The sequence below is a fragment of the Poecile atricapillus genome, chromosome 3 (assembly GCF_030490865.1).
Source record: "Poecile atricapillus isolate bPoeAtr1 chromosome 3, bPoeAtr1.hap1, whole genome shotgun sequence".
Taxonomy (NCBI): Eukaryota; Metazoa; Chordata; class Aves; order Passeriformes; family Paridae; genus Poecile; species Poecile atricapillus.
The window spans coordinates 75,590,647-75,662,509 of NC_081251.1; the positions used below are offsets into that span (position 1 = coordinate 75,590,647).

At 41.2% G+C, this 71,863-nt stretch overlaps 1 protein-coding gene across 4 annotated transcripts; it reads left to right on the forward strand.

Annotated features, from left to right (window-relative positions):
* Positions 1–31,497: 31,497 nt before the first annotated feature.
* On the forward strand, positions 31,498–39,188 carry TBXT (T-box transcription factor T). 4 transcript variants are annotated; one of them, XM_058835251.1, is made up of 8 exons: positions 31,498–31,796; positions 31,932–32,196; positions 32,748–32,882; positions 33,632–33,693; positions 33,787–33,848; positions 34,783–34,959; positions 35,788–35,920; positions 37,189–39,188. In XM_058835251.1, the coding sequence occupies exons 1-8, from the start codon at positions 31,591–31,593 to the stop codon at positions 37,454–37,456; spliced, it is 1,308 nt and encodes a 435-aa protein (XP_058691234.1). In that variant the 5' UTR covers positions 31,498–31,590; the 3' UTR covers positions 37,457–39,188. The 4 variants fall into 4 exon arrangements, with proteins under 4 accessions (XP_058691234.1, XP_058691235.1, XP_058691236.1 ...); XM_058835252.1 differs by having other exon boundaries at positions 31,528–31,796; positions 35,791–35,920; XM_058835253.1 differs by having other exon boundaries at positions 31,528–31,796; positions 34,786–34,959.
* Positions 39,189–71,863: the final 32,675 nt, after the last annotated feature.

Here is a 71,863-nt window from a genome sequence, read left to right on the forward strand (position 1 = left end):
GTGCTACAGCTAAGGTGGCATAACAGCTATTGCTGCTAAGTCAGCTCCCCTCCCTTTCCTGTCCTTGGTCTCCTGCTACTGTTTCTCTGAAACTAGAGTGAGGCAGCTCATAGAGCTCAAACAAAAATAATAAAAAAAAATGTGTGGGTGTTTTTCTTGTTTTGTTTTGTTGGGGTTTTTTGGGGTTTTTTGGTATCTTTATTCTTAATTGTGAACTGCCACGACTTTAGTTTCACAATAATTTTAGATTGATGTGAGCTGTGTAAAGTGGTCAACTCTGGCTCTTCCCTGCTTGTGCTCCTGCTGGATCTCACATCCCCTGTGTTGGGGGGTAGATCTTGGCTCTGATCTGGAGGAAAATCATCTCCCCATTCCACTCCCTAATTTTTCTCCAGGTTAGTTTAGAGATGCTTTCATGATATGGCTGATTACATAGCTGTACAAATACTAGGAGGAGGGGACAGGACCTCCTGTAGCTGGTAAGTTCCACTTGTTTTGGCTGAGACATAACATGGAAGGGCTACTTCAAATATGCCCTTGTAAAACTGGATCTGTTTTGCCAGCACTAAACTATTCTCTACTTCCATTGAAGGTAAATTAGTGAATACAGCTCGATGGAAAGAAAATACATAGAATGAGAAGAGACTGAAGCATAAATGGTAAAATATAATGGGGTTCTTTCAGAAGTCTTTTTTCTTCCAAAGAAATGGAGATTGGCTTCAATAAGGAAAATATAATCTCTAAAACATTCCTGCATTTTATGTTACTTACTTCCAGGGGAAGATGAATTTTGGGATGGCACATCAAGGGGCAAATAAACTATCATGAGTTGAATATCCCATTAAGAAAATGCATGCTTCTGGCTTTGTTTTCTTTCTTCTTCCCACAGCACCCAGCCAGACTGCTCGGATCAGCACCCTGCCAACGGCAGCCTCATTCTCATAAGCACACAAAGCCCCAAAAAGAAACTGAGCAAATATTTCCTATGGTAAGTGTGAAAACCTCAGCCCTTGCTGGCTCTTCTCAGATGAATTTTGCTCTATAATTACTAAGCTGAGTGTCTGAAATTAAAGCTGTGGTTTTTCAATTTGCCTTACCAGAACTGCACTTGGTAGCCATTTCTACAGAGTTATTGTTATTGTACTGCTTCCATCGCCAGAGAAAAGAGTTGTGGTGCAACAAGACTGTACAGCATGCAGGTGGCTATAGAGGAGTCCTGTGGCACAGCAGATAATTTACCACAGTATTCTGCAACATCTCTCCCCCATGCCCAGTCTCCCTCAGCTTTTCAGTTTCTAATATGCTTCTTAAAAAAAATTATTTTCTTATGGGAGCACTGGCTCATGACCCTCCAGAGCTGCAAGGTTAGAGCTTCTTTCTTGAAAAGCTCATGGCAGGGAAGTTGTGAGGAAGTATGATACATACAGCTGGGAAGACATTTTGTGGCATCACAAATGTAAGGAGAAAGGCCAGATCATGTTACGAGATGACTTGTAAGTGCAGCACAAAGGCTATCGAGATAATTTGGTTTTAAAAACCATTTTGTTTCTTGTGCTTTGCTGTAAAAATCTATCTGCTGACACAGTAGGGAGGTTATTGCAGACTGCTGCAGGATGGATAGATAAAGAGTAGTCTGGCGGTCAAGGGAACCTGCAAAAACAATTATTCATGAACTCACCTTACTCTTCCTTCTGACAGCTGGGAAATAAGTTTCTAGTTAAAATATAGAGAGTGGTTACCTTCTCTATGTCTCTTTCCATATTTCCTTTTCTACAAGAATACTCTGACAATTGTGTTCCTGAGTTAGGTTTCTGAGCTTTGGTTGTTTATTTAGGTCACAGACAAGTCCTGGGTTGGGCAGTTTGTATTATATTTCCATACTGAAGGAACAGGCACTGTTTCCACAGCAGTTACTGGAAAATAGGAGAGACAGCAACTTATGTGTACCAAGTTCCCTTAGGATTCTGTTAACAGAACTGGATTTAGGGGCAGCAAGAAATCCATGCATACCACTCCCTGATAGCTTTAGAAAGAGTGCTCGATTCATTTGTTTGTCAGCAAAGCCATGCCATGCCAGCTCTGACCTCAGGCATGGAGAAGACCACATTGCATTTTTCACTGTTGCAGACAATAAGGTCCATTCTGCTTCCCACCGGTCTCCCTTGGAGAGATGTCCAGCTACCTCAGAACTTCACGAGTGCCCCAGCTGGCACAACCAACTGCTGACCCAGTCACAGAAACAACGTGCACCTGGATTCAGCTCATTTACAATTGGCACTGCTTGAGTTCAGGCTTGTGACTGCTCCCAGTCATGCTTTGAGTTTCTAGGAATTGCTGCATCTGAAATAGTTGTTAGTGAAAATAAAAGTATTAGGGAAAAAATTATGTGAGCTAGTCAGGAGCTTGAAATTCATCTATGGCTGCTTGTCAGAGGGGGCACATCCATCATATAGGCTGCGCTGGTTTTGTCTGGGGTAGAATCAACTTTCTTCACAGTCTCTGGTATGGGGCTGTGTTCTGGATTTGTGCTGAACACAAGGTTAATAATGTTGAGATGTTTCTTTTGTTGCTGAGGAAGGCTTGCACAGAGCCAAGGCCTTTTCTGCTTTTGGTATGGCCACAGTGATGAGGAAGTTGGGGGGTGGATGGGAGGCTGGAAGGAGACACAGCCAGGACAGGTGACCCCAACTGAGCAAGGGGACATTCCAGACCACGTGACATCATGCTCAGTGTATAAAGTAGGGGAAGAAGGACATGGGAGGATATTTGGAGTGATAGCCTTTGTCTTCCCAAGTAGCCATTGCATGTGATGGGGCCTGCTGTCCTGGAGATGGCTGAACACTTTTCCTCTGGGAAATTAATTTATTTATTGTTTTGCTCCGCTTGTTTCTGTGGCTTTTTCTTTCTCTATTAAGCTGCCTTTGTCTCAACCCATGAGTTTTCTTTTACCCTTCTGATTCTCTCCCTGATCCCGCTGGTGGGAGAGTGAGTGAATGGCTGTGTGGGGCTTGGCTGCTGGCTGGGGTTAAACCATGGCATAGATTTAGATGGAAAAGCAGCAGCAGAACTGAACTTGCACCTTTGAGATTTGGGCAATGCCCAGTAGCTTTGTGTAGACACATCCCTCCCTCTCTAAATTTTTGCTGTATGAGCAAGACAGTGCAGCTGACACTTTTCTAACTCCTTTTAAACCTCCCATCCCCTTGCAATATGTTCCTCACTTGCTGCTTCTCTCAGTCCTTGTTTGCTCATTCTTTTTTTTAGCACCAAAATGCTGCCCAGCTTTAAAACATTGGTGTAATGGCCCAAGGTTAAAATACAAGTGCCTAAAGTGTGGGGTGGTAGGGAATCTAGGACCTAGAGGTTGCAGAAGTGCTGACATCAGACACCTAATTGGGGGCTCAGGGACAGATTTAAAGTGCACAAGCAGCTGTTCAGGCCCTCTCTCCTAGAAGGAGATAGGAACACTAGCTGAAGTTGGGCACTAAATATTTTGTGAAATCCAGGCTGTGCTTTGGTGTTCGGATGATCTGAAAATTCCAGTCCCATTAATTCTGAGTGGTGGAGAATATTATGTGTCACTTGTGTGTTTTGGAAAATGGTTCCTGTAGACTATTAGTTTTAGGCACCTATTTCTAAAAATCTTGAGCTGGAGTTGCTAAAAGTTGCTCTTTAGGTCCAGTTCACAGCTCGAGGACCATTAAAATAAAGCAGACTTTTAAGTGACTTTTATAAGAGAAGAGTTTTAGGTATAGTTTATTAAGTTATTCAGTTATTTCTAGAACAACAGCAAATACTTGTGGTTTTTTCCCGTTTTGTTCTTTTTCTCTCTCAGCAGATGGTCCCCTCTGCCTTCACTGCCCAAATGTAAAAGGGTGCAGAAATTTCCAGATGAAAGTTTATGACATAAATGAATCCCTGGTGATTGATTTTTGTTTTCCTCTGTGAAGTCCACACAATGGGAGGCTGCTGCTTATCACTGAGTAAGATCACTGAATGATTTAATGGGGGCTTAAATGAAAAGTAAGAGTTTTCATACTGGTGTGATGTAAATCCTGCGTCCAATTAAAGCCTCAAAGCATTTTTTAAAAGCTGTATAAAAGGTGAATCATTTCTGTAAACAGCCCTTAAAGTGAAAACCCAACACCTTTGCTGTGGGAGAAGTAATACAATCTCAAATACCTCAGCAAACAAAGAGTCCCTTCCCTTCTGCGAGCTGCTCTCCTTTTTTCAGCAGCTCAGCATGGGGTGCCAGAAAAATCATTAACGGGCCCATCTTGCACTTCTGGCTTTTCCACACCTGCGTATCACGATCTCTGCTGTAACTTTATGGACCGTGAGGAGGCAGGTTTGACGCCGTGAAAGACAGGCTCAGCCAACAGCTGCAGGATGGGCAGAAAGCCAGACAGTAAAATGTAAAGAGGAGGAAGGAGAGGGATCACCTTTGAAGTTTACAAAAAAAAAAAAAAAAGAAGAAAAAAAGAAAAAAAAAAAGCATGACTTTGACCACTTCCTTTTTTAATTAGCTGTCTCAGGTACACTGAGCCACCGGTTTAAATGGGTACTGGCAGGGGGTTGTTGGAAATGTTGAAGGTAATACTGTAAGGGTTTCATCACAATGTGACTATTATTTTCTTTAACTTTTTTTCACTCTTTTTTTGGTCGTTTGGGGTTTGTTTGTTTTGTTCTGTGTTAAGTTAAACATCCTAGCACAATGTCAGGGAAAAGAGCTTATTTCACTTGGGAATGCCCGAACTACAGCTAAAATCTGTACCTTTGCAAGTGTGAAAAACAACATTAAAGCTATGTTGAAGGGTACTTGGATCCCATGCTAGCCAGGAAATTGATGATTACCACTCCCATAGCAACCAGGACACACCTCCAGGACACACAGGTTGAAATTTTTTATAATATGTATATAGTGTTACTTTTGCTCACTATCCATGCTAGCACCAGGCGGTTGCTTTTGATTTGAGCTACAGTAGCTGAAAGCCAAATTGGAGGGATCCTGTAAAGGAATTGCAGTTGCTGAAGAAACCAAACTTTCCTGTGCCCCCAAGAGGCCAAAAATTCCCTTTGAACTAGCATGTCCCTGCTCCTGTTTATGCATGTTAAAGTGTGTTCAGGGAGAAAATGCAAACTGCTGTAGTCGTCCATATAGGGACTATATGCATTTAATTTACAAGGCTTAAGAGTAAGTATTTGGAAATTTATAATCTGTGGTAGGGTCAGATCCAAAGATAAAACTTTAATAATTCTGAACTGAATGAGCTGTCTACCAGGTAGAGAATTTCCAATGGGTGATGGAAGGATGATACAGTCAAATCATGAACAAGCTCAGTGAGTATTGCTCAAGCCTCAGAAAATTAATTTGGGAATTTACCGGGGATACAAAAAATCCTTCAGACTGAACAGGGGAAAAAAATCAACAGAATTATCTACTGTCCTGCTGTAAAGTGCAGAGTGATCTCACAGTAAAGTTCAAAGATGTGATATCAATGACATAAAACTTCATTGTGCTTTGTAACTGCAGTAGTCTTGAGTCTGTTCTCTGCTTGAAAGAAAAGAAAAAGTAACACTGCATATTACTATAAATCCACCAAATTCAGGTAGAGATTTAGCTTTATACAAGAGTTGAATGTGGTCCAGTGTGTCAGTATGTTATAAAACTTTAAAAAAGAGAAAACAGGGATACCAAATTGAATTGTTTTATACACAGATTTGCATAATTAAAAAAAATAAAAATGGAGAATTATCATGTGATTTTTTATGCAATATTTTCAAGCAGAATATTAAAATAATGCTTAGATTCATGCTAATAAACTGTAGTTGAAATACATAATTTGATATATCACAGGTAAAGAAAAACATTTATGTAAATTAGGTTAAGATATTATTTAATTTATTTTTACATCATCTATTTTTAGTAATCTAGTATGCACTCTAGTATAATAAATCAGTCTGTCATTCCTTGATGGTTTTTTTTTCCCCATCTCTGGGCATAAGAATTAACAGAAAAGCATATTAGGGAGCATGCATGTTGATGGTTCTCTTCAGCTGAAATCACTCCCAGTTTAGGAGTGTCGATTTCATATTTTAAGATCAAGTACTGTTGATAGACTTCATGGTGTTTTCAGAAGTAATTTCTGTAGACTAATGGCCTTTAAAAAGTCTCTCTAGAGTTTATGGCTTTTTGCACTCTCTGCTTAATTAAGCACAAGACAAAATTTTTTCCCCAATATATTACAATGAAATATGAACAGATAACAGCGTTTTGTAGAGGATGTTAAAATACAGGTGAATCAGTAGCATAGCTCATAAATATTTTGGTTTATGTTTATGAGATTCTTGTCAGAACCTGTACATTTTTTTTTAAGGGATTGGATCTTGGAAAATTCTGTTAACTGCAAAAGTTTTAGGTTTATTGGGTTATTGGAACTATCAATCTGGAAGGTTAATTTCTTTTAAAGAAAAGGTAATCTAAGCCATTGGTCTTCCAGTGCAGCCTCAGATAATACCCATTCATCATTAATAGATATTTATATAACTTTTTCTCAGGGACCTGCTTTCCCTGTCAAACTTGGTCCAGATTCCCCATCTCCTTACCTTTAAAATGTGTATTTCTCAACCTGGAACTTTAATCTTCTTCCTGCAACTAAAGCCATTCCTCTTTTTTAAATTATTTTTTAATTATTTTTGCCCAGAAACTAAATAAATAGGAAAAAACCCTATCAATTCCTTTGTTCAGGCTTGCAGATGATAATTTCTTCAGACTTTTTTTTCTTCTTTTTTTAAGCTATCACCATTTTAATTACTTGCATTTTCTGAACTTCTGTTGACCTTCATTGTTGTCTTCAGCTGTTCTCTTGTTCCTCTTGAAGCAGCTCACACACATCTGGATGTGGTACAGCCTTGAAGATGTAATAAGGCATAACGACTGAATTACTATCTTTTGTGATTTCCAGCCTGGATTTATGCTTCTTGTTCCTTTTGCAGCACTTGGGTTTGCAAAGCTTGCAATGCTTGGTGGTTACTCAGCTTTCATCTCACGCTCTAAGCAGCTGCTGGGCAGCCTGGCTTCGTGTAGTGCATTATTGTTGCCTGTGTGCACTGCCTTGCATTTGTCTGTGCTGGATAGCCTGCTGCTGCTGCTGCTTCAGACCATGCTCTCAATTTGTCCAAATAATTTCTTATTCTAAACCCAGCTTCCTGGCAGTCTCTTCCCACCTGGTGTCATCCACAGGTTTAATAAAATTATCCACTACTCTGTCACTGCATGATGTATTACGGAGTCTAAGATTAATACAGGAGGAATACAAATAGAGTTTGTCAAAAGGATTAAAGCTGTGTCTAGTGCTTCTAATAGTGGTCCTCAGAATACTAAATCAGGAGCCTCACTGATGAAGTGTGTGGATGTACAAGGACTTACAGCCTGGAAAAGAAAAGGAGTTGGGAAGTAATAGGAGAAACAACTTCTACCTTCCAGATAGAAATACAGCCTGGCTTCCTAGTAATGTATTAGCACCTCTAGTGACAGAACTAAACATTGAATTTGTGATAACAGAAATAATTATTCTGATGAGTCTAGGCTCAGTTTTCCCATGTGTCTTTGTTCAAGGTGATTTATGAATGTCAGCAGGGTAAAAGTATAACCCCCATCCTAGCTCTCCTTTTTATGCTGAGTTTTGATGATGGCTGTGTTGTCCTCCCTGGCTGACGGCCTTTTTCTTACTGACACAAAGGAGAATCTCTGTAAAGCACCCCCAAATGAACCATGACTGAAGTCGTGCTGCTCTCAGGAAAGTAGACCTGAGTTCTGTCATGTCTGGATCAGAGAGAGAACTTTTCATAAAGGGCTCCAGAAATACAGACATTATTCTTTTGGTACCTTGCAACCCTAGCAACATGGGGGTCAGTAAGTCCGACAAGTTAAGGAGAGTGGGTTGGTTTGGGGTTTGGGAACTGTCCAGGAGTTCCAGTGAATCCTGGAGATACAGGGAGAAAATATTAAAAGGCATTTTCATTCACATCAGCACCAAATGAGTGCTGCAGCAGACTGTAAGCCACCACGCTGTTTCACAGTGTGATTAGCCTTGAATGAGCCTTCACATGGGTTTTTCTTCTTTTTAAAACTTAGACTGTTATCACATTTGTTCTCAAGGCAGGAATGGTGAAGTCTCATTGGAAGAAGTCAGAATATTGCCCACTGAAACAGTTGGCAGCCTCCAATTCCTGTTTATCCTGCTAGGCTCACGTTTTAGTATTTCTGTTTTATGCTAAACCTGGATGTTGGATTTTGTCCCACAGCTGCAGCTTTCTGGGCCCTCAGAATTGCAGAGAAGACCTGAAGAGCCATGGGAGGAGGGGAGTTGTCCCAGCAAATCTTCACAGCATCTCTCTGTTATCCATGTTTTCTCCTCACTCCCTCACCTCCCAGCCCAACAAAAAACCCCAAGGTTTATTTGAACTCTTGTAATTAGTTCTGTCTGGGAGAGCAACCAAAGTGTCAAGGTTTCAAAGAGAAATTCAGAAAAGTCAAGAGCAAGTAGAGACTTGAAAAGGGAAGTCGAAAAAGAAAGCTGGTCTTTATCATGGTAATAGTAATGAAGCCAAGCTGAAAAAGCCCAGACGAAGGGCTGGGTTACTGTACTGTGAAGTGCCAGGGCAGCATCCCGAGAGAGGGGATTAGAGAACCACGCCAGCCCTTGGGACCGCTGTCATTTCTGCTCCTCCCTCGGAGCAGCGGTGGAGCGGGAAGCACCCCGGCTGCAAACCCTGACTGACTGCGGGAGGCAGCGCTCGGATGGGCAGGAGGAGGTTTCTCCCGCTGGAGATGGGCGGGGGGCCGATCCAGAGAGTGAAGGGATCGTGGAAAATGATTTCCAGGCGCAGGAGCCCCCGTTTCTGTGAAGCCGCCGCGCAAAATCCCCGGCCCTGTGCGAGCGCATCCCCCCCGGGTACCCCCTCCTTCGCCGCTGCAATCAGGCTTCTAATCAATTAGGCAAATTGACTGCAGGAGTGAGCTATTTCCTACTCCTGGCAACAAAACCGGCTTATGTTAACTCCGTGTTTCCCAGGAGCCCTGCTCTTCCCCACCTAATTATTTTCATTTATTTTTTTTTTTTTTTTTTTTTTTTACGAAAAAGCAGAGGAGTTTCTCGTAACTGTGCGCTGTTACTGCAGACACCAAAATAATTTGGCTAAGTGTGGGACGATTTCGATGATCCTTTGAAAAATTGTAAATTCGGATTCCAAGGGACAAATATTCCGCTTAAGCAGGAATTGGGAGCATTTGCTCTTTAAGTGCCATTCAGCCAAAGACACGAGTGCACATGAGCAGATTCACATGTGGCCAGAGAGCTAGTCCTGTATGTATTTAACTCTCGAGGTGCCACTTGGCAAATACAGCTGGAAAAGTCCTGAGGACAGGAGCTCCAGATGAAAGCTAAGCCGCGCTTTCCCTTGCTGTTGTCCTTCCTATCAGGAGTTATTTCTACCGGGCTCCACATAAACAAATCACCCAAGTCCCAAAGATGTAGGCACAGCGTATTGGGCGGTCAGTGCCAAAGGCTGTCACATCCGTTCTTAAACAATATTTTACATATACCAGACTACTGGTTTCACAGATTGTTTCCAAAGATGTCACCGGGCTGCACTGATTCTGATGGTTTTGTTCTGTCTGATTTAATTTGCTGTTTCAGGAGTTTAGTTTGCTGTAACTTTTAACAAGTGCTACATATGGGACAGAAAAAAAACATCCCCCAGAGCGCTGAATCAGCTGCTTTCCAAAATGTGCAGCCGAGCAGCCCACCAAGCACATGGCCCTGCTCCTGTTTCTGTACAGTCCCAGCCATTGCTTGGCTCTCACTCTAGTGGGACACAGAATGCTGGAAGTGTTTTAGAATGAGCCACCCACACCAGTATCCTAGAAATTGAAAGTGGACCCTGCATTAAGAATGATTCCTGAAATCTTCTGAAGCTCAGCTCCGGAGCCTTAGCTTACAGCTGGTCCTGAAAACACTCAGGAATTCTAGAGACCAAGTAACTCTCATTAGAAATAAAATAACTTCTTTATTGTTGTTGCTTTGTTGTTTTTTTTGCTAGATTTGTTTACTTGAAGAGGCAGGCAAATAATGCAAGCTACTGAATTCACACAGAAAAGGAAAATAAAAACCTCAATGAATTTGCCATCATACATATATAAAAATTAAAGATTATTGAGATTAAAAATTGCTACTCAAAGTCATTAATGACCATTTATTTATTCATTGTAAATTACATGTAAATATACATTTCATGCACAAGAGATGTGCCACACAGTAATAATAATGAAAATAATGAATAATAATAATGAAAAGCAGAGAGTGTTAGTGACAAGTCATGATTGCTTGCTGGACCAGTTAGCAGAATAGGGGGAGTTAAAAGCTATCTATTTTCAGATACGTAATATAAACATTATATTTTATAAAGAAAATTTCATATTTCTACAGCAATTCCAATATGATAAAAAACTGTAATTAAACCAAAGATTTTTTACGTTGGATCTTTTTTTGTTATAGCATTTCTGGGTCTAATGCAATGCTTCATCAAATTGAGTGTTTAGGAATTTCAAGAGGTCATTAAACGTCCAGTGTTACACAGTATTATACAGACAATATTTATCTCCTGATTATAATATGAAATTTCCTTTGAGTAAGCTCAGTTTACAGTAGTCACAATGTCAAGTTTTTTTTTTTTTTACTTACACTACACAACCTGTAAAAGAAATATTTTCAACATGAAACGTGCCTTTTTTATATGCATTCTTACTATGTTTAATTTAATATTGTATTAAGATATATTCAAGTATTCGGAACTTTATCTAAAAGAGCAAGTAGCTCCAATATTTAACAGATCTATGAAAAATTTTAAAAGATGTTATTATACTAGCTTCTGATTTACAAGTGTTTGTTTTTGTTTCTCCATTTGCAAAAATGATGGCAGTGTGTTATTCACAATTGTCAATTACCAAAACAATGGGAAAAAATGTCCCAAATATTAAAAATCATCAAAATAACTGACACTAGTGCTCCCATGTTAATCATGTTCAAAAAAAAAAAGAAAATAATAAATGCAGTAGGTACCTGAAAAGTTGATTCAATTTCAGATTTATTTGCCCAGGTATAACAACAAATTTTGGTAAAGGAAGGTTATAAATCTACTTCATTTCATGTTCTGTGTTACATGAATGAATACATTTTGGACCAAAAGGCCTTAGGGACAGAGAAGCAGATCAACATAAAGAAAATCCCAGTTGCCTTAAGACCAGATCACTGTTTTCCCATTTCAAAGTCCTTTTCCAGCTATCAGAGCAATAAAACTGAAATGTAATGAATCTTGTTCTAAGAATGTGAGCTGGAGGGATCAGAGTGGTAACTTGTATTTGTTGTTGTTAAAGCAAGTCCTCTCCTTGTAGAACTCCAATCTTGTTGGGGAGCTGATGGACCTCCTTGCAAACTTCTTGCTCAAGCTTCCTTGAAGCCTTTAGGAATACAGCTGTCTCCTCAAGAGAGAGCAGCCTCAGTGTTTTGATGGGTCTTTCACATGTTTTAATGATCTCAAGGACAAAGTCACAGTGAGGCTTCATTTTAGAAAATTGAGCTATTTAAAATTTACCCTGATCTATGTGTTCTTCCCTGTGAAACAAAACCCATACCTGAGCTCTGATGAAGCACTTGCTTTTGTGACAAAATACTCTCAGTCCTCCAGAAAAACAGGAGATTGTTTGTAATGCTGGGAGAGAACCCAGCAACCCTGGTATGCAGAGGTGCACATTTTCAGCACAAAGCTAAGTCTAAGCAAAATTCTTATTTTAAAAATTATTTAAAAAACTACACTTCTGGTAGATCAGTGGGAAATCTGCCCAGAAGACTGAAGGGGTAGGATCTGTTTTCAGCCTCTCTCTGTTCTGCATGACTTTTATTGAAAGAAGATTAATTAGAAGAAATTTGAGGCAAGCATAAAGTAATAAATTTAAAATAGTTTTTGGATGTACATTTCATGTTTTTGTTACCCTACAGGTTAGCAATGCTGTATTCTCAAGTATGAGCCATTTAAAAAGTTTGTTTTCTCTAGATCTTCGAGGCTTTGAAAATGGGGTTTAATACCTCATGATATCTAATACCTGCAGATAAGCCTTTCAAGAAAATGATATCAGGATTCTTACAGAATACCAGTTTTCAGGTATGAGACCGGAACTGTAGTAAAACCAGGAGTAAGCTTTTATTATTACAGTACACCATAAAAAGAAATGCTGAATATTTACTACTAAAAAGATAGAAGAAAGTCAAAGGGAAAATCTGAAAGACTAGTTTTCTTTAATTTAATTTCTGATTTTTTGATACCTCAATGATACATATTTGATTAAATGACCATTATTTCAAGAAATAAAATAGAACAAAATAATAAATAAATATTTCCTTTACTTAGCTAATACTGTACTGAATATTAAAATCAGCAAAACCCATGAATGGCTTATCATAATCTCAGGCTGTAGGACATTCTTAGTGAATTCAGGGATGTATGTCTCTTCTTGAGCAACAAAACCTTTAAATGCTATCCTATCACTAACTTCTTTTGCATTATTCCTCCAATTGCTTTTTCATACTGTGTCCTTTACAAGCAGTACACTCGAGGGTATTAACTGCAAGTGTTACTCTGGTACAGGAAACACACATAAAACAGTAGCTAACTCTGACAGCATTTTGCTTATTTTTAACCACCTACATTAAGCATTTCAACTTCTCCCTATCTCGGCTATCCTCTGTCACTTAATCATGAGTCCTGGCTGGTGAACTCAGAACTGAGCTAGCCATGAACCTCACTCCCCATGCCAACTGGCAGAAATGTACTTTCTTATTCATTCCAAAATTCAGTCCAAAATTATGGTCTAGGCAAAAAGATGGTGAACGGTTCCAGTAACCAACAGAAGTTTTAAGCCAAAGCTTGAAAGATGCATTCAGTTCTGAGCATGTTATTGATTGTGACCATATTTGATGCCCTTTAGCTGTGCTCAGTATTCTGCTAGGAGGGTGCAGAATTGGTTTTTGTTACACAGTTTTGTTTTTCTGTTATCCCAAGGCAGATTATTTATTTCCTAGACAGCATAAATCACCAAGTGTCACTGAGAAAGTGAGGAGGAAAACACAATTCCAGTTTGGTCCAGAAAGGAGCATCAGGGACAGCACTGCAAGAGATCTTCCAAAGCATGCAAAGTTTTCTATTAATTAAGAAATTAAGATAATGTGGTCACCGAGATAGGAGTGTATTTTCTCCACATAATGGTTTGAATCAGCATATTTCCTAGATCACAGCCTTTCTTGCAGGAAGCTCTATCTAAAGTTTTTGTCTAGAAGAGTAATAGTAGCTCCTGTGAGTAAAATGCCTATATTCTTTCATTCTCTGACTGAAAGGAGAAACATGATTAATTATAAACAGTAAGGTCTCCAATGCCCTTTTCTTTTTGTAAATGATTCAGAACAATGCAGTACTGAAAGTAATCACACATTCAAATACAAGTAGGTGTGAGCTTTCAAATATACTGAAATTGAATATTCAGAACATCACATCCTGGTGTTTGCTTCTGATGTTAAAAACCTGCTGTGCAAACCAGGATGCATGTTTTCAAAAGTCTATAACTTTGCCATTTTGAAGCCAGATTTCTTCAAACAGAGCAAGGCACATATTTACCTTCCAAGGATTTGTGCCATTTGTGCTGACTTTGGTACCCTTAATAGAAGCTAATTTTGAATTTCCTTGAATGTAAAACTACATGCAAATAAAATTTTCACAGCTCATTTTTAGATAAATTTGTTTGGATGTTCTGAGAAACATTTTAGTAATAGTTTCTCTTTGCTTGAAATCCGGAAGGTTTGATGTTTTCCTATCAGAGAAGAGATGATCTAAAAAACAGAAGAGATGGAAATTAATTTATTGCAATAGAAAAAGTGTATCTAATGTAATTGTACTGAAACATAGCACTAAGCTGTAAATATTTGAATTAGGTCTATGAAGTTAATTGTTTATAATGAGCCTTTTCAGAGGTGTATTTTACATGTCTTGCAGAAATCCAGTGCCAGTGCTTTAGCTTGGCAAGAAATAAACTTTTGACACTTCAGGACATGACTCTGAAGCATCCAGAGTGCTGGTATGTTGCTCCTCATTGATTCCACACAATTGTTTTTGGTTCCATAAGTCTCTTGAACCAAGTTTGGAAGCCTCATTTAATTTGAAGGGAGATTCAGATTTGACTTTGGACTCAAGTCTGAGTGCAGCAACACACAAAGACTTCAACTCTGCTGCTGTACATGAGCATGCACATACCATTATTAATACTTCCTCCTTAAAATTAAGTACTAGGAACTTTAAAAGTACAGGTTTTTGGGATCTGGTTAGGAGTAGATCTGATGGAAAATGAGAATTCATGAATTTTGAAACATATTCTTCTTTCTGAACAAAAAAAAACCCCAACTAACAAACCAACCAACAAAAAACAACCAACAAAAAAAAACCACCAAAAAACAAACAACTACAACAAAAACCCAACAAACACCCAAAAATCCAAACCAAACAAACAAAAAAATAAAAACCCAACCAAAAAAACCCAACCCCCCCCACACCCCCCCAAACAAACAAAAGTAAAATATTTTCATCGCACCCAAAAAAGAAATCCCGATATTCAGTTATTCAGTCTGGCAATAGGAAAACTGCATTTTTTCTTGAAAGCTCAGAAAGTCTCTCACTAAATCACTGATGTTCTTGGCTCTGACTGTTGTTTTCATTTGCTGTAATGACACCAAGTGCTCTGGGTCGGCTCAGTTAACTTGTATTCTTCTGACTCAGAGGGGCTGTAACTCAAAAAGGAAAGAAAGAAAAGCACAGGGTGCCTCTGTCAGGCTCCCACATCACCCCATGGTCCCATGCTACTCTCACTCAGGAATCCTCCACTTACCAGAGGGGGCACCTCCTTGCATCAGACGTAAAGCAGGATGTGCAGTTCAGCCAAGGAAGCCCCATCTGAAATAAGCCACCATCCTTATGTAGAATCCAGCTACAAGGCAGGTGTTGTACTTGGCTCCAAACATTTAGATTGGTTTAACAAACAGTAGTATCAATCAGATTTAATTTAATTTATTTTTTATCAATTTGATTTGAATTAAAACTGGATTATTTTTTGTATCAACTTCTTCCAATTCAAATTATACATATTCTGTGAAAATGCTTACTTTTGCATTACTGCATTTTTCACACTTCTCAATTAAGTAGCAAAGTACTAAAGTATTTTTAAATAAGCTGATGCAGCTACAATGATGACACATCTCTTGTTCAGGACTGACCGATATTATTAATTTACATGGCTTAATTCTTCAGCATAATGGTGAAATTTTGTTTGTTTTTTTAATTTTAAGTAGCTAAATCAAGTCTTACTTATCAAGACTAATCAGGCAGATAAAGAAAAATCTCCTAAACTGGAAAGGAATTACTTAAATATAGAAGCAAGAAATTATCCTTTTATTACTTCCCCAAAAAAAACTACATCAGGTACACACTATTTGTAAATACTTGCAATTTTTGGTATTAATGATCATCCTGGCCTTACATGAAGACAATAATTTTTGCCACTCTTTTAACTTCTTTTTCTGCAGCAGATCTCTGAATTAATTTTTCAGAATGGTTGGTTTTGCTGCAACTCAAAGCTGGAACTGCTGCAATAGAACTTGAGTTACTCCATTTGAGCTAATACATTTCCAGTACTGAAAACCAGGATTTTTTAAATTTTGTACCACAACCAAATGGGAAGGAAAAGTGTGAGAGCTTCCATGTACCAGTATGTGCCAGCAACAAAACTGAGTATGAATCAATAAATTCACCTTTCCAGGAAACATGAAAAATAAACATATTTAGAAGTATGTTCATGCTCTTGGTGCATTGCAAAACATGGTTTTCAGTTTCATTTTATGGGAGACTTCATACCTCACGCATGAGTGGGATGTTTTATACTCTCTTGGTGGCTGCTCATAGAAATAAACAGAGCACAGTAGCAGAGACAATACCCTCAGCTGTATGAGACAGCACAACTCTTGCAATAAGAGTTTGAGAGCACTTTAATGAATCAAAGATGGTCAGTGGAGAAGGAAAACAAAAAACCGGCCCTCTCATAAATGAGTCACTATTTTCAACTAGAAATATCCACTGAGAGCTAGGAGTTAAAAAAAAAAATTAAAAAGTTAATAATTTGCGATGAGAGGAAAATATGTAAGCACCAGAAAGCTATGTGAGATAAAACACCCAACTTTTACACATGCAAAAACTGGTTCCCTCACTCTTTAGAACACGAAAGGCAAAATATTTTTCCTGTCACAGATGTAAATTGCAAGGCAAATTTAGCCAGGTACATAAAGCACCATCCTGGTGCCTGAGGACTGACTGCCTAGCCAGCTCTCAGTTCATTTCAGCATGGATAAAGTCAAAGTGCCAGCAACTCCCCGCCAGCTGCTGCAGGAAAAGCCCCACAGCAGGTATTAGTGGCCCATGTTAGTGGCCACTGCTATGTAAGCAAGCCTTTGGAGGGAATTTATCCCAAGAGGACCATGCACAAGAGATTGGGTTTAAGGCTTGAACACCCTGTTTACTAGCAGGATGGGGGTGAGTGTGTAAGGGCAGTATAACTCAAAGGAATCTACAGGACAACTCCATTTTTTACTTCCAGAAATCTCTGCTTGTTTTGTTTGTCTCGCACAGAACAAAGCATGTCTTAGAGCAACTGAAATAATAAATGTGTGACACGTGGAGCCAGCAATGAGTATTCACAAAAGAACAGAAATGGGATTTGGTCAGCAACTTTAGCAAGAACATGGCTGTTCTGGTAATTTGTGCTCACAGGAAAAATCTTCCTCAGTTTGATAGTGCTCTCTTTTGAGCCATGTTTTTTTTCAGATTTGATCAAGAAATTGAAGTTTCTAACTGAATTTCTAACTGAAAAGTTTAACCCCCAAGATAGCTTCATTTCCAACCACAGGTTTGAGAGTTCCAAGTACAGCAGATAAAGAGCTGGAGAAAAAAAAAAAATCATCCATGACCAGTCAGGAAAGTTTTCCAGCTTTTACTAATCTCTTAAAATAAAATTAAAAAGAAAACAAAAGTTTTAGCAAAAATTTTTATCCTGTTTCTTTGCCTTACTATCCAGGCGACAAGTCAGGGAATAAAAATGCTGTTTACAACAGATATGCAATCTTACAAAAGGAATTAGTAAAGACACATTTTGTGGAAGTTTCCTAAAATCCAGAACAAAGGTTGTAAGATTTTTAAATGGTATATTTCTGCACTTAACTGCTAATAAAAGTGGGTACTAATTGTTAGGCTCAAGAGTTATATGGGAGGGACAATTAACATGTTGTTCTGTTTTTGAAGTATCTGTCTGCATTAACATAGGGCATTGTAGTGCAGATTACATTGAAATGCTGACTACTCTGCTGTAATATTGCTAGGAGGAAAACAGTCCTACAGCAAAGAACTGATATTAGTTAACTTAGAAAAGGTGAGTATTGCTCTGGTTTTGATATTTTAGATGGTCTGCTTAATAGGTAAATATAAATATTAATTTCTCATAGGGATTTGACATTTCTTTCCACAAATAAATGGTTTTCACTAGGAGCTTTTAACCTAAACCACAGCAGTTTTGTATACAAACAATACAAAAGTTGTGACATTCATGCCAACTTCTCCCTGCTAAATCTCTCAGGATACAAAAAAAATCCCTAAATTTTAGATTTTAGATTTCGAGCAAAATCATATCACTGTTGTTCAGGTTAGTTTTCTTTGCAGCAGTCAGCCCTGTCTAAGAGGAACCAGTGCTTCTGACCTGCTGACAAATTACATTGAGATCAATGTGTCAAGATCAATGAAGTCAGTATTTTCCATAGCCTTGCCATTTTAGATTTTCAATTTTACATTTTCATATCTAATTGTTTTTGTCCAAAGGGCCAAACAAGGAGAGAAAAAAAGGAAAAAGAGTTAATTGTCACAAGCAGAGCAAAAGAAGCATGTTTGCACATGCTAATCAATTCCCTCTGTGTGTTTTCGTTTTCCCCTCCATGGGTGCTGCAGAGAGTGGGTAGGAGCAGCAACGAGCAACTTCTAACCCGACAGCTCTGCTTCTTCCATCATTTCCCCTTCCCCTTTGTTCTCTCCTGCAAACAAAGAAGTTTCTCCTACCTCAGCTTACCAGATCTGGCTCCTTTCTGCTCCCATTCCCCCACTGCCCCATGGTCCCTTCCCCCACCGCCTTCTCTGTCTCCTGCCTGTTCCCACTGGTTTTCCATCCTCCCTCCCATCACTCCTGGCTCTTTGTTCCCACAGGGCTCTGGAGATGTGCAGCAGGAGCTCAGCTCTTTTTTTTAATTATTTTTTTTCCTCTTTATTTATTTATATTTTTTTTTCAGTGAGGGAACATGGAACATTTCAAGCCCCACTGACTGCATGCAAGAAGATAGCAGAGAAAAGAAGCAACCCTCGTATGCCTTAAGAAAATGCTATAAACACAGCCATCTTTTCCTTTAGAAGAAGGTGCACAAGTCCCGAAAAAGACTGTATGAAACTTGCATGCAACGATGTCAGATTGCTGTGTAAGTGATCTGCACAAAATTAGGAACTTTCCTTCACAAGTTTAACAACATCTTAAGGAGCACCTTTATACCTGTTAAGAAAAATTAAGAAGGTGGGGTGAAGTTGCCTCATAAGGTTTTCAGAGCTCTTACACACAGAAATAATGAATATATTTTCGAATTTGTGTACAGATGTTTAGCAAGGAGCTATAGCTTTCTGTAGTGGAGTACAGCAAGGCCTCAGGTGCACAGTATTAACTTGCTACCAGGAAGATGGTCTGGATAAGAGTGTTATATTCTCTTTAAAAAGGAAGAGAAAGCACTGCTATCATTTTTCCAGCTTTGGAGGGGCATATGCCAAATTTTTGATCAAAACCATAAAAAAAACTTTCATCACCACCATATTTAATTAGGAGCATAACTGCAAAAATAAGTTTAGGCAACCAAGAGAAAATGAAGTGCTGTGTCTGTCCTTACCTATTTAAAAATTACCTCTATCCCAGCCAAATCCAGGACATAAAGAAAAGTAGGATTGGAAATGAAGCCCTTTTTTATTTCTAATCATGTTCTTCCAAAGTCCTGCCTGCTTCCAGGCTATGCTTGAGATAATCATGTGTTACTTAAAAATGAGTTAATAGAACAAGCAGCAGTTGGATCAGTCCAGCTTAGATTGCATGGCAGTGCTGAGGAAGATGAAGGTGCCTACAAATCTGTTATCCCTAATATCAAAGATCAAAAGAGTAAAGTGCTGCTCTACAGCATAGATTACTTTATAAAGGAATTCTCATGAGTCCTGATGGATCTATGAGAACTGGCAGACACTAATAGGCAGTAAAATAATTTCTCTAGAAGTTCACTTCTGCTGTTTGTTTGCATACCTCTCTGGGACAGAAGTGAAATTTGCCCCTGAATCCTCCTCCCATGCATTGAAAACAATGAAATTCTGTTTGAATTAGGACAACAGGAGAGGCAATTTAAAGGGGCACTAAAGATTCAGTCTCTTAATCACAGCTGTGACAAAATGCTGTTATCCTTGCCGGCAATTCCCTGGCAATTTACAGTACACTAGTGTAAAAGGAGGAGACCTTGCATTGCAAAGAAACCTGACTAGATAACCAGATCTTCGTCTACTGACTCCCCTTTCCTTGTGCTCTTGCACAAGGATCCCCAGCTACTCAGCCATGCTGAAGCCATTCAGGAGCTATATTTTGACCCTGACATTGAATCTAAAGTTATTTAGAAACCGAAGTCAGTGCAGAGGTTGGCGTCTGAATAACCCATTTAATGAGGAGGGCATTTCAGTAGGACTGTGTGAATGCACACCAGCAGCCCCATTAGGCTGCAATAGCAGCTTAAGAGTTTTTACTATAGGGGCAACCTAAAACCACTCTGCCTGAACTATGGTTTCTACTGCTCCCCAGAAGGGACCCCCTTCCTGCATACAGGACAGAAATTAAATTGTTGGGCAGGTTTCCCCTGCAAGGTCCTGAAACCCTAGGTTGCCCCAAGTTTAGAAGTTGTTTTAGGGTATAAGAAAAGAAATACATAATTAGGAAATTGAGAAATATCTGAGGACTTTGAAGATAATATCCCAAAGCAAAGAAGACCTAAAGAAAAAGTTAGGATTTTTGCTTTTGTGCCATTGCTGGGCTGATTTCTTGCTAAACAATTGCTCAAACATAAAAAAAAAAAAAGTAAAAAATTGTTGGACTGACAATGGTAAGTTAAATAGAGTCAAATAAAGGCATATTTTTATTATCTGCATATAATTGAAAGTAATTTAAAATATAAGGAAAAGCAGGTAGTGTAAAGGCCAGGAAAATACCCCAAGGATCAATATGGCCTTCAAAAGATTGTGATAACAGCTTGTTAATTGCTGGTATATCAGTAAGTGCCAAACCCAAATCATTGCTTCAAATTATATTCCAAAGCAAAACATATAGAAACTGCCAGCCTCTATTAAGCAGCACATATAAAACAGATTCCAGGTATTAGTGGGTGATTTTTGAATTATTTTAATTCTTTTGTCGCTCATATGTTGCATTGACTCTCGAATCTCTACTTTCATTACCAGTCACTGCTGTTTTCAGGCCTTGAATATTTGAATCTTAGCATTCTTCCTGGGAGATGCTTAAATAGCTAGAAACTGGAAAAAAAAAATTAAAAGATGGGATTTTAGCCTTTAATCTGGACACTTTTGTCAAGAGAAATACTGTTAAATTACCATTGCTGTTCTTCAGGCAAAACTCTTAAGCCATCTGTTCCCATGTTCCTTTAGGGTGAAAACATTCTCAAATAGGTTTACATGTTTCTTTTGCTTTTCTCTTTATAACTAGCTGATGGGAAAAGGCAGAAGAAATGTTAAGTGTGATTAATTTATTTTAAAGTATATTGCTAAGCCAGCATCCCTTTCCAGAATAGCATATTTCTGCTGACAGCCTTTTTACACAAAATCTTCAGACAGCTCTCCATGAAAAGTTTCCAGCATCCTGTAAGAATAATTTCCTTTTCCTGTGAAGTCTTCTGGAGTTGTTAATTTATGTGGAATGAAGAAAGTAATTTCAAAACAGATATGAAGAAGGCAATTGCTTTCCCCTTCCTGAGGTTGCCATGGGTGTGTTCTCTTGAAAGAGAGTCTCATCTTTCAGCTGACGACTTCCAGTAACAGGAGTTTCTCTGGTGCTGTGCACAAAGCTCTTCAGCTACAAGTGGAAGGGAAGATAGACCTCTTACAGCCACCTCAGGATTTCTGCTTAGAAGCCCAGTAACAAAAGAGTGAAGTGAAAATAATCAGAAGTATTTGGGATTTAGTGTCAAAGTTTCTCAACTGAGGCATCTCAAATATATCCATTGAAAACATCATCCTGTCCCTTACTGTTCAGTTACTGTTCAGTATTTCTGTTCAAATGATGTGTGAGTTGGTCTGAGGCTGTTGAAACATCATTTCTAATAGTTCATAGCATCCTTTATATACATAGTTTTCTGTAGAATTTCATTTTGCTCTCTTAACTCTGAGATAATTTATAGAAATTTTTGTCTTTTTTGAAAAATATTTTAAAACTGTGGCTCTTGTTTTGAATCGTGCTTGAAGTTTAATCCAAATTTTTATGGAGAAAGACAAAACTTATCTCCACAAACACTTAAAATATGTTAGGGATAACTATTTTCCTCCGGTATTTCTTTGACTCAGAACATTGACAATGTTAGGAAAACTAATTTTTGGGAGAAAGACTCAAGGGTAAGATATTATTCTGTTTGAATCCTTCAGATTGTTTTTGCAAGGCTCTCTGAAGAACGGAGCATGGAATGAGCAGTTGTCTTCTCTGACCTTCATGACAGCTGGTTGATATTCATAGCTTCCTGGAGCTCTTCTTCCTCTTGGAAGGAAATCTGGGATTCCATGTAGTTAGTTGTTTTCTTCTATCTTCTTGGGTTTGTTTGGTTTTTTGTTTTTTTTTTTTTTTACTGGAATATTTAAGCTAAAATTGCATAAAAATTCTGTGCAGAAATTTAGGCAAGAGAATCCAATTCAGTAACTTAATTTCTGCTTAAAATTGCTTTATCCAATGTCATTGAGCATATCACAATGAGTTTTGTTAGTAAAGCTGAGAACACACTTTCTGTGTCTGAGAGCAGGTGGGAAACAGAGGTTGTGGGTGCTGAATTATCCTAGTTTTCTACAGTTCTTGACTCTGCTAGGAATTGTAGGTATTTAGCACACCTGATTAACAGGTAACTTATATAGGTGTTTAGTTGTAGGCGCCCAGGCTGAATTTTGAGTTCTATATTTTTCTTTTGTGAGTTTGGATTTAAGTGAGGAGAGGGTGGCATTTTATGTCTTGTAAGATTTAAAAGCATGGAGTGAGAGAACTGATTTGAGGCTGCATATCAGGATATGCCTAGAAGGAATGGAGTTAAAGTTAAGCACAGCAAAAAGTGTCCCCCACTTTTTTTTTATGAGAAAAAAGCTTGCAAACAAGATGCATTTGTCTATAAGAATGTTTTCCAAGACAACCAAAGAAAATGTTAACATGCATGGACATTCAAAAATACTCTGGAAAAAAAATTGAAAAAGAGGCATTTGCTGGACCCTGGATAGAAGTGGTTTTCATCTCTGATATTGTTTCTGAATATTTGATGTGAAACACGGTGATTTTGCTTGAAAATACATGGGGCAGCCAAAAGCTTGTAGCCACTTGTGCCTTGCTGAGAGATCAGCTTCCATAAAACTGAGCTCCTTTAAAGAAGGTGCCATGCTGTCAGCACATCTGTCTCAAGCAAGGGAAGGAAGCACTGAAGGTGGAGGATTGCCGTTCATTAATTGCATCATATTGAGCTTCCAGGCAGACTTGAGATGGCCAAAAGGTGGAGATTTTTAGGTTCCTCCCCTTGCTTTTCTATCTCCTCCCCCCTTCCCAAAATAAATGCTTTGCCAAAACCTCCTTGTGGCAGAGCAAGGGTTTTAAAAGTCAGGAACAAAGCAAGAATTTTGGAGACTAGGTTAATTCCAATCCTTTCTTTTCTGAAAGAAAGACTTGTAATGTGTACACTCTATCAAGTTACGCTTCTTTTTCACTGTTACTCAGGGTGCAAATGCAAAAAACATTAAACATATAAGCAATAATAAGATAGGGTCACAAGTCATTACCCAGACTTGTAAATATAAGAGTCTCCAGCTTTCAGTCACTGATCTAAGAACAAAAAAATGTAAGAACTGGGAACATATTCATCCTTTGTTCAGTTTTATTAATGTACAGATTACTCATGGAAAAATTTCCTGTGCTTTCAACAGAAATATTTCTGAGGTAAAATCTGTAGAAACTAGCTGATACTTAAGGACTTTTTTAACATTAAGGGTTCATTAATAAAATGAGTTTTTGGGTCTTTATTAGAAAGGTATACTTGACTTATTTACTTTATATTGTGCCAGTGTTGCACACTGTAATTTTGTATTTCTAGATATGAAATGTGGTGAAGACTTTTCTGTGCATCACAGCAGTTGCTTTGTGAATGGAAATATATTTACTACAAGTGTAGACAACTTAATGTGTGAGACAAGACATCTGCCAAGGATAAAGTCTTGAATTAAATTTTTTTTTTTATCAAAGCTGTCGTGTGTTAAGGTTTGAAGTGTTTTCTTCCTTAAAAAAAAGTGCCTTGAAGTTATTTTTCTGCTTCTTAGATTGACCCTCTCCTTGACATCTGGACAGACAGAAATGGGAAATTAATTCTTGGGGATACATGGCATCTGCCGCAAGATTCTTGAAATGAAATGCACCTGAAATTCCTGACTTGGACAATATTGAAACCTTCCTTCTGGTTTCTTCAAAAATATTTTTTGCAAAGCCAGTGTTAAATGCAAATAACAAGCTGTCTAAGGATAGAATTGGAGAAGGCTTCAATTAGCAGTGTTTTTTACTGGTATAAAACAATGAATATAACAAGATTGAGATTGGTTTTAATTGTTCTAATTCAGCTTGTTAAAAAAAAAGCTGAAGAAGGCAAATGCATGTTTGCAATGTGTCTGCAAGTTTATTAACGTACTACATTAGCATGGATGTCAGTGGAAAGTCCATGATTGAATGGAGAAATTCACATTTCTGCAGTTCCCCTAGGCATTGCTGGCACTGCCTCCTATGGCACAGGCAGTTGTGATTTTACATGTTGTGGTCCCCACACAATTGTCATTTGCTTCTCATTCATCATCTCTGTTGTATCTGCATGTGGTACTGACGGCATGGATTGCTAGATAAAATGGTGGAACTTACATGGTTCCTTTTTACTCTGGGCACTGCTTTGGAGGTTTGGTATGTTGTTGTTGTTGTTGGGTTTTTGTTATGTTGTTTGGTTTGGTTTTTTTAACAAATGTACTGGGCAAAATGGACCAATGTCTGCAGCATGCTGGAACTAAGTGTACTTAAATGTACTAAAATGAGGAGTTTGATAAAAAAAACAGTGCGCCAGAAACATCCAGCAGGAAAAATAGAACCTTATTAGAAAATCAAGCCGAATTTGCATTATGAGACATCAAAGGTTGTGAATTTTTGTTTTGACATGTAATTACTTTTCATTATGCATTATTACCCTATTGGATGCTTACTTGCATTACAAATGGTTTTGGAAAGAAAGGCTGGGATATTAGCAATGAAAATGTCTGTAATATTTTCACTCTGAAGGTTGCTAAAATGAGATCCTGAAGACTCACCTGAAGCAAGACACTCAGTCAGTAGAGCCCAGAATCAGCTCTCCTGGCATTAAAACACTTGTGCTGTGCATGACATCAACAATTTTCCCATATCTAAACCTGTTAGGTGGCAAAAGGCCAAAAGAGGTGGCCAAGACCCAGTTAACCTTGGCTGAACTCAAACCAGGAAACCGTAAGAAATGTTTGTGTTTGGCAGAGCTTGATGGGCACATTTGATGCAAAAAGGCTGAAGTTAGCAAAACATTCTACATTCCTCATGGAGACACAAGCAGAGAGCCACGAGCATATCTGTAGGCCCCAGAAGGTGCTCTCAAGGTCTGAGCCCTGTGTGACAAGCAGAAGCTGGCATTACTTTTATCCATTGTCTCCCTGAGAAGACAACAGAAGCTTCTTTAAGGAGCTGTGGTGTCAGCTGTTTCTGATTTCTCTGCAATTACCACTTTCCAATGAGTGTTGCTTGCTTGTTTGTTCCTTGTCCAGATATGTCATTGTCATGACTGTTCTGCTCTTCTGCTCTGTGGGGTCCTTCTCCCACGTGTTTTCCCTCTGAACAGACCTGTCCAGCATGGTGTGCAACACAAATGCTGTGCACATAATGAGAAAAAGATTTGCAGGGAAATGTGGTGGTGGCTTGATCAATGTGTGAGTATTTCACTTTCTTAAAAGTAATAACATGAAAATATTTAGATGCTGGTGAAGTGAGTGCAGGCAAGATGAAGAGTTAGGTACAGAGAACAGAGGTACACCACATACAGCTTGGAAGAAATTAATTAATTGCGTTCAGAGCAGTGAAAGAAAGTGTACAGTGGAGGGATCTAGAAAGTGGCTCAGTTGATGTAAAGGTGTGCTACATGTGAGTTCAAATAATCCCTAGACTGAGTTAAGTTTCTGCCCTTTCCTCTGAGATCTGCTGCGCCAACATGATGGAAACAGCATCAACAGTTATACAAAATTGTTGGTGTCAGTCAGTGGAGGTTATTTCAAAGGAGATGAAGAAAACACTTTTCTATCTGAGAGCTTCCTTGCTGATGAGAGGCAGAGAATCTGTTTTCAGTAACCCCTCACTGCTGAAGCTGTCCAAATCCTTTTATTTCATATGAATGAGGTAGTTACCTGGAGCAAGAAATCAGGAAATAATCATGGCAGTAAAGAGTTTAGGAAGGGCTGTAAGCTTTGAGGCCACACTGAAGGCAATTACTAATTCCAAAGCATGAGATAATTCAGATTTAGACACAAATTGACAGATGAATACTAAAAATGTTATCCTTACTTATAAAATATAAAATAGTGCTCATTAACACTGTGTATTTGCCTTTCCTGTGGACTTGTGAGAAGGAAGAAAAACTTAACAGTAAAGGAGGAGGAAAAACCCTTACAAAACAACAGAAAAGAGATTGTTTTGGCTTTAAAAATTCTGCAGTTACAGATTAGGATTTGTATCTCTTTAGGTAGAGGTGTTAACATTGTCTAGCCATGAAGCACCCAGTTTGTCTTAAGCCTTACAATAATCTTCATGAAATGTTTCAAAGTAGAGGAAAAATTATGGATTTCCAAATTCCTCAAATCCTTTATTGATATTAAAAGAAGTGTGAAAGAAAGTTTGATTCTTAGCACTACATACTTTTATAAAGAGAGGCATATGCTTAGGGAAAAGATGAATATTTCCAGTAAAAGTCTGTTTTGGTCATTAATGTCAGCAAATCTGAGGACTTTTGTACTTAAGACCTGAACACTGGCTTTTTAACCTCCTCCAACATATCTCTAGCAAGGAATGTTGAGTTGACATTAGTGATCTTTGGGAACTATATGGATTGAAGTATAAGAAAAGGTGATGTTTACGGTAGGGTCTCCCAACAGGACTCCTGCTAGGACATTTATGACAACACTAGTACTATCTGTCCTCCAATTTCTATGGTCCCTGTTTGAATCAGAATATGTCTTCAGTGTGGGATTGGGTAGTTGTTTTTTACTGGGTTAGGTTTTTTGTTTTATTTTTTGTTGGTTTCTTCTGGATTTTTTTTGTTGGGTTTTTTTTTGTTTGTTTTTTGGGTTTTTTGGTTGTTTTTTTTTGTTTTGTTTTGTTTTGTTTTGTTCTGTTGTTTTAGTTTTTGCTTGGTTGAAGTTTTTTAAATTTACCTTTTAGCCAGGATAATGCAGTAAACAGTATCTGTTATTCTGCTACTTCTCTCTGCATCCCCTGTAGTCCCTGTTGTGCCTGTCCCTCTTTGCAACTTTAAATGAAATGGCCTGTTAAGTGGTGAGTGGCTCTTGTTTATGTCTTCTCCTTGTTCCCACTAGTTCACTCAGGAAAACTTGGTTTAAAAAGAAAGCTCTTGTCATCTAAACAATATTGCTAAGATATTGAAAAAAGGCATTCTAGGTCAAGATAGTCTACTTCCACTTTTGCTTTCAGAAGAAAGACTTCATCTATCTTTGTGCCAGACACTCTTTTAGAGACTTTCAAGAGAGCTTCAGTTTATTTTGATGGTTTTCCCCAGTTGGTGCTGCCCAGTGCAGCAGGCGCTGAAGTCACTGGAAGTTTGATCATTGACTTTCATGAGGGAAACCTCAGGATCTGAGCATTTGAGCTGGAGAGGGCACTTAGCAGTACTCAAGCAAAGATCTGACTAAGTCAACGGGAGTTTTGCCACCTTCCAAAAATGCAGGATGGCGCTCTGCCTTTGCCTTGCCCTCCCAAATGCTAAAGGGGGAAAGCAAAACAAACCAAAATCAACATGCTGTGCTCTACTCAGACTACCTGAAAATGTTTCTCAAAAACGTGTTTGCATCAAAACCTGTGGAGAAAATCAGTCCTATTAAATATTAAAAGTGGAGATCCTGAAACCTACTTATCCCAGGGTCTTAATACCCACATTAATATGGACAAAACTGCTATGTGTTTTCATAGCCTATCATGTCCTATGTAAGTATATGATAGCACGCTGGGGTTACAAAGTGGTGAGTTCTTATAACGAGCTCTTCCAACACAATCTTTAGGCTTTGTGTTAATCTTATATATAGGGAAAATTATACGCCAGGTTAAACAAGATCCAGAACCTTCCTAGGCAAATGACATTTACATGCACATCGATGCCTCAATATTAGCATCAGTAGGACATTCCTCCCCAGTGTACAGGACAAAGCAGCTGACAAGTAGAAAGGCACACCTCAATTAGAGATAAATAATGATAAATGTGTTCATTTTTCTTAAGGGGAAGAAAGGGAAAAAAACCTAGGTGGTGGGAAAGCAGATGTTTGCCCTTCAGCTAATTAGATGTAGGAAGTTTTGACCTTTGGAGGGTGGGTTTCATCCCCGGGCTTAGTGGGTGCTGCTGCCCGGGGTGGGCATGGGAATTGTTGGGTGGGACAGCAGGGACACGGATCCGGCACGAAAGGTGGCATTAATCGCGTGTGTCCCTCCCACAACTGCAAGCTGAAAGATGTTTAAACAAATACGTCCGATACTTAAACACACTCTGACATTTTCGTACGGCATCCTCAGGCGGTTAAAGCTGCAGAGGGGCAACTGGGACCCTGGGACCGCAGGGACGGGCTGGTTCCCGCTGGGAAGGTGTCTGGGGATTTGCCATGTCCCGGGAAATAAGGTAGGGAATGACGGACAGGCCTTCTGAACGTGAAGGAGCAGCTGGAGGCTACTAATCTTCCCATGCAAGAGGGAAAGTATTGCTATAAATCGGGAATCTTTATAGCTGTTCGGCTGGAGGAAGTTTTTTGGCTGTAAACTGTCATGCACTGCAGCCCCCGCTGAAAAGACTGTGGAAGTGGGGAATCCTATCTCCTGAGAACCAAAGTGCAATTAAGATCAGAAAGAGGGGGAAGGAAATAAAATAAAGACGACAGGAATCCAAGCTGAGGAAAAACTTCACGGTTTGGGTTTGTTGGTTCTTTTGGAGCAGTTGTTAGGTTGTTTCTATTTTTATGTTTTTTACAACATTCCAAAGACTACACATTAACTCCTGGAAACTTTTTTTTTTTTTTTTTTTTTTTTTTTTTTTTTTTTTTTTAATGATCATTGCAAAATTTAAAGCTGGGAAGACTCTCTTTTAAAAAGACCAGCTAAATTTGAGAGCATACATTATTTGTCTGGGATGAGCAGCTCACTCATTTGCTAAGTATTAAGTAAAATGTGAGACATATCAAATCAAGCTGAACTTCAGCTCTCCTCTGCCTAGAGAGAGCGATCAGAGCGAAAAATATTAACTATATAGGTAAGTGTCTGCTGCCGTAGGGTTATTCATTCCTTGAGTGCATGATATACAGAGGGATTGGTCCTTCCTTGAAGCACCCATCTGGAAGAATTAAACGGTCTTTTAAAAGCTCAGAGGACAGAAATACCAATTTAGATCGTCTCTAATAATTTGATTTATACATTTTCAGAACAGTTCATATTCCACCGAAACCGCTCCGTCGCTTTCCATTCCGGCTGTTCCTGCTGCTGTCGGCTCTCAAACACGTTCATTGTCAGGGGGCGTCGAGGCGAGGAAAACTGAGGCAAGACGGGACCCACCGTCACCATCCCCACCCCCTCCACTGCTCTTGTCCCCTTTCCCCTCGCCCCCTCCCTTCCTTGCGGACCGTACCCTAAAAGTGACGCCACTTCTGCAAGGGGTGACAAGTCCCTTCTCTCCCTGTCACCTGCGCGGAGCTGTCTGTGCGAGTCCTCATTCGGGGTTAGCCTCTCCCGGCACTCGGCTTTTTCAGGATTGAGATGTTTGAAATGTCGCCTGGAAAGCACAAACCCAAAGACGGGGCTGCCAGCGCACCGTGCCGTGCTCATGTGGGGCTGGAGAGCTCGTGGTTTTTGTTAGGTTTTTGTCAGGCGCCTTCGGTGAAATAAACAGCTGACAGCCAAAATATCATCTCCAACTATGGCTAGCAGTGACCACGTATCAATTTAGTAAACTTTGCCCGTAATTTATTTGCAGATGCTGCTTTCCCCTTCCTAAGAGGACAAAAAGCAGGCACTAGGTGCTCAGGCAGAAAGAGCTTTAAGAAACTTTTAAGCAAGAACTAATCTGAAGGGATAACATTTTTTCGCCTGTTTCTGCACAGTGGTTGAAAGAGAGGTGACTCCAGAAATTGGGTTTGTCAGACTGAAGGGGGAAAAAGCTCTGCGGAGTTGATTAAGCGAATGATACATGAACCCGATGGTGCTGTGTAATGAAAGCCGTAAGCCGCAGCTCCTAAACCAAAAAGGACGGAATCACCGTCTGCATCCCGCAAAAGGGACCTTCAGCGTGCCTTCCCCTGGCAGCCCTGACTTCCAGCTCCTTCTGCTGCCAGGCAGCTTCACTGTGTACCCGGGCCACTTTCTCCTAAAATTTGAAAAATCCCGGCAGCGATGATGTGCAGTGTTTGGAGGAGGGGAGAGATGCCCGTTTTCAAAACAACTCTGATTTTTACACCGCTCCGCTTCTTTTCCCCTCTCCTTTGCTCCCGTTTAAAGAACTTGTTATTGTTTAAAGAGACCCCATTGAACTATTTCCTGCTCATTGTCACCTCTCTCCCCCTCGCCCTCTATCCAGGGATTCTCACGGAAAGGTAATAAACTTCCCTCACACCACAGACCGTCGCAGCTCCGGAGAATGCAAACTATTACAACACCGGCCGGCGGGAGTGCTTCACAGCATCCCTCTTTTCCCTCGCCCCGTCCCTTGTTTTTGCCTTGTTTTCGTGTCAAATAACTTTAAAATAAACTCATCCCGCTGCAAAGTTTCACCCATGAGCTCCTCCCCTCTAGCACGCAGGAACTCGCGGGGGTTTCTCCTTTCTACGCGAAACACAGCCTTTAACTATCGATCTGGTGTTCACAAGTATGTTTTTATCTAGGCGGGTTGGCGGGTGGCTATCGAGCTGATTTTTGGATTTCTTAAAAATTCTTTAGGCGGGATGGCTGGAAACCATCGCCGTCGAGCATTTCGGCTGCGAAGGCGCTGCCCGTGCCGGCGCTATGAGGCAAAGGCCACCACTTTTCTCAGGGCTGGGCTCACGGGCTCGCTAGCAGCGGGGAGGGCCCGCGCTGTGCCGGGTTTGTGCTCAGCCCCTCCACGCTGCGCTTCCAGCCCTTCGGCCCATTTTCCCCGCAAGGCTTCGTGGCTGCCCGCTGCACCCTTCCGTGCAGCACAACTTTCTGACACGGGGGCAGGCGCGGGGGGGAGCGCTGTGCGGGGCGGGGTGCTGCCGTCAGCTTGCGGCCCCCTGGAGAAGAGCCCTCCCCGGTTTTTCCCCCTCTAAATATGAATCCGCGGCGGGAGCGCCTCCCGTCCAGGCCTGCCCGCCTAGAAGCGGACCGGGGGTCTCGCTGCGCCGGGAGGGTGCCGCGCTGGCCGGTTGTGAGGCTGTTGCCGAGATGGGCCATTTCCTCCGCGGCAGCCGGAGCCCCGGCCCCGGCGGCTTTGATAGAGGTGCAAACATTTGGGGGCAGATTTACATAAAATAGCCGCGTTTAATCCCGCGGGCCGCAATTAACACCACAGGCTCCCGCGGGCACCGTTCTGATATGGCCGCGGGCGGCCAATGGGCAGAGCCGCGCGCGCCCATCAAAGGCGCCGCCCGCCAATCAGCGGGGCCCCCCCGCCGGCGCGCTGATGTCACCGGGGGGGCGTTTATGGCGGGCTATAACAGCGGCCCGGCCGCTGAGGGCGCGGGGAGGCGGCCCCGGCCCGGCTCGCTCGCGTCGCTGCCGTGCCAGGGAGCTGCCCCGCGGGCGGGCGCGGGGCCAGGATGAGCTCCCCCGGCGCGGAGGGCGCGGGCAAGCCCCCGCAGTACCGCGTGGACCACCTGCTGAGCGCCGTGGAGAGCGAGCTGCAGGCGGGCAGCGAGAAGGGGGACCCCACGGAGCGGGAGCTGCGCGTGGCGCTGGAGGACAGCGAGCTGTGGCTGCGCTTCAAGGAGCTCACCAACGAGATGATCGTCACCAAGAACGGCAGGTAGGGAGGGGCCCCGCCACCCCCGCTGCCTCCCGAGCCCGGTCCCGGCCGCCCGCCCGCGGGGGGCGAGGGTGTCCCGGGCCGGGGGTCGCGGCTGCCCGCCGCCGTGCCTCGCGCCTCCGTGTCGCCCCGCAGGAGGATGTTCCCGGTGCTGAAGGTCAGCGTGTCGGGGCTGGACCCCAACGCCATGTACTCCTTCCTGCTGGACTTCGTGGCGGCCGACGGGCACCGCTGGAAGTATGTGAACGGGGAGTGGGTGCCGGGCGGGAAGCCGGAGCCGCAGGCGCCCAGCTGCGTCTACATCCACCCCGACTCGCCCAACTTCGGCGCCCACTGGATGAAGGCGCCCGTCTCCTTCAGCAAAGTCAAACTCACCAACAAGCTGAACGGCGGCGGGCAGGTAAACACCGGCACCGGGACCTGTCGGTCGGCGGGGCTGGGCCTGCCCGGCCCGGCGGGCTCGCTCTCTCCTCACTGCTCATTTCCATGCTTTCCTTACCAAACGGGCTGGGGTGGGTCTTGCTTCCCTCTCCCCTCCCGCCCAAATTCAGTCATTCAGTCAGGAGGGCTGCTCTTTCCACCGAGGATGGGTGCCTTGATGTTTCATCACTTTCTCTTTTTTGAAAATCTCTTGCTGGTCTGAATATATGCTAACGTCAGTGGTGTGGTAGATGGATCTTTCTGTCTGAGTTCTCAGTGATGCATTTGCGACTCTGCGAGTGCCTTGTCAAGTAACAGGGATGAAGATAACTGCAGAAAGTTGTGGTGTCTCCCCTCAGCGTGCCTTTCCTTCTCTCACAGCTTCAGTTTTAGGCTTCATTCGTACTTAATGTCTTTTCCACGTCTGATGGAAAGATGGATGCTTTGAAAGTAAAGTGCCTGAGTGCCCTTTGTGCCTGGTAGCATCTGCCACCCCTCTGTCACTGCTTTACCTGCTCTGTTTGTTCGCAGATCATGTTGAACTCCCTGCACAAGTACGAGCCACGGATTCACATAGTGCGAGTGGGTGGCCCACAGCGGATGATCACCAGCCATTCCTTCCCAGAAACCCAGTTTATAGCTGTGACAGCCTACCAGAACGAGGAGGTATGCACAGCAGGGATGAGAGGATGCCACTACCAGGAGGTTTCAAGTAGCAAAGCGTGCATGTTGCAGAGCAAAATAATGGATCTCCTTTTGCGTTTTCCAGCTCTTCCTATGCTGTTTTTTGAAGCTAAACGTAAAAGATGAAATTAAGGCGTGTAAAAGCCATATGAATGAATGAATTACAGAACAAAGTTCTGATCATTGTTCGTCTGAATATGTACTGCAGATTCATTGTAGGGGAGTAATTTTTAAAAGACTCTGGTGGGGGGCAAACAGCTATGGTAGAAAATGCAATTGTCATTTTCAGCTACATATTGAAATGGTTAAACGCACCATTTTTGGAGTGGCCCTGTTTTTGTTAGCCTAAAAGCATGTTTGTGTTGAACAAAGTAATTGTCAAGTTTTCTGTGATTCCTGTGATTTCTTTCATATCCAATCTGCTCTGGCTTGAAATGTGAAGATTTTTAAAACTATTTAGTTTACTGCCTTTCTTAGGTGTTTCCTTAGATGATCAATGAACTCGGGTAATTCAGTCTTTCAAAATCTGGCAGAGAGACTAACTCCGAGTGTGTTGATAATACTTCAGACCTTAAGGAGCACGCTCATCAGTTGCTATTATGGGCCTACCTTTATTTCTTCAGAAGTCCGTGATTTTACCAACTTCAGTGGATAGTCCTAATTCCAATCCTAACAGCAATGTGATAATGAATGGTATACATGTCAATAAAGATATCTGTTGTTGTTTTTAGATCACAGCTTTAAAAATTAAATACAATCCGTTTGCAAAGGCATTTCTTGATGCAAAAGAAAGGTGAGAGCTCTTGACTTAATTCTAAAATGTGGACTTTTAAGATAGATTTGTGAAGGCATATTCTTAACTAATATAACATGGTTTCTTTTATAGAAGTGATCACAAAGACATGATGGAGGAAGTGGGGGACAACCAGCAGTCTGGGTATTCACAGTGTATGTTTCCTTTCATTGTGCATCTTGAGCATAACTTTGATTTCTTCCATCTACTCTCTGTTCAGTTAAGCAAAACTTCGAGACCAGTGCTTGATGGCTGGCTTGTTAGCTCATAGGGAGAGGAATGTTACCAATCTCTGTGGTTGTGGTTTATGCATGATTATGATTGTATAAACACTATAATTTCTGTATGTGGTTAGGATTTACTGCATTCAAAACCATTTAACAGAATCCTGCAGAGTTGCCTTTATGTCCCAAAGGACATCTGCCTTTTTATACAAGGACAGCAATGTTCACATGGACATGGAGACGAAAGTTTATTTCAAAATTTATTGAGACAGTAATCATATTTTAAGTAGTCTAAGAAAATTATGGGTATTTGCTTAAAAAAGTTCTTTCAGATGATTGGAAAGCATAAGTGTTTTAATTATTTCTGTTTTAACAGGTGATTGACAACAAAATGCAGCCAAAAAAGAATGATAGAGTTGATTTACAATAGGAATTACTTTGTTTCAAGGAAAATACTTAATTTTTAAGAGGAGTTCTTAGCAGTCTGAGAACTTCAGAGCTTAGCTATAGATTGAGACTGCCCAAAGAACAATTAAAAACTCAGTACTATGCTAACAATTACAGCATACGTGCTACCTCTGTATGGGAGGGTTTAACTATTTTCCTGTTTCCTTACTGTGATTATGATGAAATGTTATTTAAAAAACAAGTTAGCTTGGCACAAGACCTATCTGCTTTCTAATTTTCTTTCATAAGAGCATTTATCCAAGTTGTAAAGATCCAGATTTTTCAGTTAGGTTGAAACTCAGTTTCCTTTCCTGATCATGCATTCATTTCCTCGTTGCTCAGTTACTTGTCTTGTTGCTGTGATTCTCTGCCTGGCTGCACTATGCACCCCTCTTACAGACCTCTTGCTTCCCCCCAGTAGGTAGCTGGCTCATTCCTGGGAGTGGAACTCTGTGCCCACCTGCCAATCCTCACACCCAGTTTGGAGCCCCCCTGTCACTGTCCCCTGCCCACAGCTGTGAGAGGTACTCATCACTGAGGAACCACCGGCCTGCGCCCTATGCCAGCCCCTACACACACAGGAACAACTCGCCAAGTAAGTCTGTGAATACATGGGCTTCTAGATGCAACCTGACCAATCTTGTACATAGCTTTGTAGTTCATTTTGAAGTGGAAAACTAGCCCTTTGTGAACTTTTCTTGCATCTTGGAAATTTTGTGCAAGACTTAAAAAAGAATACAAGAACAAAACCTCTCTGGTGTTCTTTCTTGTTCCCTGGTCCTCAGCAAAAAAACCTCCTTGCCTTAGCTAGCTGCCACAGCAGCTTCTTTCTCGCTGTGGGTGGCTGTTTGGGATTCCCTTTATAGCTTCCTAGTGCCCCTGCTGTATGAGGCAGCCAGTTTGGGTCACAAGCCAAGTAGTGTAAGCCACAGTCCAGTCACTGCTGATGGTGCCTAAGGCAGATTTCAAGGTGGCATGCTCAGCTCAGTACTGGGATGTGTGATCCAGTGATAGGCTTGTTATCCAGCTTTGCCAGACTCTTGCTGCCAGTGTAGGTGATGGAGATGGAAGGTCTCCAGGTGACAGTGTAAATAAAGAGCCCTCCTTTTCCCACTAAGTAAAATAGTGTGTGCTGAGTTAGCAGCTGGCTTGCAGACTGCCTTTTGGCCATAGGCCCTTCACAGAAATAAGATTTTGCAGTTATGAGTGGAGCAAAACAACACATCAGGGCAATGCCAATAAAGGTGTGAGCTTGACACAACTGGTTACTGGCTTTTTTTTCTGTGTGTGTGTAATTTTGTTTTCATTTTTTTTTCCAGGGCAGTAGTGGGGAAGGGTGGTTTAAAACTCTGCATTGCATTTAAATACAAGATTGCTATGTGGCCTGATTCTAGTGTTTGTACGTGATAACATGTTTTCTCAGCAGCCTATGCTGACAACTCCTCTGCCTGCCTATCAATGCTGCAGTCCCATGACAACTGGTCTTCTCTGGGAGTTACCACACACACAGCCATGCTGCCCATGGGGCACAGCACTGGCACAGCTACCAGCTCCAGGTAGGAGTCCATCCCTCAGCACCCCTCAAATCCCTTTATTGGTATTTTCTAGGAAGAAAAGGCTGAAAAAGAAGGTAAAGAGTCACCAGCATATTTGAAGCCTTTTTTTGGCCATTGGTATGAACCATTAGCACTCTGTGGGGCACTGAACAGGACTATCCACAAATACAACAGATTGAAGAAACAAATTTTTTTTAATGTTTTTGTTTTGGAAATGTAGATACTTCTGACAGCAATATTTGATAAATTAAAGGTTGCAAATTGCTTAAACATAGATGGAATTTGAGGATGCTTTCTTAAGTATCATCTATATTATGCATAAGGGTGTTTAGAAAGTTTATTTTCTTTTTCCCTTGCATTTTGGCTGGTCACAGCTTTCCCAGCCATCTCCATAAGCTGTTGTTCTGCTCCAAATGATGGAGCAGTGAACTGTAGTGTGGAGAAGGAGCACATGGTTGGGACAGTAATTCTTTACTTAAGCATTGCCACACTAACCAGCATAGTGTGTAATAGTTGATGTAGTGAGAGTCTTTGATATTTTTGATCATAGAAAAGGAATCTTTTCTCCTCTTTGTACTTATTATCTTAATTAAACTTTTGAATCCTTTAGCAAAAATTCAACTTGAAGTTAGTCCCTTAGAGCTAAACTTGAAAATTCAAAGAGGTGAAGAAGAGGTGGTAAAATATTTGCTATTAACTGCAGAGTAGTTTTAGAAGATTTGTACATATTTCTTAGCAATTCAGACCTACCATTCTGTTTGAGGAAAGCATTTTTGCATTTGAACCATGCACATGGACTCTTAGCTTTTAATCAGGCTATGTACTGCTACCCAGTATGACTTAACTGTATTACTGAACATATTTTTTAGTCCTGAACACAGATTGAATAAAAAGGTCCTTCTTTCTCTGCCTGATCCCCAGGATACATATTTAGGAAGTCGGAAAGTTCCCAGAGTTTCAGTTTCTGCACTGAGTTGTTCAGTGGGTAAAACCAGTAGGACTTGGAACTGTGGGACCTCAAGGAAGGCATTTCTGCCACCCCTTTTGTCTAACCCCATATCTGTTGAAAAATAACAAAGTTCAGTTTATTTGTGGGTGTGCCATTCTGCCTGGGGGGTCCTTCCTGCCTGTGGCTGGCAACTGCCTAGAGAGTTTCACTGTCTGCGGCAAACAGACCTGGCTCGGGGGCTGTGTTGTGAGCTGAGGAGCTGCCAGCAGGCGCTAGGGTCACTAAGAACTGGTTTTATCTGTGGCTTTCCCTCTTGCAGTCAGTACCCCAACCTGTGGTCTGTGAGTAACAGCACCATCACGCCGGTGTCCCAGCCGAGCGGGATGTCCAACGGGCTGAGCTCCCAGTTCCTGCGTGGCTCTCCAGGACACTACTCCGCTCTGCCCCACCCGGTGCCAGCGGCCTCCTCCGCCTCTCCCCTGTACGACGGCGCGGCGCCCGCGGACCTGCCCGACAGCCAGTATGACACCTCTGCACATGCCAGGCTGGCATCCACGTGGACACCTGTCACCTCCCCTTCCATGTAAACCCAGAGACACCCTCTTCCTCTGAGACACTTTTAGCTACTGAATTACTTTAGATGCTTGATCCTCAAGGAGGAGAAAGAGGAGATGTGAAGGAAACGGCAACCAAAAAGCATCTGCACTGCTCTGCATAGAGCATCCACATTATACCTCTTATAGTGAACAGTGCATCACTGACTTCATGTAGAGTTTACAAACCTGGTGAGTGTGCAATTCTGAGAGCAGATTCACTGCTTTTAATATTTTTTTCTTTTTTAAAGTTTGATAGACCTAAGTTTTAAGATTTATACTTGGATTCCAAATATCTCAGATATATTTGGATCTAAAATTTGGCATTGTTCTTGAGTGAGTTACTCCTAACTGTTTTTCAGTTAGTTTTCTTCAATGGCAAACTTAGCTATAGTCATGAGAAGATTTTTATTAATCATCTAGTTAGAAGCATTCTGAAATATGCACAAATGTAGCTGAGGAGTGAAGTTTTTGGAAAATCATGTGCACTAACACGTATTTGCTTCACAAATACGTTGTGTTCTTAACTGTATGTTTATTTCCTTGCTGCTGAATTAATGTCGAGACAATCTTCAAGAATTATGTTATTCCCAATAAAAACAGTATTAATGTTTGATCTAAAAAGTTTTACTCAAAAGACTCCTTTTAGAGGTAAGTTTTGCTGGTTGGTCATATGGGTTTTCAAGTACCCACCAACTTAGCTAAACATATTATTCTCAAACAGACAGTGTGTAATTAGAAGCCCTGTCCCAAACTTTTTTGAACCATTGAAAATACATCACTTGGCTTTTTTCTAAAATTTTTTTGAATCTTTGGCTCAGGCCTTAAGAGGAGGAATTCAACACCTTGGGGAATCATTCTAATTTATTTTATTTCAGTCTTGTACTCTGATCTGTATTTATTATTTGGTAAGTTACAACTTTTTCTACATGTTAAGGTATGTAAATAATCTCTCAACCTACAGTGTACTCTTTTAAGACAATCATATGTGGGATATGTCACCTCATGGCACATGGAACAGCATGGATGTAAGTAGTGAACTTACTGAAAGAGGGAAATCTGTAGTTGCCAAGGATTTTGCAGTGCAGATATACTAAGATTTAAAACACGTTGACTGCTTGACTTGCTGGAAGGAACAGGTTTTGATAAAATATTTCCTTCATTAATCATATGAAGTAATGTGATCCAAATTCCTAATGCAGGCTAACCCAAAATATTGGCTGCAAGTGTGCCCTTAGACATGTCTCTTTCTCCCACTGGATCTGCCAAATACACATCCTGAGGAAAGTGAGTTCTTTTGCATAAGCCATAACAAATAACTTGTATAATGAAGTGCCTAATATAGCAAAGCAAAATTCTGTATCAGGGAATTCCTTAAATAACTCATTGCAGTGTGCTGCAGTGGCAGCTTTAAGATGGAAAAGCAAATATTTGCCACCATTTTTGGTCTGTTTAGTACCCTTTGGGCAGGTTCCTAGGTCACTCCTAGAAAGGTTTTGGCAGGGCTTGTTCCCTGCAGAGACAAGTCTCCCAGAGGTACTCCAGCAGGAGGCAGTGCCAGAAGTGGATGGCTGCACAGCCACATCCTCTGTCAATATGTAAATATTGGTCTAAGTGCTCCTATTTTATTGTGAAGGTAAATTGTGTAAATGATGTAAGTGCATTATTATTTAGATTATTTTGTAGAAATTAGCAGCATCTTTCATTGTGAGGTTTTATACTTGTATTTCGGACATATAATTTAAGTTAAGAAAAAAAAAAAGTAAAGATTCTTAAGAAAAACTCCATGCTTGATTTTCAGTTTGTGGGGGTGGTGGGAAAAGTGGAACAAATGCACATCAGCCATATTGAACCTACACTACGCTGACCTTCCGCTGGGTGGTTTCACAAACGATTCCTTCTGCACATCAGCTTTCCGTCTGTGGGTGAAAGGTCAAACAGTTCTCATCCACCTATCCCTGCTTTCTCCACCCCCAGCCGTTTCTCCCTTGTTTTGGTAAATCCTTGGCTGACTGCTCTTCCAGAGGTAGTTGCCACATTTGGTGCTGGGTGAAAGCTTTTTTCCCCACAGTGACCAGTTTCTAGCTGGGCCTGGATGCAAGCCTGGCACCTGCTGTGTTATAATACCTCGATAACCAGATTTTCAAGTGTGTTTCTGAGTCCCTGCCCCCAGTAATAAATGAATGCCAAGCTGCTGCCTGGTACCTGCAGCTCCTTGAGGAGTCTGTTACCAGCTGCTCAGCACTGCTGTGGCTTTGTGCGCAGCTGAGCACACACATGCCACTTCTGAGAGCTGACTTAGGGGGAGCCCAGCTCGTGTTGGGGAAGGGGGCCAGGTTTATCCTTTGCTCCACAGCTGTGCCCTCAAAGCAGGCATGTCAGGGGAGGTGGATGATTGATCTGCTGTAGATTCATTCAGTTTGGAAGTGACCTTTAAGATCACCAAGTCCAACCCTTAACCCAGCACAGCAAAGTCCACCACTCAACTGTGTCTCTCAGTATCACGTCTATATGTCTTTTCAGCACCTCTGGGGATGGCAACTCCACCAATTCCCTGGGCAGCCTGTCCAGAGAAGGGGGTTCATGAAGCAGGAGAGAGGTGCTAGGCCTAGGGCTGGACCCTGTCCCTCGGCATGGCCCTTGGCAGGCAGCCCACTGAGGATCTCTTTCCCCTACAGAGGACAGCCCACAGCTGCTGCCCAGCACAGGGCTCAGTGGTTTCTCAGGTTCTTAAAGACCTTGTACTGCAGAAGTGTTTCTGTGTCCATGTGGACAAAAATAGTTGAGGCTACTTACTACAGGAATGAGCTATGGCTCTCTGAATTAACCTGCCTGCAGCTAAAGCCTTTGGGCTGTTGAGGAGCTCAGCCTTGCTTAGTGCTGGTATCTGATGGATCTTACCTAGTAGGCTTTTTCTGGTGTGGGATTTTTTTTCCCCTCCCCTACTTTCAAATTAAAGAAACCAAAGCCTTTCATTGAGTGCAATTTTTAAATCACTTGAAAGCAGATGGAGCATTTCAATATCTATGTACTCGTACCTGAAAATGAGCTTCATGAGGCTCATGTGGAGAAGCTGTTGTCACCTGTGGGCTCAGGGCAGCAGTGCTGTGCTGTGCTCCTTCCTCAGCTGCTGGCTGGTGCAGTCCTGAGGCTGCTGGTGGAGGCAAGGGGGAGGCACTCATGTAGGCGACATTTCCAGCTGCCAAGGAAGGCTGGTGTGAGATGGCTCACCTCAAACAGCCCCCACCTGGGAGTGTGGCTGCCATTCCCTTGTACCAGCTCCACCATGACTCCTCACCACTCCTGACTGTGCTGCACACCAGACAAGCACTGGTGCTACAAACTGCTGGGAGAGGTCCAAATGCCCAGCAGCTAAGCTGTCACCAAATGCTCAGTGCTCTTAGGAAACTTACACTGCTTGCTATCTCAGTGGGTTAGTGCTTTTTTTCTTTATTTTCCTCTGGGTAACAAATAATTGCTGGCTGTAAAAAAAAATCTTTGTAAAACCCTCATCCCAGTTGTGCAGAAATATCTTCCTCTGCTTCCAAAAGCCATGTCAATGCTGAGTTCCAAGCAGGAGTAAAATGTGAGATTTGGTATTCCTATGCTTGGCTCCAGCCTGACTCTCTCCCATAGATACCAATTAGATTTATGAGTTAATACACACTAAAGGACTGCATTGCTTATGTAAATATAAATAAAATAAAAAGCAGTAGAAATCAAAAGTAAAAAAAATTAAACCCCCCCCAAAGACAGGCATATGGACAGAAGATGGAAGCAGAAACATTTTTTTTTTATTGTTTTAAACCCCACAGAGACTCATTCCAGAGACTTACATCTGTGCAGAAAATAATTTCTTCTGTAGAGGTTCTGGCTTTAGCTGTGCCTGGATGCCTTTGGCAACTGAGGTAAAGAAAATGAGGAAGCCAGTCTGAGTGGTGCGTGGTGCAGTTCCAGTATTTCTCATAGTGTCTAGTAGCATTCTACAGACACAGTTATTTTGGACAATGGCAAAAATTCTTTGAGTAGATAACAATCCAAACCCAGGTTGTCCCACTGTACACACCACTGTGATATCAAGGTATTGCATCTCTCCTGTATGATCACACAGCTCACTGCAATTCAAATTTCAAGCCAAGCAAGGCTTCCCTCTTCCTCCACCCGTTTTTTTTGTTGTTGTTTTTTTTAAATGAATGGCACAGTTAACATAATATACTTCTGATGCTACACTCCTGACATGTCTCTGAGCCTTGTCTCCCAAGGCATCACCTGAGATGGTGCCACAGGTGTGAGATAAGAGGGCTCCTAGGGATGACAGTACCCTCTGGGCAAGCAGCTTGAAGGTTTTCTTGCTTTTACCCTCTCCTCTCCTCGTCTTGCAGCACTACAAAAGTAGGTTACTATTTCTTGATGCTAGTAAACTAATTAATTGCTTCAGTAACTCTGTCAGTGTCAATAATTCCTCTGTGATATGCAATTACCAGACTTGTACCAGAGAGTTGGAAGGGGTTTCCTGAATCTAGTTCCTTAATTATAGCAAATCCCTTCACCAAGACCTTCTGGGAAAGCACCAGGATATGCCTTAAAAACAATGGGTGAGATTATGGGGAGGTTTTTGTGTGTGCCTGTGTACCTTTGGCAAGTGTTGTTGCTTTTTTTTTGACTGGCAGAATTTTGCAGCCCCCTTGCTTCTCATTGCTTTGGAGCTATCTTTTAATTGCCAGCTGAAATTTATCTGTAATAGTTTTATGACTATCTGATCTTGAGCCAAAACCTATTCCCAGTTTAAATGATTCTTCTCCCTTGGTAGTCTTTAAGCTGATATGCATTGTTAGAAAGTAATTTCTCAGCCTCTCTTTTGGTAGGTTGTAAAAATCATCATCTTCTCTGGTAGCTTTCCTTCTCCTGCTGGCCCTCTGTCCATGTCTGGCTCAAAGAAAGGGAGAGGTAGAGTGTCTGTGGTACAAAGCATGGGCTTGCAGAAGAGCCTATGCAATGGCAAACTGCTTCCCTATTTCCACTGGAATTAGCCATTTTGATAACTTTGAAAAACTCATTTTCATTATCTACAGTTATATCAATGATTGACTGGTCATGGTGATCCACAACCTTCTTTAGCTATTGCTAAAGATGTTGCTGATGAACTCCAATCTAATGTCAGAAATTATTATTAGTCTCTTGACTGGCTTTGCCCTTGTCCAATCAGTTTATACCACTTCCATTGCTCTCCAGTTTTCTGGTTTGTCCTGTGAGAGAGCTCCCTTTTGCTCTGCATTAATGACATCTCTTAACCTCACATCTCCAGGAGATTTTGTCAATGCTCTCTTCACTTTTGGACTAAGGCATTAATAAAAGTGCTAAAGCTCCCATTAGCTTTTCTGCCTTTGTCTCCTCATTATATCCTCTCTTCCTCAGTGAGAACAGAAGCAGGACAATGAATGCTTATGGAAAAACCCCCCGTATTAGTCTTAATTTCCATCATGCTCTAATGGCACAGTGACCTCACTGCCCTCTCTCCTCTCTTAGTGCACAAGGACTGCGGGCATTCTGGTCCTCACTCCTGGCAGTGCCTGGGGTCTGGTTTGCAGCACTTGGGTTCTCAGTATTGTCCAGTGACTTCTCCTCGCAGTGTCATCCAAGGCCCAAGATATGTTCGTCAGCATAAGAAAAGCTACTCAGGCAACCTGGAGAAACCCCCCTTGCTGGATGGAGAAAAGCCCAGAGAAGCCTGACAGGACATGTGGGAAGGAAATCAGAACATTCAGCAGCTCATGAATGGTATCTGCCTGTGTGTTCACATTGGTGATCCCGGATCCAATACTTGTTAGTGGGGCTGGTGTTCAGGCTGGGGAGCTTGTGGGGCATTAAAAAAAGCCTCTGCCCTGCAGAAACTGCCCTAGCCCACGGAGCTGGCATGCAGGTAGGTGGCACAGACCCACCTCACTGCTGGCTGGCCTCTGGGGGCTCTGAGGGGAGCAGGATGCTTCTTTGGGTGGGCACAGATGGGGATTTTGGAGCAGGCAGAGCCAGATGACTGTGTGGGAAGCTGATCCATTGGTGGGGAAGAGAGGGAATTGCAGATATACTTGGGATGTACAGGATAGTGGTGAGCCTGTCTTTTTTTTCCATAGAAACATTCAGCCTGGAGCTTGTGAGTAAGGTGTGGAATGTGTCCTGGGCTGGGGTTATGCTGTGGGCCTGAAGGCACTGGAAGAGATGAGCTGCTGTGGGTCGGTGAGGTGTTCTTTAGTATGTCCTGCTGGGGCAGAGCAGCTGCTTGACCAAACTGCTGTGCTGGGATGGCCCAGAGAGCTGGAAGCATTGTCCTGGGAGCTGCCCTGTGGCACAACCTCCACAGCAGCAGCAGCTTTTCCCAGTGTGGTCTTGGTGCTCACTAATGTAATCACTTAATTAATAATGATTATTTCTGTCAAGAGGGCTGCCTTTAGCTGCTGGTAAGGCCTCTCTTGCTTGTGGGGTGGAAAAATACTTAATCTGCTGTTCCTGGGGACAGGGAGGCAGTGGTGATGGTGGCTGCTGCTTGACCTGCCAGTGCTGAGGGGGAAAGGGCCTCCCCAGTGAAGTGGAGCTGGATGCTAGTTGGAACCAGTCTTCAAAAATACCAACCCATCTCAGTGTCAGAAAACCATGCTGCCTCCTAGAAAAGCAGGCTCCTCTCAGAGAAGCTAAAATTGGCTGGCTATGGTCTTGGCTTTATCTTGACTTCATGAATTTCATGTTACTTGAAATTCAAGGTGTTTTCTGCTAGTTACCCTGCACAGTCATTGGCACTGTTTTACAAAAGGTTTTGGCATATTGAGTTGGGTTCTGGGCACTTCACTTAATGTGTGAAACTTAATTCTTGATTTGTCCTTCACCTTAATACAACATTTGTAGTGGTAATTCTGAAACTAATAATTCTGAGAACTTCCTACATGAAAGCTCTTGTTTTGATGCATCAGAAGTGATGCCCCACGCTGCGTCCTGTTCCCAAATACTGTCCAGAGAGTGAGCGGTATTTATAATACTTGTAATCCAGGATAGTTATGTGTTCTGGTTGTCACACTTTTACTGGATGGCTCATATAAGTTTCCATCATCTGTTCTTTGCCCAGTTGTTGGTTGGCTGTGGTGGGTGGGAGGGAGAGAAATTTCCACCCGCCCCAGCAGCAGGCTTATGCAGTTCCCATAGTTAATTTACATCTCTTCAAAATGAAATGCAGTCTTGCTTCTGGTGCCAGGGGAAACTTCTGCCTTCTTCCTGTTCTTTTGGTTTGTACAAATGCAAACTCAAAAACACCCCCAAAAATATCTGCAGGCTGGATGTAGGTTTTTCTTATGCCCTCGGCAGCCAGAGAATCTGTCCCCTTTTGGTGGTGCTTCAACTGCTGTGCAGCTGCTGGCAGGATGCTTGCAGGGCAGGAGCTGGGGATCTGGGGGAAGGGGGAAGTCCAGGCTTAGGGTGAGACATGTAGGTGGAAGGGGACCACTGAGTCAGGAAATCTGAAAAAATAAGTCCTGTTTTGCATTTATGGAAATTTTCTTATCTTTCTGACTGGATTATTTGTAGTTGAGTATAGTGATCTCTTCTACAGAAAGATCATGGAGGATTGCCATGCTGTCACTGGGGTTTTCATGTAGATGGTAACATGAAATTATTGAGAGTGTGATTACCCTAAGCTGGAGTTACTTTTTTAGCACTCTAAAAAATAACAATCAACTGTACACTAACTTGAATATAAGGTTAGTTGATACTTTCCATTACAGTTTGAATAAAAAGAGATGAACTTTGGCAACTGGACATGAGAAGTTTCTCCTCTCTATATATATATATTTATTTTTTTTACTTACAAGCACATTTTTCTATGTAGGTGAGGAATGGTACTCATCTTGAAAGCACTTGCTTCTGCAAACCACAGAGCTGTTGTTGGGGCATGCCAGGGAATTCTGCAAATACGCTGACTGCTAAAAAATGGTAGCAATTAAACAGCCCTTGAAAAATTGCCTGTCAGAAGACCGAATTTGTGTTTTTAAACTGACCTGTGAGAGCAAACAAAGCTAACTTTTAATTTTGACTTGCCTTGCTTACTGAATAAATGACAGCATTCCCTCAGCCTACTAATTTGTCAGTTTAAGGAATGCATTTCTTTGTTAAATTTCTGCTGTTAGGTAATTAAATAAAGCAGACTTCATCTGTAGAAGTTGGGTTTCAGCTGATAGGTTCATTCCGCAGCTCGGTTTTCTCTTTTTCTTTGTATAAATTTGCAGTAGTGAAGCTTGGCTGCTGACATGCACAAAGTCCATGTTCAGAAAGGCCGACAATAGGGTCTGTTTGGCTTTGGCACACTTGGTATCAAATGCTTGTTACTTATCCTCAGTTTTATTCCACCTCTGTGTCATGTGATTGTGGTGGTCCCAATCAAATTAAGGATTGCAATTTATCACTGAACTGTCCATTTTAATCCTGAAATGTGAATTTCTTAGTTGTGTGCCGTGTTTTTTCCTGTACTATATTTTTTTTGTTTGATTGTCTTTTAAGAAAAGTTCAAAGGCTCTGACAGACACATTTGTCTCTGCTTTAGCTTTTGTTCTGTGTCTCTGGAATGGGTTCTGGTGTACTGCTGCCAGTGAGATGGTCCCCATAAGAATATATGTGTGTGCTGCCAGGCTTACTCTGTTGGCTCTACTTGCAGCCTCATCCATGCTGCATTCTGGTGGATTGCTACAGGGAAGTGCTCTGGACAAAAATCAGGATTTGGAGGACGGACCTTGTGCAGAGACTTCCTTCTGTAGGCTCTAGCACCTTGGAAGCACTTTGCTTTCCCTGCACCCCCCTCTCGTGATGAACTTCTGTAGGATTCAGGGTTCACTGTTGGCACCAGCAAGTATTTAGAGTTAGAAAAACTGAGAGAGCTCTCTGATTAGGCCTCAGAAAGGAGCACTGCAGGGAGCCCATCCTTGCACTGCCACACCCGAGTGGGTGGTCAGGATGCAGCCCCAGCACTGTCTTTCCTCGGCTCTGTGCTGCAGATGTGGCACGTACTCCCTGAGGCATGGGAGCCAGAGTTCTGCTGGCTGCTGGGGCTGTAGAGTGACCACCAAAACGTCACTCTTATTCCTAGAATAAGATCAATCCAGTATTGCCTATGAAGAACTGGTTAGTTTCTGTTCTCAGACCTCGGTTCCAGCACATCAGGGCAACTTCAATGAGGAAAAAATAAACAATAAATGCTTTGGTATATTTTGGATAGTATAGAACACTCTTGACTGATAAACAAGCTACTGAAGCATCAGGCCTGCTCTTCGGGCTGCTGTGAGCTTGAACATCTCCTTTCTCCCTGCCTAATGAAATTGTTTTGTCAGACTAAATACTAAAAATAAGAAAAATAGAAATTGAGCAAAGCTCCAGTTGTTTTGAGCTGATTTTTTGTTTGCCTGCTCAGATCCTTTTCAGAATTTTGAAGCAAGCAAGCACTTTATTACTCCCTCAAATGCTTCTTTTCCTCTCCCTTAGTCCCGTCCTGCTCTTCCCCATCCCCTAAGATGCTTTCTAGGCTCTCAGGGAAGGAGGAATACATCTCCTAGCTGTGGCAGCTTAGTGTGGACCTGTACCAGAGGAAAAAGCTTCACTGCTGGTCTGTTATCTCCCTCTTGTGGACAGACTTCTCTCCTTCCTATGAGCAGGTGACATTGCAACAGGATGTGTGGTTTGGCACAGCTCACAACTGTGAATTAATTTCTAGGCAAGCATGTTATATACTAATTACTGAAGCACACTGGGTTTCCCTTCTCTGAGGGTGTAACTTTGTAGTGTGAGCCAACCTCAAATCGGTCCTGTGAATAAATGCTGCTGCAAAAGAAACCATCATTACATTTACATTTGACAAAGCAGAAGTGAAATTTTTAGAGCTGCCTTTCACGTTTTGGCTGTCACTTCCTCCTTTTCTCCATTGCTAATAAATTGCATTTTAGCAACTGAAATACTGCTGATTTAGAGCTTTCCAGTCACCAGTGATGTGTAAGTTTTGGGTAACATAACAGGGAGGAGAACAAAATTTAGCTTAAAAGTGCATATCTGAAAGCTGCAAGAACAGTAACTTCAGGTTTGCCTGTCTTTTAGTCAAGTTTTTTTGTGCTGTCTTACATATGATAAAATCCAATAAATCCACCCCTTACTTGTACACCTGCTTTGCCTCTGAGGCAGCACTACCAGGATTACCTTGCTGAAAATCTTGTCCTTTCTACCTTAGATTTAATGGCATCTGTGGTTCATATTCTTGACCATTTTAAATCTCTTTTGATTGGAGTTTTGAAGAGAAGAGCTGAGCCAAGGGCAGGTGATGGCATTTTTCTGGCAATGGAGTATGGTTTCATAAATGCTACCAACTTTGGGCAATCTGGTTAAGATTGTTTGCTCCTGGTTGAGATTTGTTCTCATATCTCTGAATAAGTGCACTAATGAGCACAAACTTTTCCACTTTAGGTAATTTACTTTAAATCAACTGCACTTAAAATGTGTCCTTTCTTTTTTGTGTTGTGTTGGCCTGCCTGGAATGCAAAAAGCCATGGGAGAGGAGACTGTGGACCAGTCCTTTGGGCTGGCACTCTCTAGTCTGGCATTGACCAGAAAGAAAGGGCTTTCCCTCTGGGGCTCCTCAGTACTTCCAAGAGGCTTTTCTAGTTTGGAAAGAACTATTTTATGTAAGAATATTTTATGCAAGAAAAAATCATAATTAAAAATAAAAATAATAATAAACAAGCTTATAGGCATGGGGAGGGCAGTGCTCTGAATGAGAAGAAAACAGCCTTCAGTGAACTTAAGTCTTTGCACTGTTCTGGCTGGTTTTATGGCTTAGAACTAAGAACCTTTCTTTTGGAAAAGGCAAATACACTCTCCTGGAGTGACATTACACTGAGACATGAAGCCAGAAGGCAGAGATGAATCATTGCAGTTGCAATGTCCATGGTACAGTACAGTTTTCTATATTGTTATCTGTCTGAGAGGCTTTTTGCTGGCCCTGATAATGATGTTTGTGAGTGATACAGGAGTAAAAGGACTTATGCTGTGCTGTTGAGGGTCAAATTTGACCCTGTTAAGGGTCAAATGTTGTGGGCATTTGACCCTTAAATGCCCTTGAATGAATGTGTTCATTGTTCACTGCATATTTATGCATGTTTTATCTATTTTGTAGAGAGAAATACACCAGATTACACTCAGTGCCAACACAGTATAAAAGTATATTCTGAAGCTAAGCTTACTGTTTTAAAAGGTGCAGATAGCTAACCAGCTAACCAGCTAAGTAAGATCAAACACACTCATTAAAATACTTGTCTAATAACTCAGAGTATTATGTTGGATCAGTACATGGTTACTTTAAAAACTTCTCCTGGAACTGGCTCAGATTTTCCAAAGGAACACCTTGACAAAGGAGTAAATCTTTTGGGGAGTCTGGAATCTGATTATCTAATCTAATGTTGTCTTTGTTGTTGCTTTGTTTTACTATTCAGAGGAGGGATAGATGCTTTACTGTAAAAATCTGCCATAGGTAGAAATTTGTGACCTGGGATAAGTGCAAGATTATTTGAGCTAAAGGGTACCAGCAGCATTTGGTGGTCAGACAATGAATGCACATGCAAAACCTGTATCAATATTGTTCTTTTGTGACGTTTCCTCTGAAACCAAAGCAGTTACTGTCATAGCCAGCAGGGCTTTCTGATTCATGTTTTCACTGCAGTGTGATCTGCTGTTATGCCTGGGGTGTTTCTTCAGCTTCCTGGGCATTAGCTGCTGCCAGCTCTCAAAGCTTCTTGGGACCAAACCCTGAACCTTAGCACTGGTTTTTGGATGGGAAGAGATTAGAACATGGATCAGGGCTGTGTGAGACACACAGTGGGCTCTGGCTTAGGATCAAGTCCTTGACAGCACACTGCCACACTGACCTTCTGGTAGGAGAAAAGGACATTGGGGATAAACTCCTGACACCTAGGGAGTCAGGTTGCCTAGATACACTGACATCTGCCTGCTAAGGGGTATTCAGCTCCCCTGGGCTGGCTGGATGGTCTGTAGTGCTGAGCCACTGCATCAGCCTCACACTCCTGCCCCCGAGTGCCCCCGGGCTGTGTGATCTAAGGTGGAGCAGCCCAAAGCTCAGCATAACCACCCTGCCAAAGCAAATACACGATGATACTTCATGGTGTGGAGCATGCTCCCTGCTGATGCAGCCTGCTCAGGTTGGCTGATCTTGCACTGGACGGGGTGTGTGAGTGGCAACCTGCCCAAGGAACTGCTGTTTGCAGCCTCTGCAGGCAGCCAGGCAAAATCGAGCTGTCTGTCACAGACAACTGTGTATGCTGTTCTTGCTCCACTGCACAACCTGTTAACGATATGGGTTTTTTTAATTAACAAAGAAACTTCCTCTTCTCCATGTAATGATTTCTATGGCTTTTTCTTTTCTCTTCTTTGTCCTCCATGTCCTTCTAATGTTTCCTCTGAATACAATCTCCATGTACTGCTGAGGGGGAGCTCTTAAACTCTATTCCAGGGAGGAGAGTTGTTCATGGAAATAGACAACTAAACCCTTTTTCCTGGAAAACCAGGCTGGGGTTTTGAAACAAAACCAATTTATTCAGCAATCCTTTTGTCATAATTCCCTGGCCAGGCTCTGCCTTCAAAGCTGAGGGAAGACTGGCACAGGCCAGAGCAAGGCACGTCAAGGTAAAATGTTTCTGAAGTGAGACTTGTTTCTGTTCACAGTGAGTGATCGTGTGTTGCTCTTGTTCTTTATGTTTTCTTTAAGGGACAGGAAGATGTTTTTGTGAATAATAGCCTCTCCTTCTGCAGCTTTGACTCACAATGTTTTTTGAGTTTCCTCCCCCAAGTTTCCTCAAGGAGCTGTTTCAGCCACAGATGCTTTGCATATGTGGGAAAAACATGTGTTAGGAATGGAGCACCTTAGCTTTCAAAATCTTTATTTGCTTTCTATTGTCAGTGCAGCTTATGGATTTATTGTTTGTCGTATCAGAGAGAGGGTATAAAACTTAGAAAAAGATGAATTTTCAAAATCAGTTACTATAAGAAACACATACTTTTAGCAGCATGATCAAAGAACAAAAAACATCCCTCAAGCACACCACTCCCTTCACTTCTCCATTAAGCCCTGTGGTTCTGGCCATCCAGTACAACCTTTCCCAAATGTTCATTCTTGCTTGCTGAGGAAACAGCACTAGTGGGACTGTCCTGGCTGCCTGTCAGTATTATCCCAAAAGCTTTTGAATCTGTTGCTCAGTTTGTTGCATATGAGCAGGAAGTCAGAGACATCCAAAGGTGTGGGAGAAACTGAGCCCTGAGGAACTTTGTCACTGGAAAGACGACCTAGAGGAGGTCTCCTTGGCCAGAGGCTGCTGCATGCCTGCATCAGCCACCCCTCTGTCTGACCCTGTGTGTGCAGACCAGGCACCTCAAGGTGTGTTGGAGCATGTAAGTGAGGGCATCTGGTGTGATGGGAGGGTGTGACTGAAACCGGGCTGTCCTAGTTCTGTTGGGCAGGGAACAAGGTTACTGTGCTGTGTGAAAGGGAGTCAAGGAGGTGGCAAGCACAGAGAATGTGCTGTTCTAACTGTTGGCAAAAGGGCACAGACTTCACCAAAATCCAAGTAAATTGGAAAATCAAAGATCAGAGAGCTAAGACTTGGATTTACCTTTGTGGTGTTTTTTTTTTTTTTTGTTTGTTTTTTTTTTGGTTTTTTTTTTTTTTTTGGCAAGAGTGTTACTAAAGCAAAGTTATCTCTTCCTTTCTTCTTCACAAAGATTTTATCTTGATATTTAATCTTTCCCAATAAAGCTGTAATTGTTTTATACAGCTTGAAGAAAATGCTGATCACCCACTTGCCCGTGAGTTTCAGGGGCTACCGTGGCTCCTGAGAATATTTATCCTATCACTTTATGTTGGGACTGTTAAAATTCAGAGTTGTCCCATATGAGGGCAACGTAAGCTACTCTTTGAGTCTTTCCATAACATTAATAATAATCAAAAGACATTAAGAAAGAGTCTCAGGGAGAGAAATTTCTTCTGGAAAAATCTCTTCAGTTTAAGCACTCATGAAATAGTCCTGGCATCCCTCTGCCCTGCTTCCTGCATTACTCTGAAGGTTCTGCCTGTGACCTTTCCTGGGCCCTTCTTAAGGGCCTTCTTAAGGGCATGAGGATGGATGCATAATACTTTTTCATTGTTTATCTAATACTTTTTTCTTGATGGGCATTTGGAAGTTGTACAGCAGTTTGACTTAAAAGTTACTGATGCTTTTAAACTTCAGGTAAATAGTTGTTCATGAGGGCCAGACCAAGAGGATGGAAACTGGAGTCAATAAAGGGATGGGGCAGGAATTAACTGATAAATTAGCTTTTGTGGGGAACGATGTTTTGTCAGAATGGAGGGGTGCCTGAGTGGCAGGCAATGCCCTGGGAGTGGGGTGTAGCTAGAACAATAGCCTGCATAATTCAGACTGCTCTGTAACTGCTTCTTCTGGATCTGGGTAAGAAGTCACTAAAGTAACTGGACAACACCCAGCTACAATGAGAGGTTCAGCATACAATTCAGTGTTCAGTATGTCACAAGGTACTACCGTCTTCTGTATGAGATTGTCTGTGCTTTTGCATAAGCACTCATTTTGCTGTAAGCAACCTGGGATGCTACAGAGGCTGCAGTAAAATAATTGGAATTAAGACTATATGGAATAGAAACTCCAGTTTAACTGCTTTTGATGGAAGCAGATTCAAAGGGCCTACATGTGGTAATGGATCCCAAGATGTGCAAGGGTCATGCTCTTTGAGCAAGAAGGCAGAAAATAAAACCTGGCTTTTTGCTGTCCATCTGATCAGATGTGACTTTGTACTTGTTTAAGCAAATCCTCCAGGAAGTTCAAAGCTGGAGCTCAGCCAGCCTGTGCTTCCAAGGAAGATAAATTCATGAGAATATTGAGAGAAAAGAAATGGGAAGTTAGGTACAGCAATAAAATTGCTAGGTAGGTTTTTGAACATGTCTTAAAGTAAATGTTATTTAATACCCAGTATTCAGTGTTGAAGAGGACTTTTCGCAAGGCTGTTGAGAGTTTTGAAAAAACCTGTGAATAAATTCACATGCAGCTTGCATTTCTGCTGTGATATACATGGCTGTGACTTCAGCCATGATCAAGTGATTATTCAGCTTCACCTATTGCAAACTATTTGTCAGCCAAACAAATGCTGTGATAGTATCTTCAGAAATAGTTTGGACTATTCACTTTAACAAAATGTCTTTTTTTTTTTTTTGTTCTTAGGGATGAAGAAAAAGTTAATATTTTGGTAGTAATAGCAAAAAACTGTAAGCAAGCATTGTGTTAATCCTTGTTTTAATCCACAGTGAGGCAGTCATGGTTTACCAAGCGTGTCTTGTTGTAATCCACTTAACATGTATACAGGGACAAAATGGAAATTTTGAGATATATACCACTATTCTGGGGAGAATTGTTTTGAAACTTTTTCACAAGTGCAACTTACATCTGTTTAGCAGTACTGAGTGTGGGCTTCTTGCATTTTATTAGGCAAGTCTGTTGACCGCATGCCTTTCCTCTATTAATTGTGGGGAAATATTGATTGTGTACCTTGTTAGTGAATTGCTACTGAAAGTAGGTTTTCACTTGAGAAAATGTCTGAGTGGGGGCATAAAGAAATGCTTCACTAAGGTGCTGGGAACTGCAGAGCTCTGCTTGCTGGGGGTGTAAGGCTACAGAATGTGTTGCTTCAAAGTAGGTATTTGAAGATATGTAAGGGAGAAAGCTCTTGGCACAATTGCTGAAGAACAGCACAGGACAAGTTTTTAGGAAAAAAATATAAGGATCTTTAATGGGGAGACTTAGAGGCACAATGTTTCTGCAGGTCAACTTTAATCTTTTAGTAGTGAGTCAATATTAGCATCCTACTTGAATGGAACTATTAATGGGAGCAGCTGCATGTGCCTCTCAGAAGAAGAGGAATAGAAGGAACTTTCATCTAAAATCTCTGGCTAAGTAATAGCAAGGCATCCTGACTTAGCTACTTGCTGCAGTTTAATTTTGTCAGAAAACTGTCACTTGCTGAAAACTCACAAAGCATCCTTTAGCACTCATGCCTTGTTTGCATTAGGCTTTGTCTTTATTTCCTCATGCCAGCACATTTTAAAACTTGTCTGGGTTTACTGCTGCAAAGAGACTCCTCTGTTATACAGCCCTGGCTCGAGTGTGAGTGTTTGGGGTGTTGATGTCTGTCTTGCTTCACTCTCAGTTGCAGTTTAGAGCTGTGGTTGGCCTTTCTCCAGTAGATCCACTGTCCATATTTTAAGGGTGGACATTCAAATATGCGAAAACTGGAAATGATTGTTTAAATTTTTTTTTTTCAGTGAAAAAGAAATGGATGCAGCATAAGGTTATTTGCTTGCAAAAGAATTGCAGTGTTCAAATGGGCAGTTTCAAAACTACCAACTTGTACATATTAATATGAATGAGTATGAACTATGTCAGATTGTTTCCTTGTATTAAAAATATACATGGCACAAGATAGATATATTTTCATGAGACCATATGTCTGATTGCTTGCTGTTTCCAAGTTGTAGTCTGTTTATGCTCCAGCACCTCCCTGAGAAGTGTGCAGTTGCCCTCCATGCCCATGTTGTGTTGCCTTCAAATAACAGTGTTTCTGGGCAAGCAAGATTTCCCTGGCACCATGCACAATATGGAGTTGAGGTCTTCTATTGCCAGATTTTCAGAGGAGAGACCTGTTCCTTCTATTTATATCCAAGGCATCTGCTAACATAAAGTGTCTGCTAAACTACTGTGTTTTACAGGAGGACCTGGTTATTCTGATGTAGACCTGGGACCTTGAGATGTCATGCAAGCAACATGAGCTGGTACCTGTATCAAGCGTTTGTAACCAAATATTAGAAAGATAGAGCAAGTTAGGAGGGTATCCACTCACCAGTGTGATTATTTTATTGCTGGAATACAAGAAAAACAAAAAATCCTCAAAACAACATGATTTAAGAGTGTTTGGCATAAAGATCCATGCTAAAGAATCCACATTTCTGGCTATAAAATTAGTTCTGCGATTCAAAGTACTACATGGCTATGTCTTGTGAAACATATCTGTTCTATTAATACCTCCTTTTAATAAAGCAGAGAGCACTGAAAACTGTCAGAAGGTCAGATGGGCTGGATAGTTGTCATATGGTTTATTGGTATTTACTCACTTGACTCTGACATAGTATACTGCTAATTGGCAGGCAGGCAAATGAATTGGCAATAACTCTTTCTGCAATGTTCTTGACAGCATGCAAGGGAATAGGAGAGGGAAGGAGAAGCTGCAATAGTATTTTGCCTAGGGCGAAAATAACAGGACAGAAAGCCCAGAAATCAGAGCTGAAAGAATAAAGGAAACTTCAGAGGAGGAAAGGCTATGTGTGCAGAAAGTTCCACTGCACTGAGAGCAGCTTGAGAGAAGGAATTGGAAACAACCCTCCCCAGTCTCCAACACACTGAGTTTTATAATATCTTGTGTCAGGATCTCTCATGGAAAGCAGTGAGGAGCCCTCTACACGAAAAAAAGTGGCTCTAAGCCTGGAGCTGTGACTAGTCCAAGTTAAAAACAATAAGGGTTTGTTTGATTTTTGGGTTTTATGTTGCCCTCAGGGCTGTCGCAGACCCACGCCTGCTTTGTCTTTTCCTAACACTTGGATTTAATGTGCAGCATGAAGAGTCTCCAAGCTAACATGGTAGAACAAGCCTCATAATTACACTGCTTTTGGGGTTTGAGGGGTATCCTTCAGTAATCACGCTAAAATTAAAAGGTGAAAATACTTGTGGGAATGCAGCCTTAGACCCAGGATACAAATTGCTACTTAAATTTGAAAACTGAGAACCAGCTGCATTTGGTAGTTGTCTCAACGTATGTTTCTCAATATCTTACTGAGATTTGGAGCATGCAGTGGCTTAACATGAATGCAGTTGGTACCCAGTGGGACACTCACTCACTTCAGTGCTGAAGAGGTTTAATGGAACCCAGCCTTCTTTCCTGGAAAGAAAAGCAAAGAAAAACGAGTTCTGATGGTGATGGTGACTGCTTTAAGGTAGAAAATAAAGGAAGATACTAGATACTTCACTGTGGGTACTGAGATTAAAAGACCTCCCCAAACAAATCAAAACAAGAAACCAACAAAGAAACACAGGAAAATTTTCAGGGGCTTTCCAGAAATTTCAGTCAACAACCAGAAATCCGGGTGTGTAGCAGCACTGGATTCATGTGCTAAAGAAAATATTTTTTAAAGAACAAGAGGGAAAATGGTGGTTTGAATTGGTCTCCTCAAATCATATTAAATGCTTAACTCCTGGTTCCAGCATTTGAATATGACTGCCAAAACCTTGTAATGTCTGTCCTTTATGATAGTTGCCACTGCTCTTGTTCATTCTCTTGTTCATTCCCCTTTATCTCAGTGAGGAAAAAAAAGTAGCTGTTTTTTTAGTGAAATTTGATGTATTGTTTTGGGAAGCAGTAAGGAGAGATTGGATGGAGGGTAGGATGGCGGGGTGCATGCTACATTTACTGCCTCAGACACTACTGCTTGCTTATTTCATGACTATCAGACTTCCAGAAGGAAAGCAGAGCTTAAGGAAAGAAACAACTTTTCACAGACATAACAGGCCCCAGAAGATTACCCTGAGTTACTTTAAATTTGATTAAACTCATGCCAGGATATTGCTTTCAGATACTCTGCTCAAGAGGAAAGAGGTTTTAAAAGTGTAAGGAATTTGGGACACAAATTAACATTTTTTTTTCCCTCACTGTTCTCCTTCCTCTCTGGTTAATAAACTGTAGCATGATTTGGAGAACTGATCATGTACAAGAGCTGCAGAAATAGCCCATATTACAATTTGGTGACACTTTCATGCAAAGCACACTGTTTGTGATATTCTTTCTGCTTTATCTCAGTCACCAGCTGTGTAACCTCTATGAGAGAGACTCTTACTGAACATAACTCTACAGGTGATGTGCTCATTTCCTACTGCTGCTATTCCCTGATTTTTCCCACCATGAGCATCACTAAAATAGATATCTACATAATGTTGGCTTCCATTTTAACCCTCAACAACATAAATACAAAGAAATCCATTTTACTGCTGTCTTCTAGTATTTGTAAAAGTTGTAATAGGAAAATGCTTGTGATATGACACAAATTTATCCAATATATCCTTTTTTCAGGTATTTATTCTCCCAATACCTCTCCAGAGCAGGAGAGGATAAGAATAGGGTAGGTGAGTACAGTTGAGGTTAAAGTGGAGACTTGTGGCACAGGGTAAACTAAGCTCAGGTCTCTCATAACACAAGCAAATACATTTATTTTTCTACTTTTGAAAAAAAAAAAAGGTTCAGAATTGCTTCTTATCTTTAAAAGTTGCATCTTGGATGTTTTCCATTAGACAAAACTGTAAGTTGATGTTAATGTGAGAGGGAGTGTAAGAAAAGGAAGAAACAAAAGACATTTTTCACAATCCCTGGAAAGATTAAAAAAAAGTATTAATGCACTAGGGGGAAAAGTACGAAGAAAGCACATGCAGCTGCTATCAAGAAAATTATGCAGGGCTGATCAGATGACAAAAATGTTGGAAAATGCTTCAGGGACTATAACAGCATTGCTGAAGGAAATCTGGTAGAAGTTCCATAAGAAGTTCCATAAGTAAGCTGGAGATTTTGTTGATGAAAAACAGTTTTGCTGATGCACTTTTAGTTATAAAATAACACTCAAGCTCTCCCTCCTTACCTAGGAGTTCTTACTGGAATTTAGATGAGTTTCCAGCATGAAAGAGAACTGTAAGTAAAGCTTATGTTTGCATACTCTGCTGTACAATTTTGGTTCCCATTAATGGGAATCTGGGAAATTTGAGTCCTCTCATACTGACACGTAGTCAAGGGCTTCATTGTTTGGAGAGGAAGGTACTTCCACACACCCACTGAGCAAAGGCAAGGGCTGTGGAAAGCATGGTTTACCTGTGCACCCATGGCTGACTGTCACCCTGAAATGTGAACAGCCCTTCAGAGCTGGGGCTTCATTGGCTGTGAGGTGTGGGTCCTGACAGCCCTGCAGCAGTGTTCTGGGAGGGAAGTTGCATGTTTCTCAAGGGATAATGTATTTCCTGCAGTGTTGTTGTGCATAGCTTCCAGTGCCCTTCTAATGCTCACCTCTCCAGTGCCAAGGCCCGTAGGAGGAATAGACAGGATTTATTTTATTAGATGCTTTCAACAAGCTTTGAATTGTTGAATTAACTTACCTAAAAGAAAATTCAGAAGTCAGGAGGCAGTGGGAACAAATCAAAATTCAGAGTATCCCATTTAAACATAACATAAGCACTTTTTATGTGAAGATGGTCAAGCAGTTGAACACATTGCCCAGACAGGCTGTTCAATCTCCAGCTTTAGAATTATTCAAAACCAGACCTGACCAATCTGCTGTAGCTGACCCTGCTTTGAGGAGGGGGGATGGACTAGATGATTTCCAGCAGTTACTTTGCAATTCAGCAGTTCTGTGGGGTTTTCTAGGAAGGTAGGACATGGCATAAGCACTTAGCATCAGAGCACACATGGACACAAAACACACTGCTGCCCATGCTATGCTCAGTCAAAAGAGCAGAGAGGGAAGCAACATTCACCTCTTGCATATGAGCTTGGCAGGCTCTTGCAACCCCTCCCTAGGAAGTGATAGTTCTGGTTCAGCTATTTCTTCAGTCTATCTCTTTCCAGCCACATCCCTAATCCACAAACTGGGAAACCGTCCAGGCTGGACCTGGACTCTGGCCTGCAGTTTTGCTGCAAGGAAGTGATAAGATCAAATTATGGCCGAGTAAAGGCAGCATAATGAAAGATTGTACAAGTTTTGAGAACAGTAGGAAGGTGTTTCAGGTTTTTCCCAGAAAGTCATAGGCTAGGTTTTTGTGTCTTGAGGCAGAAGAAGCTTTGATAGCAATGAGAAAAGCTCATCTTTCTGTTTCATTCTCTTGTCTGGTGACAAATGCCATATGGCATCAAGCTCTGCAATTTCCACTCATTGTCACAGCAGTCATGGTCATAAGCCATCTTGTTACAGCAGTCACCTGTTTATCACTTTGGTAGAACAAATAGATGCCAGCCTGATGTTTCTGCTGCACACATGGGTGTGGAAATAATTAAGATTGGGTCACAATACCAGCTATCCCATAGCCATGTGAAAGCACAGGAGGGCAGGTCTCACTATACTGTTTTGCTGGCTGGGTTGGCTGTAGTTTTGGTCTGACATTGGCTTTCAGCTGGTTTTTGGTGGTTTATCTGTCCAGAGCACTAGGAATTGCATATTCTTCATATATATTATTAACATCAGAGTATGGATTTTGTGTATTAGACTGAGAAAACTATTCTCAGCCTTTTGTTTGAAGGATGCCTAGATGATGGGTGCCTGATCCGGAACTGAGGCTTCCAGGTAGGGTTGCAATTGGGTCAGCAGTTCTGGTTTTGAGCAGAATTCTCAGTGAGGATGTGGAAGGGGGTTATCCCTCATTCCTTTCCCACATCACAATGATTAATGATAAATCAGTTAATGAGAGTACAATGATAATCTCTTCAGTGGGTAGGTAGGTTGAATTCAGTATTTCTCTACCTCTTAAGTCCCCCATTAATTGAAGAAAAACAAAAAAAGCCCAAACCAAAACAAAAAAAAAAACCCTAACCAACAAGCAAACACCTTAGAAATATTCCTATATTCTTTTGTAATTTCTGACATTCTAGAAGGAAGATTGATAATGTTGTGTCTATGCATAGCTTAAGGCTTCTCCTACATTTACATCTTTAAAAACTGCCTATTCAAGGTGGTCTGTAGTATCCTTCTCACTGCTTTTCAGGGCTGACTTGCAAGTACAGTACTGTAGCAATGTGTGTGCCTAGGTTCAGGTCTGGCTGGGATTTCAGGTAAGAGAAGGAGAGCAGAATTCTCTTTGAAGGCAAGAAAGTGCTAGTGATTTAAAAGGCGACCATAACAATAAAAGGAGACTGTATTTCTTACAAGACAAGTTTGGTCTGATGCCAGTTCATACCAAGCCTGATCTGTGGGTCACTCAATAATATCAGAAAAGTCATGTGCTTACTTATGTGAGAATATAACTTTTAAAAAATAGTACAGTTGGACTTTATTTTCCTGTGCAATTTTTTTTATAGTCATTGCTGGCTTACACTGGCTATAGAACTAGGTCAATTGCTTTGTGGTATCCTGGTGGAATTCACTTTACCATGTGTGTTCATACAATGACCATGATCTCTGTTGTCCATGAGTACTGAATAGCAGAACCACAGAGCCAAATACACTTATTTTTTTAAATCCTGAAGAAAGATTTAACAGGCTTGTTTCCTGTGCCATAAGCAAATTTTTCATTCCTGACCTGATATTAAAACAAAAAGTTTTTTTCCTGTTGAGGTTTACAAAGCTCAGCTTCTGAAAGCTGCAGGAGCAATCTGGATGGGACACGAGCTAAATGCTAACTCATGTAAAAACAATCCAGTTTAAAAGCCACTCCTGAACTACTTATTGAAAATTTTCTTTTTCCTTATGTTTCTTCAGAAGCACATGGATATGGTGTAAAGCAGTCATTCTTGTGTAGGAGTTCTTTAATTGTAAATGCAACTGTTTATTTTCCATTTTAACTGGGCATCACTGTGTAATACTAATTCATTCAAAAGAGAAATCAGTCAGATTTCATAGAATCATAAAATGATTTGGGTTAGAAGGGACCTTAAAGATCATTCTTTCCAATCCTTCTTCATGGGCAGGCACCTTTCACTAAACCAGGTTGCTCAAAACCTGTCCGATGTGGCTTTGAACACTTTCAGGGATGGAGCATTCACAGCTTCTCTGGGCAGCATAGACTGGCAGTTCCAATGTCTCATTATCGTCATTGTGAAGAATTTCTTCCTTGTATCTAATCCAACTCTGCCCTCTGTCAACTTGAAGCTGTTCTCCCTTGTCCTGTCACTACATGCCACTGTAAGAAGTTCTCCTCCAGCTTTCCTGCAGAACATTTTTAGGTACTGTGAGACTGCCGTAAGGTTCTGTGAGGCAGGTGCATTGAAAATGTAATACAGAATGAAAACGAAGCTGGAATTGTAACACAGTAGACCCTGCACTCTCCTGAATGCCCTTAATGTAAAATACTGCAGAGAACTCGGACTTTTCCAATTCACCCAAAGACAGAGAAGCTAAAATGAGATGACAGTGTTTTATGTAACCACTGCATATACAATTTTTTTAACAGACTCTGTTAAAATGTTAAATAAATTGCTCAGTGTATATCTATGAAGCATAAACAGAAAATGACAAATTTCTGAGGACCATTTTATGCCCAGTGGCAAGTTTAGAGCTGAATGACAAGACATGGGTAGAAAAATTTTGCTAGTCTTTAATCTAACACTGTTTCTAGCACTGTTGATCAGGGTGCTTTATAAAAATGAGTGGCATCAGTTTCTACTACGATGGAAGCTGGGCATAAAAGCTATATGAAGGTCATATGCCAGCACTGATCTAGGATCTAGGAGTGAAACTTGGATCACAATTTCTGGACCAAAGCTGGGCAGGTTGACAGTTACAACTCTGACTTTTTATTTAATTTGAGGTGTATGTAGGCTAAATTGTTGTGACAGTTGTTGTAACTGTTTTCTTGCCTATGTGATAAAGCAGATAATGAACTATAGAGGATTTGTGTCCAGCAGTTCCTAATAAGGATAACTTCAAAAGAAATGTCTGTTGGTGATGAGTAAATACACATTTGCTTAGAATATCTTGTGCCATTTACATATTTTTGTTATGGCAAAGGGAATTTTTCATGCTGTAGAGGACTGGGTCTATCAAAATGAGCCATGAAATCACTCTAAATGTCATGGATAGCTGTTATTCTGTCAAAAAAAGTGATAAATAATTCAGTGAAGGACTGAATTTTCAATTTTAATTTTGGGATTTTGTTTTTCTTCAGGAATATATTTAATCAAATAAATAAAATAAAGCAATCAGGAAAAATAAACCTCTCAAAATTAATAAAAGAAACATTGTATATTAATCTTCAAATTAATTTCTTTACATTTCTCTTTAGCAATAAATCCCAGGCCCACTTATTTTCCCCTGTCTCTAACTTAGAGGTTTGAATCACTCATTTATCAAAAAAGCAAAGGGCCCCCGTAGTGAATGTTGTGACATTTACACCCTCTTGTGAATCAAAGCCAGACTTCTCCAAGCTCCAGCTGTGCTGGAGGCCTGGAAAATATTTTTCTTTGGCATCTAGCACCCCTGGAGTCCCTTGCAGTAGAACTGCTCCAATTAATGTACATCCTGGTGGATTTGGACTGCCTCCACCTGAAGCAGGGAAAAATGGGGGACATATTTTCTGTCTCTGTGGAGAAGATTGTTCTGGTTCATACAAGCGTTGCCCCCTCTACCTGCAAGAGGCTCATTTCAGGAAGGAAGACAACATCTCTGGCTGCTTTACACTGAGTAATCTTACTGGGCTTGCAGAGTTACTTGGAGAACTGAGCGCTTTAGTCTGTTAAATGGAATAGTGCCCAGTGTGGCTAGTAAAAGTAAGAACACTGTTAAAGTCATTACCAGAGAAAAAACACCAGCTAACTTCAAACAGGCTGACGGTTTTTTGAAACAGGCCCAAGCTTCTTTTGATACTGAGGATCCTGCCAGTTACCAGCCCTCTATACATATATATATATAAAGTCCCTTTTAGCTTGAATTGCAGAAACAAGGCATGTGAGCTCACTGTCTGTTTATCCGTCCCCACTCCTGTCCCTCTCATAGCTTTTTAGCCCCACTGCTCAACTGCCACCAACTCTGAAAGAAGGTTTGAATGATCATTAAACTCTCTGATTTGAGGAACGCCAGGAATAGAGTTGAGGAAGGAGCTGCTGCTGGTGTTGCTTTGCCAGGAGAGGAGGGACAGGCCAGCACCCTGTGCAGCAGTAGGCCAGTGGGCTTGGTGGTCACCTAAATGTGACCACTGAACACAGTGTGGGCTGCCTGTCACCCCACAGGGTGCTGGGTGGATGCTGGAGGAAGCTGGGTTGTTGCTGGGAAAGGTGGTGGAGAAGTAAATCTTCAGTGTGCCAGCAGAAACCAGGCTTTGCTAACTGCTGCTTGCAGAACAACTTCTAGTGAGACAGGTATGGAGAGGGACTGCTCAGTCCTTTGCTGGGCCTGCTTTACTGCTTCTGGCAAAGCAGGGCTGAACTTTGCTGTTCAAGTAATTCTTAAATATATACATATATATATATATATTCTGAAATACTGAAATAACAGCAAAACCAGTCTTGCTAACACTGAAGCCAACAGCAAAACTCTGGCCTTCCTACTGTGTTTGGATTCATTGCAAGGCTTCTTTCTTATTCCTTTAGGACCATGGGCCTTTGAAATCATTATAGAGATTGACCTTCCCGTGACAGGGATAACTGGGTTTGTCTTTAAGGGGCTCCCTTTTCTGATGAAGTGGTCTGAGAAAGGAAGGTTTTGGGGGATGACGCGGTGGTCAAGGGAAGCTCTTTGTGGTGGAAATCACAGGATCTTGTTTGGTTTGGCTCCTTCCTGTTCCTTCATCCATAACAACTTGCTTGAAAGTGTCAGCTGCTGTCCTGTAAAAGTTACGGGCTATAGGGTTCACGATGTGCAACTTGACTATACCTCTCAGTTTTTTGATTGTGGCTTTTTCCTACCTAATGTTGCCACCAGAAATTCTCTGAAGAGAGGCTACTTTCTGTTGAAAGTCCTCATCTGTGAAATGGGCTTCTGCTGGTCTAGCAATGGCTATGTACTCTCCAGGGCGAATGAGAGGATGGAAAGACAATGGATCTTGCCTGATGTTACTTACCTGACTCCTTATCTATCAAGGAGAACCTACTGAGATGATTCAGCTTTCCTTCACTTTCTGGACACATATTTTAATGGGTTTCTATTTTCTATATATTTTTTATATATACAAACATTCTCTTGGAGCAGTACAACAGGCCAACCAATATTTTTTTCTTATTGAGACGTTAACATGACTTGCAATCTTACTGTGAGTGGAGTGGAAAGACACGTGTTGAAGTGATTATGTGTAAAGAATCTTTTCCAGCACGTAATCCCTGCACTCCTTTTATAAACAAACACTAATTCATGTGTTCTGTCTTATGGAAAACACTGGTTGGGATTTAACAGGGTTTTTGTGGAAAAAGTGAGTGGAAATCTAAGAAGGAAACCGTAAAGGAGCTAGATCTTGATGAATTAACATGAGAGAAAACAGAGGTATCATGAAATGTTTGCTGAAAGAATTGTACTCCTAACTAAAAAGACTAAATACTTCACCCAGGCAGTTTCTACATGGGTCTGAAACAAACCACTTTGAAATGAATATGCTTTGAAATGAAGGTAGTTTCTTTGTCACTACCAAGCCTGCAGCTGTAATACCACAGAAATAGTCTGCTGTAAATCAGTATTTCCATTCAAGGGGTAACCTTCTGTTTCAGCACTTCCTTTTTTATTTTCTGTCCTGCACCTCTGCACCAAGGTATCATACCACAGCACTGGTCCTTTTTTTGGTAAGTACATGGACATGACACCCAAAATAAACTTGGGTTGCATTATCCTTTTCAATAGAAAACTAAAGACCCTAAAATAAAAACTATGAAATCTTTTATTTCTAAAATATTTTTTTTTCAACTGTAAAGGGATATTAGTAAGACTGCTAGTATCTTGTAATGTATTTAGAGACATAATGTGATGTTTTGTTGTTTTTTTGGAGGGATTTTTTGTTTGTTTGTTTTTTCTTTTTAAGTCTTCAGTAGGTCAAATGGTCTTTCTGAGGGTATGGGAGGACTGTGCCAGTACTGCTGCTGTGTCAAAGGTGAGGTTTGGAAAAAATATAAGATGTTCAAGAAGTAACATCCTGGCATTTAAATTTCCAGGCAGCTGTGTGAGCTGCTGCTTCTTCCTACATCAGCAGTGTCTCATGGGAAATGGCTGGGACAAGCTGCTGGGTGTTTTTACGTCACTGTAGTGAATCTGCTCTTCCTGAAAAGCTGGAACCTATTTATTTTTAACAGCCCCACTTATTTCCCAAGGGTCAGCATGTTTTCACATACTGCATTTTAAAAATTTCTGAGGCAGAAATGATGATTAGATCTGTCAGTCCTCTCACAATGGAAGATTTTGTTGCTGCACACACCCTTGCCTCCTTTCAGGGTGGTAAGCCATAAGGTTTTGAGACAAGAATAAAGAAAGTGACATTTTTTACTCTTTGACAGTCCCTCCATTTTAATATAATCATTACCCAGTTCTAGTACCCTGTTGTTTGAGATAATTTGGCAATAAAATTTAGACACCAGCATGTGGATTGGCTGTGCAGGCTGTCTACCTGAGTATTATTTGAAGGCTTTTGGGCTTGTCATCAATCTCTTACCTGCTAATTGATTTCTACTGCAATTGGTAATGCTCCTGCTCCCCCCTGCACAGGGGCTGCTGGTTCTCCTGCTGCAGGCACATGTGAGGAAGGGTGTTGGAGCAGGAACAGTTGCTGTGGCATGTGAGGAAAGGTGCAGCTGGGGCACAGGCTCTGGAAGAAAAGAGGGTTAAAGTCACCTGAACTAATGTTCCCATGAAACACAGCAAATGATCAAGGGCATAGGAATAAAATGGAACATAATGTGCTAGGTTGCTCTCTTAACTGACTGGTTTCACAATTGGTTTATGAGAAAATATGAAGCTGCAGTTGTTTGTTGTAATATGCAACAAAAACACATGAGGATTTTCCAGAAGACTGGAATTCTAGTTCCTAACTAGATGTAAGAGCAGCTCTTCTGCTCTTTCTGAGCAGCATATTCTTGACATGTGAAGTGTGGGCTCTCACAACAGAGATGTTTATCAGTGACTGTGCTGCTCCTCCAACATGCATGGGTATTTCTGTGCAAGTGTGAAAGCATGTGATAGTCACTGTTTTTCCTCAGTCTAGATCTAAGGGAATTAGAGCTTCTGCAAAACACAGTGTTCCCTAACACCATGATGAGGTATCCAACTAACCCTGCTATGGAAGAAAAACATTTAAACAAACAGGTAGCACATAACCTTGCAGGCTCTGTCATCGTTATCTTCTGAGAAATCTTCATTCCATTTAGGTGTAAATACTTTCAAGGGGGCTTTAAAGACTTGCGTGCCCACAGAAACAGCTTTTATAAATAAATCTTACTAGAACTGTTCCAAATATTTTCCCACTGTAATTAATTGTTCTTAGAACTATATTCAGGATGTATTACCTTACTGTAGATGTATTAGGACATTTGATGACTATTCCAGAAGTGCAAATACAAGTGATTCTAAAGATCTATTAGCTATTTAAAATCATTTGTGGTTAAAGTGAAGAGAGAGATTAGGGTTAGTAAAAGTGGGAAATGTTTATATATTTAAGAGTTCCTCTACTGTAAATGTCAGGCTTTTGAAATGAGTTGCACTGCAACCCAGATAATGGATTGCTTTTAATTTATTACTTCAGGTAAAGAACTAACCAAAGTACTTTGCTGCAGCAAGTAGGTTTGAAGGGTTTTTTAAAATTCAATACATACATCCTGGCTGGATATCTACAGGGAATTGATAAACCACCCAAAATTTCCTTTTACAGAAGCAGTTAAGTATGAAGTAAAATCTGGAATGGATCATTTAGGCTTAGTCTTTCCTTTGGCTGTTCTAAAAGCCTTTCTGGAGCAGACATTTCTTTATTATGATTATTTTATTACAAATAAACAGTGGTAAAAAGGTACAAATGCTTGTGGTTTTGTTTTTCAAGCTTCAGTAAGAGGTCAAAATGAGTTATTTCAAAGGCATTGGCATCCTCCATTACTGCTAAGAACACAGACAAGTTTCATTGCTGATGTAAAGTCCCAGCCCAGTGGCTGTTTTCCAGGAAAGTCAAGAACCCAAGGTAAATATCTCATTGGAAGATACCATTGATTACAGACTTCCCAAAACTGGAGCTAGCTCTGAACTGGTTTTGTAAAGTAATATCTTAGTTAAAATGACTGAATAACTACCAAAATATCTCACATAGGGAATCTTGGACAGACAGGAACTGCCTAATAATTACAGCTGGTAAAATTTGAGGTATGTTTGTAATTCTGTCTTTGGGGTTTACTGCTATGAAAACAGTAAATTTGTTCTTTGGATACTTAAGATACTTGAAGAAATTTTCACATGTGAGTCTGAATGCTGTTTTCATATGCAGCATGGAAAAAAAAAAATCCTAAATTTCATTTCTTCAGGGGTCTTTTATGTGGAATTCCTCACCAGTAATGACACTTTTGAGGCAATAAGAAAAGTAGCCAATAATCCTGCAGGCACAAGCGCTGAGTTAAAGTCAAGGCAGTGGTAGAACATCATTCCAATATCCTCCTGTTGTTACTGTGGGCATTGTAATAATTATAGGAATTAGCAAGCTAGCCTTAAATAACCTTGATTGTCCCAGTGCAGTCCAGCAGGTACAGGACAAAGGAGCTGTGAATTCATTCAGGTGGTGAAGATTCATTCATGGCACAACAGACTGTGACAGACTTGTGAGTGGCAAGGTAAAGGGACAACTTCAATGCTCTAGGACTGCTCTAGGCAGTCTAGAACTGAGTTTACTACAAAACTGCGTTTTTCCCTTCTACGGAGATTGGGAGGAAACCTTGTGCTCTTAAGTCAGAAATATCTTTTTTTAGCACACCTTGCCTCTGACAGCAGAAGTTGTTCATATAGTGTTTTAGTCTCTTCTCTTATTAATGAATGAACAGGAAAGATTGTTCTGGGTCTGACTCAACCTCAATTAACTTCAGTGACTGCGGATTATTCTGGTCCATTGAGTTTCTCTCAGGTTTGGTGGGCTGCCAAAATTCATCATGGCAACATGAGGGCTTCTCACAAGTAAGACTTGAACTCAGATACATTAATTTATCTTTAACTGTGAAACCACACAATTGCTTACAATGGCACCTGTAAACAGAATGGTGAGAATCCTTCAGAAAATGTTTCTCCCCACATCTTTCTTGAAAATATATCCCTCAATTTCCTGCTGCCCTAATCATTGGGGGAAATGTTCAGCTTAAATTTTCTGGGTAAAGTTTAGCTCTTATGTTCACATTTTCCTTCTAGAATAATAGCCTTCACAATTAGCTCACTATGTGATTTCCTTTGATAAATTTAGCTCCAGTTAAAAGTGTTACGATTCATATATATTGCAGCAAATACACTTGATCTTGGAAGCTAAGAGGTTTCAGATCACTCCGAGACTTGGGGAGACATTTGAAAATCCTAGTGACAAAAGGCACAGAAAGTCCTGGCAAAGCATTGGTTTGGAAGGACCAAATGAGCTAACAGATTTCAATTGGCTCTCTTGTTACTCTTGGGCTGACAAAGGGAGTAAAGAAGGGGAGAACAGCAACAAAATCAACATCCCTGGGGGCTGAAATCTTCCTTTGATAGGAAAAGCGGTTGATGCTGCCAGGTAAACTTTCTCGCTTGATAAGGACAACCTGGATCTCATTCTCAAGGGATTTCTTGAGGGGAGAAATGGACTTGTTTCTGCACCTGTGACCTTGCTGCTTACATTGTCAGAGAGTCACCTGCAAACTCAGCCAGTTTTGAGCTAGAGGTGCCTGCCTTAGAACTGTGGACTTGATGTAGGTGTGGACTGACATAGGTGTGGGCTTCAGAACACAAGCTGCCTCCTCATCCACCAAGAAATAACACTGCAGATCTCCTTCTGCTGGTGATATTTCTTCCCTAAGAAAATCAAAACCAATCCTCTGCAGCAGCTGTTGTTTGCGGTGCATTAATGTTTGGTATGCATTAGTGTTTGAGCTTGGGCCAGTATTCTTATTATCCTTCCTTTGTCCTGATGTCCGAAATCTCCTATTTCATTCCAGATGCACGTCATTATCTGAATACTGGCCTCACCTCCATGGTCACGGGGATTATTTTGTTGTGATTAGATAGCTGTAACTAGGATAATCCCTGTACTTTTTCACGCAAAACCCGTTCAGCGCCTCCCTGTTCTCATCTCTCTTGCAGAGGCATAAATGCAGAGTTGTCTGGCCTTTGTTTATTGGTTGATGGTAGGGAACAGCTGGCTCCAACTGCAATTTTGGAGAGTTCCCAAGCTGTAGAATCAGAATTTGTGAGTGTAGAAAGTTTAGTTACTGCTGGAACTAGCACGTGCCTGTGTTTATGAGCACCGGGAGCAGGCACAGGCTGAAGTTGGAAGGAGATGTGCTGAGCAGTTGAAGGAGCAAGGCTGTAGCCTCACTGCCATATCCTGCTGCTGATTGCTGCAGTCCCAGAGCCTGTGACATCTGGCTGTAGCAGCTTGAGGCCATATGAAATGGCATCAAATCTTAATTTTCTTTCCCTCAGCTCGAGGTCTGCCTAAATCTATGCTTCCGTCCGCAGATTCAGCAAGCTGTGGTTCATGGGCAGAGCTCCAATGGTATCTCCACAGAGCAGGACACCGTGCAGCTCGCTCAGTCTCTCCCTGTGAGGATGCAGGTGTGGTGTCCTGTCACAGTCCCACCATGCTGTGAAGCCTGTGCATTTGCTGTGCCTCTGGAAATAGACAGGAACTGGACCTGCTTACAGTGTAAGGGAGAGTTAACCACAGTATTACATGCTGCCCTGCTTTTAGGCTTTGTAGTCAGGCATGGGGTGCAGGCTGAACAATACAGGCTTGCTGGGTCAAGGTGTTTTCAGCATTGTTTCTTGTGGTAATTCGCGCATTCAAAGCTGCTTTTTAAGACCATATAACCCAAACTGCAAAAATAAAATCCCTCCTAAGAAGCCAAACTTAAGGAATAAAAGGAAACAAGATTTTGTTAGGGAAGAGTCCAGAGAGAAACAAGAAAATATTAACAGTATGCATAATCTCTCCATCCCAGTTTTATGCTCCCTCTTGGTGAGGGTGGGCTTGTTTGCTTTCTCCAAAAGAAGTTAGTATCTATAACCTCTCTCCAGATCCAGGATTTTCTGATTCACGGATGCTGTTGGGAGACAGAAGGCAGCTAGATGTCTCCACTCCACTGCAGTTCTCACCAGATTTTTGTCTGGACATTTGCTCAGTTTAATTCCATCTCTTCCTAATTCAGCAGGTGTGAGGGAAGACATCAACAAGCAAAGTCCCTTCTGAAATTTGTTGTTTTCTCTCTCTTGTCCTGTGAGTTTGTACTCTTGTCCACCAACTTACAGCTTCCTTGTGATACAAAGACAATGCATGTTTTGTTAGAGTTATTTTTAAGATATGTGCACAAATCACAGAGATGCAAATGTACACAAGAGGAGAAAGGGAGTTTTTTCTCAAAGGACACCTTACTTTAGAGGTAAGAAAGTAGACTAATCTGTGCTCACTGCTCACCAGCTACTGAAGTGCTGAGTTAGAAGGACTGCTAGCGTAACTGCACTCCTGAACAGTGGAGCTGAGAAAATCTCTGCTGCAAAATTACAATATCTAGAAAGATATCCAATCAGACTTGAGTTGAAGACTCCAGATGGAGAAAACTGTGTCCAGGGAAGTGATTGCAAAGGCTAATTATTTCTCTAAAACTTAGAAGACTTTGTTTAGCTTTGCTTTTTCAGACACTGCATCCCAGTCTGACTCTTTAATATGTCTTATACTGCTTATTGTTTACAGGTTTTTAAATCAGTGTTAAGGAAACTGAATTCATAAGACTTACAGAAGCCTTTTACCTCAAGATGGCTCTATTTCAACATTAACATTTATAAACTGAAGTGAAACAAAACAAAAAATTCATGTATTGTGTCATCAACAGCCTGTTGAGCTGCTTCTAAAAGGTGATGGTAACTAGCATTGACCACATTAGTTATTATCCTCTATTTTACATAGCTACCACATCTTAAAATATTATAGTAGTGCCAGCTGAACTATAGTAACCATGTATGCATGCTCCTAATCCATGGCAAATGAGAAGGAATGCTGGCTAAGTTGGCCTGCATGAGAAAGAGGTAAATCCAGTTATTTTCAAGTTGTTGTAGTCTCTACCAATTCACATGACAACTGCAGTGACACACAACTGCTGACTCTGCATCTGCTCTTTTGCCCTTCCACACTTTTACCTACAGTCAGCAACAAGCTGAATGACCAACAGCTACATTCTGTGTAATTTTTTTTTTAAAACTGTCTCTACAGTAACTTTTTCCAATAATCTGGAACTTCCAATTGACTTTCCATTTACTTCAGTGCATTTTGGATCAGATGTTAAAATGAACATCTGGCTGGAAATTCATTAGCCAAGTCTGAACAAGACAGTCTCTGTGAAACAAATACCCCCAGACTTCTTGCTTTGATACTCTCTGAACATCTTACTGTAGAAATTTTGTGGTCTCAGGAACTGTAATGCAGCAGCTCCAACAGCAGCGTCAGTGTGGTGTTGACAATGTGTTCACCTGCTGTTCCCTGGTCTTGTTATTTCCTCTTCAGAACTACAGCTCAGCATATTTCTGGCTGGGTTGCCTGATACACAGGATTTACAGCTCAGCTGGGCTGGTGTTGGTATTGGAAGGTTAAGTTCTTAATTTCTTCTGTTCCCTTTCCCTTTAGTCAAGAAATTCTGCTGTATTTTTCTACCATGATTCCAGGCGTTAGGAAAAGAATTCCCCTGCTCTCCCACAGCAACAGGTCAGTAGCAGACGCTGGCACCCCTGTTTTTATGTAACTATTGAGTCCTCTTTTAGAATTTGGAAGGGATCTAAGTTGTATTCTAGGCCTTGGGATCACATTTTATCTGCAAAAGAGATACTAAGCTTTCTAAAATTCTCCCCAAAATGGGAATCAGCCTGAGCTAGAAATGTTTATATTTATTCTAAACACACAGACATATAAAAAAGGGAAGTAAAACGTGACCCATTTCATCTATCTTTTTTAAATTTCCTTCCAGTAGTTTGCACAAGTAGGAAAATATGAGGACACAGGGGAAAATAGGCTTCTAAGGAGGTTGCATTAATTTGGGGAAAAAAAATTAAAATCCCAATGCACATTAAGAAAGGCAAATTTGATAGTTCACTTAGTAAAGACATCAGTGCCTGTAGAAACAAAATTTTTATAGCTCTGTTGGATTCCACCCTTTAAAAGTTTTTGTTGTTCTAGAAACTATACATTTATAATTTTTGTTCTTTTCCTTTTTTGAACAATCTCCATTTAATCGTTTTAAAATACATGTGGTATGTCTAGATCCCTCCTGGTGTTGATTTTTCTGACTAACAGTGCATTTATAGTTAAACAAATGAGGCATTTGGACTGTAGTCATTTTGATTTATAGCAGCAG

Bases quoted from the DNA above. Each gene is read 5' to 3' on its own strand.
- TBXT (XM_058835251.1), top strand. From the start codon at position 31,591: ATGAGCTCCCCCGGCGCGGAGGGCGCGGGCAAGCCCCCGCAGTACCGC. The intron at 31,797-31,931 runs GTAGGGAGGGGC...GTCGCCCCGCAG, and splicing joins ATCGTCACCAAGAACGGCAG to GAGGATGTTCCCGGTGCTGA. The intron at 34,960-35,787 runs GTAAGTCTGTGA...ATGTTTTCTCAG, and splicing joins ACACAGGAACAACTCGCCAA to CAGCCTATGCTGACAACTCC.